Source organism: Sparus aurata, chromosome 13, assembly GCF_900880675.1.
Source record: "Sparus aurata chromosome 13, fSpaAur1.1, whole genome shotgun sequence".
In the NCBI taxonomy this organism is placed as follows: Eukaryota; Metazoa; Chordata; class Actinopteri; order Spariformes; family Sparidae; genus Sparus; species Sparus aurata.
This window is the reverse complement of record NC_044199.1, coordinates 25293282-25363895: the sequence shown is the minus strand read 5'-3', so window position 1 is coordinate 25363895 and position 70614 is coordinate 25293282. Positions and strand designations below refer to the sequence as shown.

Below are 70614 nucleotides of genomic sequence, written 5' to 3'. Positions count from 1 at the left end.
CTCTTTTCACCTAATATTGACTTGGTGATGTTTTGGTGTCTCTGCAGTTAAATGTTTTATTTTGATTACTTATAAAAGTGACTGCCTAGAAATATTTGTTAGATTTTGCAAATTATAACTTTCATAAGTGTTGTTTGATTTTTTTAATTAAAAGAAATGTGAACTGAGTCTGGTCTCTTTTGCTCTGAATATCAAACTGACTCGACATATTTTACTTGAAAGGAGCAGTCCAGGAAACCATGGTGTTCATGTCCATGTTTAACTTGTCAGAATCAGAATATTTATCTTTGAGTTCTGATCTGCTGGTTCAATTTTCAATCAACCCAACAAACAAACTGAAGGAATAAAGTCGATGATGCAAGAACACAGTGTGTGGAGAACCGATTTTCATAGTCATAATTCAGTTTACAGATCTGAAGATAAATCATAGTTTGCAAGGAAGCTCTGGAAGGTAGAATGTGATTTGGCTCTAATTATACAGAATAATCAGTCAGTATACTTTTAACATAAACGTGCTAAACTGATGGAACCAGGTCAGGTGAATATTAGATTAAAATGCAGCCATCTGTTTACATATGTGATTTAATTTTATATGAAGAATAAAAACAAAAAAAATAATACAAACTCCAATTCCAATGACGTTGGGATGTTGTGTAAAACGTAAATAAACACAATACAATGATTTGCAAATCCTTTTCAACTTGGATTCAACTGAATACACTACAAAGATAAGATATTTAATGTTCAAACCTAACCCTTACCATTTATGTGCACAGATTTCTCCAGATTCTCTGAATCTTTTAATAATAATGGAGATGATAAAATCTGTAAATTCCTTGCAAATTTACGTTGAGAAACATTCTTAAAAGACTGCACAGGTGAACAGGTTAATTGGAAACAGGTGAGTGCCATGATTGGGTATAAAAGGAGCATCTCCAAAAGGCTCAGTCGTTCACAAGCAAGGTTCACCACTTTGTGAACAACTAGTCAACAATGTTCCAAACAGGTTTTTTTGGAGCATTCCTAAACTTTCCCATTCTTTTGTTGCCGCTGTTCCAGCTTTTTTGGAATGTGTTGCAGGCATCAAATTCAAAATGAGTGAATATTTGCCAAAAAACAAAGTGTGTCAGTTTGAATATTGAATATCTTGTTTTTGTAGTGAAATTCAACTGAATATAAGTTGAAAAGTATTTGCAAATCATTTTATTCTGTTTTATTTATGTTTTACACAATGTCTCAACTTCAGTAGAATTGGGGTTTGTAAAGACTTACTTGGATTTAAAACTTTTAAATGAGCACTTATTTCAAGTTAATGAACAATACAGATTATTGAGTGGCCTGAAAAAAACTAACTTTGTGTTTATTTATTTTCACTTTAATTAGCCTTAATTTAGAGATTTGAAGAAATGATTGAGAAATAAAGGAACTGTAAAATGATAATTATCTAACACTGTTCTGCTTGTTGTCTTTGATGGGTTTGCAATATATTTTCATTTGTATTTTATTTGGTATTTATTTGTTACTACTTTTGACATGGACATATTGTTTGATTCATCAGTAAATCTTGGATTTTTATGATCCAAGATTGCTGCTGTCAACTGTTGTTTAATGTTTCAGCCACACGGCGGCAGCATCGTATCATCTTCTGAAACGGAACCTCCATCTGTGACCACCGTTTGGCACCACCTCGCAACAACCAAACACACTTTTATTCGTTTTAACCAAACATTAAAATGACATTTACACTTAATTACGTTTCAAAGCTGAAGAGTTTCATGATTCCCTCACACCATAGATTGTGCGTTCAGATAAAAAAGATTTTAAGTAGAAAGTTTATAAGGTTTGGAACTATATTGTTTCAACACACAGCAGTTTGTGCTTTTTAAGCTGCAGCTACTTTCCAAATGGGATTATTGGCTTATTTTTTCATGAAAATGGAGTTTATATGATTCAGTATTATTTTTGCCATCATCATCATCATCATCAACATGGCTTCTGATCTACTGAGAGGCTATCTCACACCCACTCAACAAGCCTTCATCATCCAGATTTGCTTTAGACCAGCATCTAGAAATGTATTTGTACTTTGAGCTAATTCAGATGGAAATTTGACTTCTGTTTAAATGTTCTTTAAAAATGTTGTTGCATTTAACGTCATCATGTCAGACCCACAGGTCGATTTAATGAACACAAACCTTTTTAGTCCAAGGGATCTTAAAACATTTCCCATAAGTTTTGACAAAGTGTGTGAGAGTTTAGTTTGCTTCATTTATTGTCATACAACAGAACTCATCAATGCAACTGCCAAATCGCACCTTTTAGAGTGCCTTTGAATGCACCATGTTTGAAGTTTAAGATAAACACAATCAAATTAGTAAAAAGTTTCAAATATATCAACAGAGAAACAAGATGGTGGTCACACACATGCACACACACATTAAACACGAATACTAAACAAACACACACACATTAAAGTGTGCTGACTGACTATCAGTTGTATCAAGATCAGATAGTTTTCATCAAACTGTTGATGACACAACACGAGGAGGAGTACTGAAAGTGTGCCAACTGTTTACTGCCACATGCCTCATCAATGGAGAGCATGGTGGCAAAACACACACACACACACACACACACACACACACAGCTGTCTGAAGGTTCAATCAGTCATTTTATGAAACCACAGGATTTGAATGTCAGTCTGGGTGGTAAAAAACCCAAATATATTACAGGTGTTTGCTGAAGACAGATTTAGAAACGGGATGAAGTCATTGATTTGCAAGTCGAAAATAAGTATTATTAGCACAATGTAATTTAAGTTATTTCAGTAAAAGTACTCATGGTGCAGTAAATGTTCCCTGTCAGTGTTTTACTATTATACCTGATATTTTTTCGTTTAAAGGTCCTATCTGTAAAATAAATTGATTTTGAGGTATCACTCCAAATTTAATCGATGCTTTGGGATGGTGGCCGGCCCGTCCTATGATCTAAGCATCAGTTTTTGACAGGTTGGGAATGAGACTCAAATATCAGATGTTCTTACAAATTGGTCCTTTAAAGCAACATTATGTAGAATTTTTTTTTTTTTATGATTTGGCGCCCCCCACAGTTGTGCAATGTCACAGTTGTAAATACAAATCCCAGGTCTGGAACAATTTGTCAGACATAATGTATGGGCTAACTACAAACGTAAGTCATCACAAGTCAAAACTTGTATGTTGAAGTAAACAATGTATGTGACGCTGTGATCCTACCCTCCCACTGAAGTTACATAGTGCCGAAACAAGTGATAGATTAAAAGACAATGTACCATCAGAAGTTTGAAGTTTTTATTTTAAGGTTAAAAAAAGTTACATTGGTAAGGTTGCTTTAATATAAAGATGTTGTTTATAGCTGCTTTAATGCATCTTACAGTTTTTATTGATTGCTTTGACCTGTTTAAACAAACTGGGATCCACTTGGTTTTCATCATCACTGTCTCAGCAGAGCACAAGACACCTCTTGCAAATGTGTTAACCATTTCTCATTGAATTGACACATTTTCCCCACCCTTTTGCAGAACAGTTAACACAGATGTCATTCAAGCAGTCCAAACTCCATTGTTTTAGCTATGGTAACCAAACAGAAACCATCTGTTCCTAACTATTAGAAACTACCTACATCAGTATGAAATCACTAAAGCACCTGTTTGACACTCCTAAACACAAATCTTCAATGAGCAATCAGTCTGCAGGCCTTAAAAAGTGCAGCGGCTGTGTTGTTCTTTGCCAACATGGATTGAAGAGGTCTAAGGCAGATGAGAGTGAGAAATAGGTGCAGAGGAATGTCAAGGTTGGATGGCATGCAAGAAGATTTTTCCCTTGGTTCATTGCAAGAGAGGATAATGAATGTGATGTGGATGAGGCCATGTGGCCCCATTGTCAAGACAGAAGAGACTGAGTATCAATAGTGGCTATTTCTTATACTCTACAGTAATAGATTGTTATACTTTACTGTAATATTGTATATCTTTAACTTCTTTTCTATGTTTTAAAACAGGTCAGTTGTTCAGGAAAAAGCTTGCTGTGAAGCTGCAGAAATGTTTTGTGAACTATGAGACTACCAGCTTTCTTTTTTTTTTATATTTTGTGCAATATTTACAGTATTTCAGTTTTCAGCCACAGTTCGAAAAATAGAATCAATGGAATCAAAAAATGCATCAAAGAATTTCTGATTCTGGATTCAATTCTTTGCAAGAAGGCAAATTTGACAACAAATGGCACTGGCATGAAAGCTACATAGAGTAATAGGCCACAATGACAAGCAATGGTGCACCGATTCGCACTGAGTGCTGTATTTTGTATTTTGTTGTCCACTGTGTAATGGTTGATTGGAAGAGCTCATACACTTGTTTGGAAGTTGTGTTGTTTGAAGGCAAAATTAGCTTTTGTTGCATATTTTAAATGTTTTTGGCACGGTTAGAGCCTTTTGCAAACAAAATGAGTCATTTTGACCATGAGTGCCACTGTTTCAGCCTGTGTGTTAACTTTTTTTGAAAATGTGGAGTTTGAGTTGACTGCTGCATCAAAGCAATCAATAAAAACTGTAAAGACCTGAAGTCAGTCACTCATTCAAGTTTCAACCAAAGTCAGATTGTAAAAGCATGAAATTAAATGCTTTTTGATTAAAATCAAATCTTAACACTGTAGTATTATCGGAGTAAATCATTTATTCACAACATGTTGTCCAGGTGTATCAGGTGCCAATTAATTTTTGTCATGGTTACCATCATAACTGCCATAACGTATGAATACATCTGTGTGTGTGTGTGTGTGTGTGTGTGTGTGTGTAGGTGTGTGTGTGTGTGTGTGTGTGTGTGTGGGTGTGTGTGTGCGTGTGTGTGTGTGTGTGTTTGTGTGCGCGCGCATTTGTGTGTGTTGCAGTGGTCCTGTATCAGCATGTCTTGGACCAGTTGGACCGCCCCTATAAGGTTTTTTCCACCTTCATCGAGTTTCCCTCAAACTCAAAACAACAGAGCAGTTTCTGTGCCTTTAAATGCCTCATGTGAAAAAAAAATCTTCTGCTGTGAGTCAACAGACGGACGGTTCATTAATAAATATGTCAGCACTAACAGAACACTCAGCTACAGGAGCTCTACCACAGTGCTGACCTGCTTTGGTGTATATTCTATTAATCCATTTATTTGGATTATTTTTCTTTTCAGCGCAAATCCATTGACATTTTTCTTAACATTCAGATGATTATCAAACCACCTTTCTTTTCTTTTTTATGAAGATGTGGTTATTGAAATGTTTTTGGTTAAAGCAATGACAGATGATTCACATTTTGGTCCTGACAGATTTCTGTTTCACTTACCCTGCAAAGAGTTTTTAACAATGTGACCTCATTTTTGACCAGTGCATGTGAGAAAAGGTTTAATGCGCCAATAGATAATATATTCCTATAATATAATATGATAGAGAGTCAAGCCTCCTCCAGTTTGCCCTGTGAGACATTATTTCAGAAAAAACTTTTTATGGAGTGAATGTGGAGAGACAAGTCACTTTTTTATCTCCTTTGAATTGTGTCATGAGTGTAAATTATATTATTTTAGTCATGAATGTCAGTCAAGTTTGTCATAAAACCAATGAAATATACGACTGTGAACATACATAATTATAAAGACTACACAGCCAACAGTTGTGTTTGTGACGATGTTTCGGCTGAGATTTTTAGTTCCTTTACTTTGCTGAGTTGGCGAGTATGTTAGTGTTGGTGACGTTGGTTGGGCGAGACAAGTTCACTGAGCAGTTTAACACAAAACTAGATGATATGTTGCTTTATTGATAAAAAAAACTGAGACTTTATCGACTTGGAAAACTATCTTTTAAATTGACAAACATCACAAGTGAGATTCGTGGTACAGCTCAAGCGGGATCAAAAAATGATTTGTCTCTGTCCCTATTACTAATGTTGCTGAAGTAAAAGATTTGAGTAACTCTTCCACCATTTCTTTGCAGGAGGTTTTATGAATTGAGGAGTAAGTATTATCAATTAATGGATAAAAAGTTTAACCTCTTTCCTGCCATAAACCCCAGTGTACCATTAATTTAGTTTTATCTATACCAGTAAAACCAGGGGAAAATTATTGACCAATGGTATTCATGATGGCCGACTGTAGGCATAATTTAGGGGCACTTCCCGCATGATGTGAGTAAAATCTCTTATGAATGAGACATGTCAGATGCTCAAGGGCACATCAGCAGTCAGGACTGACAGAGCTGCTGTGGTGTGTGTGTGGTCGAACCGCTAACCGCCGGGCTGACGGCTGGCCTCACATTTGCATAACGTTATATACACAGACAGACAGACAGAAAGACCGCGTGTGTGTGTGTGTTGAGGCCTGCAGCAAAGAAAACACCTGAGACAGAAACGACCATCATCACCAACATGAGATATTTCACATCCATTCAATCAACTTTTTTTCCAGACTTTTTTTTCTGTCTGAAAATACTATATACTACAAATCAATATCTCACCTCATTGTTCAAAATGTTTTCTGCGTTACAAATCCAAACTTAAAATTCAGATTGGAGTGCTAGGAGATACATTTTGAAGATGTGAATGTTGTCACAGGTGAGTGGGGTTGGCTTGTCATGCTGGTACCTTGACGGGTTTAAAGAAGACGACCCGTATGTTTCCTGTCGCGTCCGTTACAGTGAATACACATCCAATCCAGTTTAACCCCCAAAAATCACCATCTCTCTGCTGGGACGTCTTTGTTTGCCCTCTCAGGCACCATCAGGGCAGCTCACCATACATTTTTACCTATTAATAAGGTTTTGGTCAGAACTAGACAGTGTGGTTTATTCTGCAAAACCTTCAAGGTCCCTTGGAGCCCTTGGAGGGCTACATGTTTGCTCAGTTTACCATTAAATGATTAATATTATGTCTTTAATAGACTACATATTTTAGGAGACAGACGTGGATTAAGGTGCCCTGCGGACGACTCCAGGAATCGCAGGGACCATTTCTGCTATCCCTGCTGTTGACCATCTTCCTGGAATGCTAAAACATATTCAAACACAGGTAAAACCACATAAAGTTCCACATAAACCTCAAGGACATTGGAATATCCCTGACACCCTGGACCTGGAACTTCCTAAAACGCCCTCAAGGAAAAATGAAACTCCCCTTCAATGGCTCCTAGAACACTAAAGGAACCCCAAAAACCAAACAGGAACCACATATGCATTGCTGGTACCACTTAAGTGACCAAATCACGCCAATGATCCCCTAAAACCACCTAAGTACCCAAGAACCTCTTTAAATACCCCACCCTGGTCCCTTTCCAACCTTTCCAGGGCTTCACAGAACCCTATCAAGAGTATCAGTGGTATCTTTCTCATTCATGAACTTTGTTACTGACTCAAAGATATTGGAATACCCTGCAAGAAGACCTGTAACTTCCCAAAACTCCCCCAACAAACAATGAATCTCCCTAAAGGTGGTACCTCCTTAAAGACAGAAGGAACCTCAAAACCCTCTTTGGTAACACCAGCATTACTGGAACCTCTCCAGGGACCAAAGCCCCCAAAGCTCCCCCAAAAAACCCCTCAATAACTTGACAAAATTCCAAAAAGAAACCCTTAAAACTCTCCCTCAAGGAACTGTGATTCACTCTGATGTACTTTAAAATCCTTTAAGGACCCTAAATACAAATTAGTTCAATACATTCTGAGAAATATGTACCTCAGGCACCTATAGAACCCATCAAAATGGTCCAAAATTGCTTCAAACCTTTCTCTTAACTGTCTTTCCTCGATCATTCCTGTAATTTTTACCCTCTCCCTGCCTGTCTGTCTTTCTGCCTGTCTGTCTGTCGGGCTGTGTGTCAGTAGTGGAAAGTTTCTGTTGCCTCAGGCTCAGAGTTGACAGGAGTTTATGAACATCACAGGGGAGAGAGATTATGACGACAAGTTTGAACAGGACAGATAGAAGAGGGGGAGGAATCTACAATCAGTAGGAACCTGTTCAGAAAACCTCCTGTTTCTTCCTCTTTTCATGTCCATGGGCTGAAGGATTCCTGCTCAATGTTTCACTACACCTGCTCTGACAGTTCATCAACACACTTTTATTTGCCATATTGTGGAATTTTACTCATCCAGTCACATGTAGATCAGGTAGATTTGGCTTCAAAGTATCAACGAACTTTTTTTGTGACCCTTGAGACCTAGTTAAAGCCCTCTTGAACTAGTAAGCCACCAACCACAATGATGTACTCAAATTCTATTGGGCCAGGGGCCAAACAGATACAGGAACCCCTGCTCCCGCCACAGCCTCAGTTTTAGTTTTTGCCTTGGTTTAGGTTTAGTGCAACACCTGGCCAACCAGTGTTTGGTTTCTTTTTAGGGCAAACATAAATCATGTTCAAAACACTTTCAATTTAAATAAAGGATTTGTTTTAAAAACAGGCAGACAAAGCTTGTGAAAACTAATTAAAGCACTCCTGGAACTTTAAATCCCTTTTAAGGATCTCTTAATCCTCCAAAAGTAGGGGCATCAGTAGCTTAATCCATATGAATTTGGTTAGGATATAGGTCATTTCAAGTTCAACACAGACCATGTGTCGATTAGAGATGTGCCTGTTCAAGTCCTGAGCACTACTGAGATGCCCTTGGGAAAGGCACCAGACCTCTAACTGACTATGTGGCAGCTACATTGATAAAGTAATTCTTCCTTTTCAAGTAGCTCTGAGAACTCTCAGACTTGTGAAACCACCTGAAGGATCTCACTGTAAGAATTCCTTGAAACTTCAAAATATTGGGGCCCAGTGTACTCGCGAACCCCTCTATGGACCCTAAACCAGTTTAAGGATCTTCAGATGCCCTGGAAACATTTAGGTCCAGGAACCCACAAGGAAAATCCCATGCAACACTGGACCCACCTAAAGGTTTTTATCTAAACCATCCCCATGGGACAGTGAAACACCTTTAAAGAACTCTGAAGCCTCTTGAAAAAGTCGGAGAAAACTCTCAAGGAGCTCTGAGATCCCTTAAAAAGGGCTTAGCCCTAACCCTAGATCTAACCCCCTTAATGAAACTTAAATCCTGTCAGGGAACTCTGAATCCTCTTAAAATTGCGCTGGTAACTCATTTACTGACTTACTGCTGAAACCAACTCTGAAACCCTTACTAGGTGTCCCTCAAACTTCCCAAAACAAACTTCAGGTGAACTGAGCCTCTCAAGGAAATTAAAGTTCCTCCTTAAGAAGCCAAAGACTTAGGTATCCACTTGAGGATCCAATAAACTGTTGGAACCTTATCCAACTCCCCAAAACTAAACCCTGCCTCAAAACATCTTTAAACATCTTTAAATTCCCTTAAATTACCAGGTTTTCAGTATGTAATACTAACAATGGTGCAGTATAGAGTGGTGAAGTAATGAGTCCTAAAACCTGGAAATTGGTTTGCGTTTTTGTCAACTGTCAATGTAAAAGTCAATGGGTTTTTAAAATTGGTTTTCAGTTAACTGCCTGAAATAAGGTCTGTGGTCACACAGGCTAAAGATCTTTAGATGTTTTGTTTAACAACATAAACACATTATTAAATGTCCCACAGTTGAATTGTAAAGTACTTAGGTGTCTTAAAAATGGTGGTTAATAACAAGTGGCTAAATGACACTACAGAGGTTGTCAGGGACATTAAACGCCATCACACCGAACAAGGACAGTCATCTCACTCTGTAGTCCGTCTTTACAGGCTGCCTTTTGTTACAAACTATTCTCTAACTCTAACTTTACAAACTGTGCATTGATCCGATTATAGAAAACCTGTATAGTAATTGTGTAGTAAGACGCTTAGTGGTGGTGACATTTAAGTCAAGTGACTGTGATATAGTCTGTTTATAGCCTAACATCAGCTGTTTACTTCTAGAGATTTAATTTCCGCTTCACAAAATTGTAAAAGCGGTGTTCATCTGTGAAGATTATCTTGCTCCAAATATCCAATTAAAAAAATCCCATAGGCTTTCTGTTAGGGAAACCAGAGAAATGCTGACTTCTGGATTAGCCTACAAAAATATGTCATTGCTACACTTCATAATACTACACTTTAAAAATAATACTTAAAGCGAAACCTTCATAATTAAAATATTAATCAAGTTACTGTTGACATGTAGTAAAGTAGAAGTACAACTGAAGTACAGAAGTATTTACTTAATATCACATGCTGTACTTTATAAATTGACTAGTAGAAAAAGTATTCAAATAATGTTTTTGCGTAAAAGTAGAAATACATAATTGAAATACTCAGTTATAAGTAAAACTCCTGCATTCAAAATTTACCTTCAGCAAAATATCAAAAATATAAACTAAACGTGTCTGTTTTGTAAAATAGTGCTAAAAAAGTTAACCACAGCATAGTACTTGAGTAAATGTACGTAGCTTCTTTCCACTACTGCTTATGAAAACTGTTATAAAACTGAAAAAGAAAACAGTTGTCTGTGTGTGTGTCTGACTCCTGACATTTAGCACACCTACCCACCCCCATACACACACACAGACACACACACACAAACACACACACACACATACACACACACACACTCCTCAGTGTCTTTGTGTTTATTGTGACAATACAGATCATTAGTTTCAGCTGTCTGTGATGACACACACAATAATCTGTTTGTGTGTGTGTGTGTGCGCGCGCACGTGCGTGTGTGTGTGTGTGTGTGTATGCATGTGTGTGTGTGTGTGTGTGTCTCCTGAGGGTGGACCTGTCTGAGGACGTGTGGAGTGTAAACAAACGGCACACTTACGCTGCTATTGACCTCATCCATTAATCTCACACACACATGCACAGACGCACACACTCCTAACTGTGTGTGTAAACAGATGGGCTTGATCAGACGTCTTTCAGCAGTATTGATCAGTTGATGGCATCAGTCAGCCAGAGTGTGCCGTCTGTTTACCATCACATACACATCAATGGATGACATGATGACTAAACACGCAGCATGGAGACACACACACACACACACACACACACACACACACAGGCAGGACATTAACATCAATTTAAACCTGTTTGATCCATTAATAACAATTGGAGCTCCTTGTAGTCATTGCTCATGAGTCGAGGCTATAGCTGCTGTGATGTGTGTCTGTACCCGTCCTCATAAAAATAGACCTTAGAAATCTGAGTAGAAAAACATCTGTATGTTTACATTCATATTGAATGATTAACCTGCAAAATGCTAAAAATCAAAAACATTTTATACAGCATCTTTCATACAAACACACAGCCCAAGTGACTTAAAGCAAAACTGAGACAATAAAGACCAAAACAAACAATGACTGATAAAAAGAAAATACATACAGGACATACATTGCAACAATAAACAATAGAATATTTAAGATCAAACCATAACAGTCATTAAAATGAAATGGACACCAAGAATAAAATAATGTTAAACCAAAAGATTAAAACTGAAAAAAATACAAATACATTGAATTACTCCAAATTAAACAATGCAAATTTACATGGAAGCTATACAAATAGTAATTATGTTCGAGAATAAAATGGTTCTAAATATAATTTAAGTCAGCGCAATTGTATAATATATTATCAAAGTACTTTACTACACTTCTACTTCACTGCAGCTCAGAATAAAATATTGCTCTTTTTAGTCCACTATACAACACCAGAGGTGTTACTCATTCTCATTCTTACTCATTCTTGTACTCATATATACGGAAGAGGATTAGGGCCACACATGAATTTTTTTTGTAGTTCTGACTTTAAAGTCAGAATTCTGAGATTAAAGTCAGAATTCTGAGAAAAAAGTCAGAATTCTGAGATTAAAGTCAGAATTCTGACTTTTTTCTCAGAATTCTGAGATTAAAGTCAGAATTCTGAGATTAAAGTCAGAATTCTGAGAAAAAAGTCAGAATTCTGAGATTAAAGTCAGAATTCTGAGAAAAAAGTCAGAATTCTGAGAAAAAAGTCAGAATTCTGAGATTAAAGTCAGAATTCTGACTTTATTCTCAGAATTCTGAGATTAAAGTCAGAATTCTGACTTTTTTCTCAGAATTCTGAGATTAAAGTCAGAATTCTGAGAAAAAAGTCAGAATTCTGAGAAAAAAGTCAGAATTCTGAGATTAAAGTCAGAATTCTGACTTTTTTCTCAGAGTTCTGAGATTAAAGTCAGAATTCTGACTTTTTCTCAGAATTCTGAGATTAAAGTCAGAATTCTGAGAAAAAAGTCAGAATTCTGAGAATAAAGTCAGAAGTCTGCACATGTAAATTTTTTTTGAGTTCTGACTTTAATCTCAGAATTCTGAGAAAAAAGTCAGAATTCTGACTTTAATCTCAGAATTCTGACTTTAATCTCAGAATTCTGAGAAAAAAGTCAGAATTCTGACTTTAATCTCAGAATTCTGAGAAAAAAGTCAGAATTCTGAGAAAAAAGTCAGAATTCTGAGATTAAAGTCAGAATTCTGAGAAAAAAGTCAGAATTCTGACTTTAATCTCAGAATTCTGAGAAAAAAGTCAGAATTCTGACTTTAATCTCAGAATTCTGACTTTTTTCTCAGAATTCTGACTTTTTTCTCAGAATTCTGACTTTAATCTCAGAATTCTGACTTTTTTCTCAGAATTCTGACTTTTTTCTCAGAATTCTGACTTTAAAGTCAGAACTAAAAAAAAATTCACATGTGGCCCTAATCCTCTTCCGTACATATACAACAGAGAAAAAATATATTTAAAAAAGGTTTACATTCAAAAACTTCTTTCAGTGTGATCATCAAAATATTCAAGTACAGAAAGTAAAACCACTCATTAAGCAGGATCTCCCATATTAACTGCTGGTTAGTTTGTGAATGTCCACTGTAAATGATAAAGTTCTTGTTACTTAACAACTTCTGCATGATGAGTAAAAATTTTTTTGAGTACATTTTTAGTGATGATATTTAAAAAAAATAAATAAATAAATAACAAGGGCTCAAGGCCACGTTTCATTGCGAAGACTGTGATATGTTCGAAAGCTCCAGAATATGCAGATAAGTGAACCCTGAGTTGAGATTGTATTGTCATTGGCAGAAAACTTGAGAAAAAATTCTGTTAAAAAAATTTGTTAAAACAATTTTTAAGACTCAAGTTGATTGAATGTTCAGATTGTTTTTATTTGCATGTTGTTTTATGTGAACTGCCTGAACAATACAGAAGCCCATTTACAAAAAGATACATTCAAAGCTAATTATAATTGTGGCTGACATTTTAAGTCAAAATTATGACTTAGTATGTCACAGTGTTGTAAATCACACCCAAAAGTCATGCTTAATTAAAAAAGGATATCATTTATAACATTACTTTGATAAAAGTAAAAGTCACCCATAGGTCAGTACTTGAGTTAAAGTCGTTAAGTACCTGACACTGAATGTATCAAAACTACAATAAAAGTAAATCATACACATATTTACATGTATGCATGTACTGCATAAAAACTGTACTTAAGTGCAGTACTTGTAAATGTAATTAGTTGCATTTTTAGTGTTTTTATTCCTATCATTGCTGATAGTGAAGAATCAATTAATCAATTGATCAATTAGGCTGATAACACAAAATTAAACGATAAATCGTTTAGGTCATTTAGCAAAGAAACATTGTGCCAGTGGATCAGATATGATATTTTTCACTCCAACATATGTTAGCCTGATAAAAATAAGTTATGTTTTTGCACTGCAGCTGTTTGCATCTGTACATTTTGTGGAGAAGTGTTCTGACCTGAGATCAGGTGGAGATGGACTTCTTCTTTCCCACAGAATAGTTTTATCTGCCATCAGCTCACTGTCTGTGGGAAATCTGAGCTCTGGTTGTGTGTCAGTCTGTGGGATCTGCTGACTTAAACATTCAGAGCTGTAATCTGCGTCATCATCTCTGCTGTCAACTCATCCTGCACAGGTTACTGCTGAATCACTGAAACTAAATCAAACAGACAGATACAAGGTTTTCCTCTTTGTCGATATCATGACTCAGCAGATCCATTAACCACAGCATGACTGTTTGTTTGCTTGATGTCATTATCCCCTGCCAGCAGTTCAATCTCCGTGGGAAGAGTTTTCAAGTGAGGAGATAAGAAGAATTTCTCACTGCAGAGAATTAATGACTTTAGACTCACGTTCAAACTTGTAAAGTTCAGCTGTGGAGTTCAGACTAATGAGAACAAGAGGATACAGTCAGAGTACAGAGAGATCTTCCTGACATCACCACAACATCATCAACTAGACATTTTCAAGATTCTTTCGTCACTGAACTCTACTCTGTATTCTGTTAGCTTTGAAAGTAACTTAATCCTGTGATAAATGACCTAAAACATACAACCTGGTTGTTTCATGAAGTGCAACTGATTTACACCTGTTGGAGGAGCTAAACTTGATGTAAGCCTGTTAGAGAAGCTACCTTAACGCTATCTCGTTAGAAAAACTAACATTAATGTTACCCTGTTGGAGAAGCAAACCTTGATGTTAGCCTGTTGGAGAAGCTAACCTTGATGTTAGCATGTGTGAGAAGCTAAACTTAATGTTTGCATTTTGGAAGAACTAACCTTGATGTTAGCCTGTGGGAGACCTTGCTGGAAAACCCAGCACAGACCAGCACCAAAACACAACATATGCTGGTCTTGCTGTTGACCAGTCACCAACAAGATTCTGGTCTGTTGGTCTGTGTTGGTCTGTGCTGTTTTTTCCAGCTGGGGGAGTAAAGATTGATGTTAGCCTGTTGGAGAACCTCACCTTGATGTTAGCCTGTGTGAGAAGCTAACCTTAATGTTTGTATTTTGGAGAAGCTAACCTTGCTGGTAGCCTGTGGGAAAAGCTAAGCTTGATGTTTGCCTGTTGGAGAAGCTAACCTAGAAAGTTAGCCTGTTGGAGAAGCTGATGTTGGTGTTAGCCTGTTGAAGAAGCTATCACTGATGTCAGCCAAGCTAAACTTGGTTATGGCCTGTTGGGGAAGCTAAGTATGATTAGTGCCTGTTGAAGAAGCTAACCTTGCTGTTAGCCTGTGGGAGAGGCTAAGCTTGATGTTGGGTTATTGTTGCAATTCACATTGTTTTAAGCCTGTTGGAGAAGCTCAGCTTGATTTTAGCCTGTTGGAAAAGCCAACATTGATGTTGGCTGTCAAAAAAAGTTACAATATTTGCTGAAAACTCAACTACAATTCTAAAATCATGTAAACGTCTATCTGCTCAGGATAAAAAAGTAAAGGTGCAGGTACTTAATTTATATAGATGATTACATTTGAGAAAAAAGAGGAAACAGTTTTCAAAATGTGTTGAACTGTTTTTTTTTTTATTCCAAACATTAAATACATTAGACTTATATGTACACATGAAACATTCACCCCCCCCTTTTAAAAAAAAAGATAAATAGGAACATTCACACTCTGGCTGCTTTGAATTCAACCAAACATTCACATGAAGACATTGTAAAAACTTTGAAATACATCATCAGTTCTCGGTGTAAACATATAATGTTCTCTGGAGCTGTCACTATCTGGTTTGTGTCACTGAGGGAGAACCAGAGAGTCGAGGGGCAGAGGGTCAGAAAAGCCTCCAGAGAAGAGAGGCTCACACTGGGCCTGAAGCTGCTGCAGTTGCTGGGCCTCCTGGAGCTCTGGCTGAAGACAGGACGCTGTCTGCAAGTCGACGTAGAGTGGGGGAGAGCCGGCATAAGGGTAGAGGAGGGAGGAGAAATGGGGAGGAGTTGATTGGGAGGAGGGGTATGGAGCAGGAGGAGGTGTGATGGAGTGATGGAGGGGAGGTGAGGAGCTGCAGGTGTCCCACTGAGGAACAACTGCGCCGGGGGAGTAAGAGGAGATGTATCCCTGAGGAACAGGAGGAGGAGGAGGAGGAGGAGGGGAGGCATGGCCCGGTACCTGCATGTGTAGCGAGGGGGAGCTGGCATGAGGAGGAGGAGGGGGAAGGGGGAAGAAGGAGTCCTGGGGTTGACACATGAAGTTGCTGAAGCTAGTGTCTGAGAGAGCGGGGAACTCAGTGCTGCTGTTACTACCACTACTGCAGTGCATGTTGGGAATTTTAGGACTTGGTTCTGATGAGAAGGAGTCAGAGGAAGAGGAAGAGGAGGGGGAGGAAGGTTTCTTGTCAGCGGTCACGTCATCAGCCTTCCTCTTCCTCTTGCGGCGAAAGTTTCCGTTATCAAACATCTTCTCACAGTTTGGGTCGATAGTCCAGTAATTTCCTTTACCTGCAGAGAGGAGGAGGAGGAGGAGGAGGAGGAGGAGGAAGATAAAGGTTATTAAAGAAACAAAGCAGCAACTACTTTTCTTCTCTTTCCACCAGAACATGAAAGAAAAACTCAATTTAGGAGCTTTAAATGTCCAGAAACAATAAGTACAGATGTGATTTAAACACCTGTTTCTACAATACTGAACTCCCTTCAAAAATACTTAATTTGTTTACACATGATATTGCATAAGCAGGTCAGTTTAAACTATATTCAATTCTTCAGAAAGCCTTGAGCTCCTTTATTTGGTTTTAACATTTTATTTAATATCACAATCCAATATGGTAGGTAGAAACAGAACCAGCTTTTTTGATGCTGCTTGTTTTTTTGTTTTGTTGTTCCACCAGTCTGAAATAACTTGTTTGAAAAAGAATGTATATGGAGTTTGGCTTGACAATAATTTGTTTTAAAAACACAATAAAAGAAGTATTTGACCTTATTGTGAAGGGTCATTTGTTTTTAAACATATAAAACAGCAGCGCCTACTTCCTGTAATAAATGAGTCAACACTAAAGAGTTGGTTTCAACTCTTTGCTGGCTACTTTTGTTTATAAAAATGAACTGGAATCATTGGCTGTGTGGTAAAATGGATAAAGCAACTCAGGTGTGGTTTGTCTCACCTGGGTCGTTCTCGTCACGAGGAACTTTCCGGAAGCAGTCGTTGAGTGACAGGTTGTGGCGGATGGAGTTCTGCCAGCCAGCCTTGTTGGAGCTGTAGAAGGGGAAGTTGTTGGTGACGTACTGGTAGATCTGGCTGAGTGTCAGCCGCTGCTCGGGTGCAGTTTGTATCGCCATGGCGATGAGGGCAGAGTAGGAGTACGGCGGGCGGACCAGGCGCAGCATCTCATCTGGGTTGGACATGGAGAACCAGGGGTTGCTGTAGAGATGAGGGAAGAAGCCTCCGAATACTGGCGGGAGTCCTGCGAGGCCTCCTGTTGGGCCTCCTGTGATCCCAGAGAGGGGGCCCAGGTCTCGGTTGCAGAGGGAGGGATCGCTGTGGTTGGTCGGTGGGAGCCACTGTGGCACAGACAGGCTGTGCTCAGGAGGAGCTGGAGGGCTGTACAGGCTGAAGTCAGTTGAATGGAGGCCCAGGGATGGGAGCTCCTGCTGGGGCAGAGAGCGTCCGCACAGAGGTGGGGACAGACCCTGCTCCAGGACAAAGGAAGCCATGCTGGTTTTCTAGTCCTTCCTGTGTTTCTGCCTTCACTTTCCTGTCTTGTCTTTGAGGTGACGTCCTCTTCTGCTCAGTTCCAAGAAGTGGGTGTGTTTGTTTAAATAAGTGTGTGTGTTTCTAGAGGCTACACACAGCTCCTGCACCTGTCGTGCTCTGTTCACCTGCTGCCCACCTGAGAAATTTATACTCTGCTGCTCCACCCATGGGCAAGCTGATTGGCTACTGTGCTGTCTCACACACAAATTCGCATGCATGTGTATGCATGGTATGTGTGTGTGTGTGTGTAGTGGGTTGATTTGAATAAGACTAGGCTGAATTCCTCCCCTCAAGCAGATTAGAGCCTGAGGATTTCATGCTGAGGTATGTCTCCACACACACACACATGCACAGACACACACAGACACACACACAGCTTGATAAATGAGTGATTGAGAACCTTTTCAACTTTTCAGTTTGAGAGCGTTACATCGACTCAACAGTGATTCTAAACACTGAACATAAAACAAACCGTCTAAACTCTTGGTCACGCCACCCACAACCTTGGAGTGTTCATCAAACACACATTATGAATCATTTATCTTTTTATTTTGCAGACGATTTTGTCACAAGTGACTTATAAATAACATCATAAAGATCTTTCTATTCTTATCGACCTTTAAGACACAAAGGGATGTTGTTATCATTCAGTGGCTACATTGTTGCAGCTGGTGGCTACAGGCAAAGATATAATTACATTGTCCACCCAGAATTAACGTCCATAAATCCACCAAGAGTTCATTGAAGAAGGACAATTCAGAGCTTGCCATCACTATCATGAAGTCATAATTCCCTGAATCACATGACATCAAAAACCAACATCAGACTTGTCCATTGTAGAATAAAATCTGAGAAAGAAAGACGCTTTTATAAGCCAGAACTTGCCTCAGAATCTTCACGTTTTCAAGTTTTCTTGAGTATCAAAGCTACCCAGTGACAGCTGTCTGAACAACCATGAGTGCACTGCAAACAGAAACAGCTTAGACCTAATTCGGCATACTTTTAATGAAGGCAATTTGACTCGGTGTAAACAAATGGAGACAAATATGTGTTTCTAAAGAGAATTTGATGAACAGGTCTACAGTGGGAGCATGTTAGCATCTATCAGATTAGCAACATTTTGACTTAATCCATTTTCCAAAAGTAGGCTAAACTTTTACACTGAGCTGACAAAATGAAGCAGAATTAATACACTCAGAGACTCACTTCAGAATACAAGAACATCACTCTGGGGAGCTGGTATGATTATAGGGACATTTCTTGACAAGCTTACATTCCATGCCTTACCAAACTCAATTTAAAAAACACGACCAAAAACACCAAAAGCAGTTCTATTATAACTAGTGTGTTATTTTTCTCTCCACAAAGCCCTAAGCTCCTGTTTTGTGGTTTTCTCTTTTTAATGAACATCACAATCCAGATATAACCCCAAGAAACAGACAGAAGGAGCTGGTCTTTATTTGCCTTGAGGAAAGCATATAAAGTGTTATTGCAGGGGGTCAGTGTGAATGGTTTAATATACTTAAAAATAATATTAACCCAGTGATTTTCCTCTCTGATCTCAGATCGGGTGTTCAAGTTGATTTAACATGTGCTGACTCAGAGTGTGTTTAACAGATTCCCTCAGAGCAGAAAGTGAAACTTAATCTGTTTTAGAAGAGATTCTGCAGACAACAAACAGACCAACAGACCATCAGCTGCTGTTTGAGGTGTCGCCCAAAACTATTGTCCTTCAACCCCCCCCCCCCCCCCCCCCCCCCCCGCCAACACACAGACACACACACAGTCAGCATGTCTACCTTATTCTCATTAACAACTCAATCCTCATCAAACAGTGATGTCAGATGTTAATGCTTTGGTTTAAGGCTGCATGTTGATAGAATAAATGATTTAAAGGACATCTTTGTTCTGAGTGAGTCTGAATTATCTTCTATAAACATGCAGCTTTAAAAAGTTATCACTCCGTAATGGTTTACTTGTTCTTAGCTGTTGTAAACATGTTACACTTGCTCTGAGGGTTGGATTAAAACACCACACTTCTTTTGCAATAAAGTAGCATTACAGAAGCTTTTGTCAGACGTATAACCAGTGTTGTGTAAAGTACCCAAAAATTAAAAGTCAAGAAAAGTCAAGGTATTGTGTTAAAATTTTACTTTGGTAAATGTAAAAGTAACGTCATACATACAAAAAGTATTTGAGTTGATGTCCAGAAGTGTCTGATATTAAATGCTACATAAGTATCAAAAGTAATTTTCTGGCAAAAGACATATTTAACTAACAAATGTACAAGTAAAAGTAAGTTATACATATATTTGTATGTATTTACTTTAGACTAATGGTTGATTAATTATCAGCCTGGTTCATTATCAGATCCGATATTCCGTTTTTTTCTGATTATCAGTATCACTGTTTGTTTTTTCTATAGTTAAAAAAAAAAGATCTTATAGCAGATAAAATAATAGTTAAAAGGACAATATTTAACTCCAAAATGTAGCAAAGTGAAGTATAAAGTAGCAACAAATGGAAATACTCCAGTGAAGTAAAAGCACTTCCAAACTGTTTTTGAGTAAATGTACATAGTTACCTTCATGTCCACGCACACACTTTATGATGGTAACATTTATATTTTAATGTATTACACAGATATACTTTTTACGTTTGTCATTTTTCAAATTTTTTTATAGAATTTTCTTTTCTTTATTTCTTGCTTTGTTTCGCTTTTAATTTTGTGTTTGTTTTCATTTTATATCAAGAATTATTGCAATCATTTTCTAACTTTTATAATTGACTACTATTTTGCCTTGAGAAGAGCAGAGACCACTTTGAAATAGCTGAAGAGGATTTAACCTCTTAGTGAACACCCCCATTTTAAGGTTCTTTTTCCAAAATGACATACCAAAATTAAAAGCATGACAGCTCCCACATAGTTTGAGACTCAGGGATGTGCTTGGTACCATTGGAAAGGTAACACCCTCAAGTTTGTTCTAGTGTAAGTGTGATTCTATGACATACTGACACAGAGTTACAGAGGTTGGAACACAGGTCTTGGTTTCCGTCCAAACACAAGGGTGTTCCTATGTTGGAACAGTGTTCCTTAAGGGGTTAAACAAAGAATAAAGAATCAAAGGTGGCGCTACAAAAATGGTCAACTTTAAATTCTGAGGGGTCTGTCTTAACTGGTGTTACTAGTTACTTTACAAATTTAGCACAAAGTATATGAGGAATTTATAAAATAGGTTTTGTTATAAATTAAATTAAATTAACGGATAATGTGAAGATTTGTTGCTTTTCATTCGGCTCATGGTCCCTGTGAAGACATTTTTAACTGTTTTCAAAATTTTTACAGGAGAAAATAATTGGCAGTATTGTATTGTACAAGATAGTCCAAAATAAGCTCCACCTGCCTTTACATTAGTGCATGAATCATAATAATCTACTGATAACATATATGCGTCTAACAGTAACAATTTACTGCAACCTGGAGCCTCCAGCTTTAAACTAAATGAGATGAACACACTTTAACCGAAGTCTCACCTTTAATCTAAAACTCTCAGAAGCTCAACATCAGCATGTCTGACTGAAGCAGACAGATTTCTTATCAGTTCACTTTCTGCCAACGACGACAGTCTCAACCTCAAGTAATTCACACCTGTGTGTGTGTGTGTGTGTGTGTGTGTGTGTGTATGTGTGTGTGATGACAGTTGGCGATGGCAGCAGTAATCTTCGCCCTGCGGTGCCTTCGTGGACTATGCAGACAAAACAACACACAGTCTGAAATATAACTGACAGATGACTGGGATTATGGGGGAAGGTGCCGCTGCACTTAATGTGTACTTACACTGTAACAACACCTTCAACTGTCAAATAGAGTCTTCTTGGTTCAGGAGGATTGAAGGCTTTCATTTTCACATCAATAACCTATAAATCAGTGTCTATGTTTGTTTTTTTTTACATTGTTTACCGCCTCAGAAACAACATTAAAATACAGCGGCTCACTATTGCTCAGTTTTCTTTGCTGTAGCTATCTCTGGCTGTAGCCACTAGCTGCAATTAGTAAGTAGCTCAGTTAGCCGTAGAGCCAAGTGGACCTGTCAGCTGCCGTGAGGCTACGATACCAGCAGAGTTCAATTTGACAACAGGGTATACAGTATGGAGGTGATTTAAAACTGTGTTGGAGCCAGAATATTTTCACATTGTACTCTCAAGAAGTAGTAACATCGAATGTGGTTATATCTTAAAAATTGCTCTATTAATTGGGTAGGTATGATAGATATGAGTGCATATATGACGATGAAGAAAAACAATATGACAGAAGTCATACTTCTGTTTGAGAAGAACACAACACTGGTGATGCTCTGATGATGTTTTAATGAGGAAACAAAGTTGAATCTGAAACATTTACAGCTGATTAAAAATGTCCAGACTGAATATAGAGAAGCAAAGTATGAACAATGGAGGCTGGTAATACAATCATGAAACCTGGCTTTATGAAGCTCAGCTGAACACAGGACTGGGAGAGTTTTAGCCATAAACGTGCACAGTTTGAATGTGGAATACTTTAACTAAAACATATATTCATCCAATATTGTGTGCTGGAAGTAGCATCATACAAAAATCAAGATTAAAACCTTTTCCACTCAGCTTAAATGGTTTATTTTTCCAAAATCCTTAAACTCAAGAACAGAGAGCCGACACAAACCTGGAAGCTGTGGTCTGTGAATGCAAACTAAAATAAGCAAATGAAGCAACATGTGCAAAAAGGCCAGAAAATAAACTCCAGGTTTCAAATTTTTTTTTTATAACTGCTCAATTCTGCCTGTTGGGTTTAGTTTGACTCATCCGGTGTGATATGGTTTATCCGATCAGGACCAGTTCTGTCCCGTCATGTAGTATCCAGCCGGGTCAGAGAGTAGACACTGGTTTTGCTGAGCGGAGCCACGGTTTTTGGCATCGATGAGGAGGAGAGGAGACTGGGAGTAATGGCAGATGATGCCACTGACTGACGGGAAAGTCTGCGCGTGCACACACACACACACACACACACACACACACACACAGTTAATAGTTTTTCCTATGAAGCTCGTTGGAGTGCAAATTTCCCCAAATCCCCAAAATTCTCCCTTTAGCATCTCCAGGTATCCAGGACCAACTTCCACACAGTTGATGTGTTAGTTGTTAGCTAACGGAATCCTACAGTAACTTCTTGCGTTGTAAGAATTTTGGTGTAAAACATTCAAAACTTAACTAAAATCACCAACTGATGAGAAGAAATAACAGTTTTGATGTTATGACGTCTATGTTTTGTCTTGCAGAGATATCAACAGAAGGTAGCATTGCTAACCAGCCAACCCATGTTAAACACCAACACTGTGCTAGGGGCTCACAGTCCTGACTGCTAGCTGCACTGCTTACTGTGCTAAATGGCTAACGGAAGCTACAGTCAGCAGCAGTTAGCCGTTACTCTGGTGATATGCTGCCCCCTATTGGTTTTGAGTATAAATTGATGGATGGCTAATTCTTACATATTGTTCTTTAAAGTAACATCAACTTACAACCTACTTAGAACCATTTCTAACAATAATCACACTGCAGCATGTGCAAACACACACACACACACACACACACATTGTTACTAAGATAAACTGTGAATGGACGATCACTGGAAAGAGCTATAGTACTTTACTTCTTCTAAATACCTCTGCTCAGTAGTGTCATATTTACCTCCTGGACTTTGAGTCCGGTTCCGAGCAAAAAGTGCTGGCTCTGCTGTTTGATCTGGATGTTGTAGACTTTGTCCTGGTAAAAGACCATCAGGGTGAAGGGCTGATTGGCCTGCTGACGGGTGCTGTCCCTCACCAGGTACGCCCCGTCCTTAACACAGAAACAGAGACAGACATAAGAGACGTCACAGAAACGCTGATGTTAATCAGTCACTGAAACCATTTCACTAGTGGTGGATATTTACTCAAGAACTTCACTCTCCACTTTACGCTAATTTATACTCCTGCCAAATTAAATTTTGGAGGGAACTATTGTACTTTTTACTGCTCTTTATCTATTCAGTAGTATGAGTTACTTGTTACCTATCATCTAGAAAATATCAGGCTATAGATTGAGGGTTTAAGTCCCCCTCGACCAAAATAAAAACATTTTGTCGAATTTCTATTTAAAGGAACATTATGCCCTATTTAGGGACAACAGTTACTGTAATGCTGTGGGGATGTAAACAGGAAGTATACTGTCACTATGAAGGATGTACATTGCTCTGTGTATACATCAAATTCACATAAAATAAAAATACAAAATCATAAAAAAATTGTTCAGTTTTACATTTTTTTGTATCACTAGAATTCAATAAATCTTACCCAGCTACAATATTCAAATACTGCTTACACATTAATGTAATATATTCTATTTATACACTAAAAAAACACCCACAGATCATTTATCAGACTGTTCTCGAGCACTACATCAACGTCACTTGCCACTCAGTTGTTTGTTTTTTTGTAAATATCTTGTGATTTTCTGTGAATATCTTGTTTTTTCTATTTATTTTATATTGAACTTTATATATACTTTTCTGGTTATTTCTGGAGCTGTTGTTATGAATGAATTTCCTTGTTGTGGGAGAAATAAAGCCAATAGTAATCTAAATCTTAATCTTAAAATACACTTATCGAAAGGCACCATTCTGCAAAATGAGTACTATTTCTATAGATTCTTGAAGTGCATTTTGCTAATGATAATTATGTTCATTAATTCCAGGATATGAGTAACTTCTAAACCAGTGTCAAATAAAACATCAAACATTATCTTGTTCAGACAGCTATCAAATAAAATATATTCAGATTTCTGCATGCAAAGTCATAAAAATTTACTGTGCTGTACATTTATTTTGCTGCTTTGTTTTGTTACCTTGTGCACTCGTTTCAGACATCCTTCTGCCTGACCTCTGGTCACCTTACCCACGTACCAAGAAGGGTCCAGTTCCTACACACACACACGCACACACACACACACACACACACACAGTATTATACTTGCATCTGACTGATCAGTTCAACAGGAAAGTGAACAGAAAGACAATAGCCCCACCTGCTGTTAATATTGAAAAACAAGAAACAGATTCAATACCAAACTGATACTACTACAACGATTACTATCACTACAACTACTATTACTACTAGTACTACTACTTATAACAATAATAAAAATTATAATAATAATAATAATAATACTAATAATGTATTTCTTTCAGAAGTCATCAAAACAGTTTACAAAGTGTTTTACATGAATTGTATTTCGATCATTATGAGGACATTTTTGTGATATGAGGACTGGACCAATCAAAAGATTGTGCTAAGATTTTCTGGTCAGTGTCAGTGAAGGTCCTCACAAGTATAGAAACACAAACATGTATGTAGGTATGTGTGTGTGTGTGTGTGTGTGTGTGTGTGTGAGTGTGTGAGTGTGTGTGTTACCTCTGTGCGTGATGTTGTAGATGGAGGAGGACGAAATGACTGTCTGTCTGGTCCTGCAAAGTTACACACACACTGTCAGTACAGGATTAATTAATAGTAACATACCTGCTGCTGCATGAAGCAGCTCTGTAGATGAGCGCCCTCTAGTGTTTGCACAGAACCACAACAATTTGACCCCTCAGTCCCCACACACCCACCTCATCTAACAATTAACCATAAAAGATTAATAAAGGGGGAATTGAACAGCTTGACTGAATCGTGGACACAAACCTTGATTGTAGTTTGAGTTGCACATACCTGTAAATAAATAATGTGAAAAGTCCCACTCAGGTAGGATTAACATCAAAGGAGGAGTTTGGGAATAAAACCCTATTTTTCCAAAAACCTTGGAACTATTCCCTTAATGTTTTTGTTGATGTCTTCTTACCAGATTGTAGTCTGTGAGGCAGCGATCCTGCAGAGGGAACGTTGGGAGGCAGACTGCTCAAAAAACAAACAAAAGGAACAAAGATTATTCATTTTAAGAAATATTTTATTTAATCTACCTTGTGGAGGTTTTGAGCAGTAGTGGTGGTGAACAATGTTTTCATTAATTTTAGCAGAGAGTCGCTGTTGTTTTTTCTACTTTTTACAGGATTTATTCAAAGTAAGACAAATATCACCAGACACAATACAGTGTGTGTTAACATTGAAGACTCTACAGGATAACTTTAATTTTGATGGGACCAACAATTGAACCTCCAGCTCTTACACAATGATATTATTTTTTTCATACCTGTCTCCAAGTCTTGAGGGGGGCCCAGGAAGTCCAGGGCGGGGGGGCAGACTTTTATTCTGGAGGGGGAAGGTGTTGTGTTTCTGAGCTGGAGGAGGGAAGAAGAATTTAAGACTCACTTCAATAATTTGGGATAACAATATTTTGTAAGCCATTTATATGAAATGAGGCAGGATTAAATTAAGAACAGGAAGGGAACCCTCACCTTCATCAGGTGTTTGCTTATAAAAGAGAAAAGAAGAAAAGGATTCATGAGTTCATTCAGGATAATTTCCTATTTAAACAAAATTCTGTCAGAACACCAACTTACCTCTCTCCTCGCATCAAACCTAAAAAAAAAAAACACATATAAAATTGGATTATTATCAAATAACTTGAATAAATGTATGAATATGAAATCAATCATTCTGGAGATAACACATTTATTGGATGTAAATTCAATTATGTTTGAAAAACTTCATAATTTACATCAAGGTGATTTGAGGAATGACTTGTGTGTGCTGACCTGTTGGGAGGAGGTCTGGCTGCTGAGTTGCTCCTGTTGATGGAGGTGGAGGACGGAGGAAGAGCAGGAGGTTTGGACCAGGTCGGAGGATCAGGAACGTCTGGCTGAGGCCTGAACACACAAACAAAAACACACATATTGACAATTGAAAGACTACCTTAAAACAACATCTTAGCTCTAGAACAAAAGTCAAATAAGTACAGATAAAGTTTATTACGCCATGGTCTGGGTTAATACTTGATTCTGATGAGGATGTTTTGTGTACTTACCTCCATGGATGTGTGCCCGGCTGTAAGAAAGACACAGATTTAAATTTATGACAATAAAGTCCAGAGGTGAAAAGAATGAAAAACACAAGTCAGAATGAAGTTTTCAGTGTATGTGGTGGTAAGACAGTGGAGTTCCTCAGGGTCATGTTCGTGGTCCCTTTGTTTTTAATTTTCCATGTTGCTAAAGTTTATTTAAAAGCAAAGAGCTCACCCTGTCCACTGTTGTGTTGCGATGAGGTCCTGTGAAGCAGAGAAAACTAAATGTTATAATGTCATCATGATGGAAACATCAGTTATCATATTTACAAATGGAATCTATCACATTTAAATTATTAAAACACAGGTCTTTTGTTTGTAATTATCTGTTTTTATGGAAGCCAGCTGCTGCCAGGGAAAATATTAATCATCAAAAAGTGATGAACTTGAAATAACAAACATTACAATAACATAAAAAAATAAATGAATTGAATTGGTCCCTGAATGCACCAAAATGTAATTAACAAATGTTTTTTTCATGGTTTATCTGTAGGTTATTTTATATAAAAAAAAACTTGAAAAGAATTATTGTAATGCAATCTAACCAATACATAAAGCTGATAGAGTATTTTCTTTATAAATTGTCAGCAGAAAAGGAAAGTAAACATAATTTAATAGAATAAAACAAGAGGGCCTTTTAGGTTTGGGATTACCTCTGACGGGGGACGGGTTGGATCCCGAATCTCTGCCCGGTTTGCTATCACGGAAGATCTGTGGCGGCTCTGGAAGAACTGAATACAACAACAAATACACAGATTACAACTATTTTTATAAATCAGTCAAGTATTTGGAATCTATAAGCTTAATTTCTTACCTACAAAATCTCAAAACTAAACTTGGTGACACAGTATAAATTGTGGTACAAATATTATACATTAAGCTCCACTCAGACTGGATTTCTGCAGCTGCGTGTTACTCACGTTTTCCTGTGGGTCTTCCGCCTGTGTGTGGGGAGTGATCTCTTCTGGAGGACTCTCCGGGCTACGAGTGGCAGTTAGAGGTTTAGTTAACTCAAATAAGGAAACACAGTGTGAACAGTTGACCAATGATTCAAATGTTTGAAACTCACCATCCGTGGAGACGGTGCCGACAGGCTGGAGACTGGAGGCCGGGGACAGACAGCAGGTGGCAGGCGTCTGGATGACACATGGTTATCCCTGTTATCTACACACACACACACACACACACACAGAGTTATTGTGAGCTAACTACAGTGTCCTGGAAGTGCCTTTCTCTATCTCATTATGAGACTTTAGTTTCTGTGAGGACCTTTAGAAAATCCGCATGATTGGTGGTTACCATGACAGCAGTGTTTATGAACCGCTTATTCCTCCATTAGCCAGGAAATGGCACTGTGCCATCTGTACAGAACTTAAGCAATACTTACAGCAATGGCAGTTTAACTAGTGTCAGCTAACCACAATGCTAACAGCAAACTTGAGCTAAAAACTATCCATGAGCTTATCGCTAACAACTATCCATGAGCTATTCATGTCCTGGATAGTTTGACAGTTGTTAGTATAGTTGTAAGCTCATGGACAACTATCCATGAGCTAACAATTATCCTTTAGCTAAACATGATGAATAAGCTAATAACTATTCCATGGCTGTGTCTGAAATCACCCACTCATTCCCTACTCCCTAGTCACTACATAGTGAATCCAACATAGTGCACTATATAGTGAGCTCAACGGCAGAAAGAAACACGGACTTTCGGACACTACTCCGGCGCCGTTAATGACGTCACTACTGCCGTGCAGTTGAAGCGTGAATTGAAACTTCCATGCATTCGTCTGCAGCGCAATGCATGATGGTAAATATTGCTTGGTTAGTGACCATCAGTTGTACACTACTTTTCGCGATGCATTGTGGGATACTTTGAGTGCACTATATAGGGTATAATATTCCCCACAATACATTCGGACAGCACTACAAAATGGCGTAGTCACTCTATAGTGCACTATATAGGGAGTAGTGAGTGATTTCAGACACAGCCCATGTCTATTAGCTATCAACAATCCATAAGCTAACAGCTATGCTTGAAACCGTCTTTTAGCTATTGACTACCCATAATTCAACTGTCCATAAATTGACAGTTATCCATGAATTTACGGTGATGCTAACATCTATCAATGAACTAACAATTAGGCTCGGCACTAAGCTAACAACTATCCATTAATGAACAACCATCCATTAGCTGACAAATGTCTATAAGCTATAACCTACAATCAAGCTAACCACTTTCTACTACCTAATAGCTTGACATTATCTATAAGCTAGCAACTATCCATGAATTAACAACTATCAATAGGCTAACAATTGGGCAGTAACAACTATCCATTAAAGCTGTAGCCTGTAACTATTTTTTTTATTATACTAAAATTGGCATTATTGTCTGTTGCTCCACCCAGTGGCCCTAATTTGATTTGTAAGAATCCACTGTTACCGACTCAACCAATCAGAGCCATGGGGAGTGTCTGAGAAGTGTCAATCACTCTCTTGCATACACCGCTGGCAGCCCCTCTCCCTCACTCAGCGCATACTGAGCAGTGCCCCTCCCCCACCTGGTCAGATATGTTCATGCCCAAAGTGTAAACAATGCCCCACCATTGCCCATGTCAAAGAGAAGAAATAAGAAGACTGACGAAAAATAGCAGTGTAAAAACAAAGAATTTGACCAAGCCAGAGAGAAAACAAGGATAAATATCGGAGCATCATGTCAGAGTTGGAGGGAGCTGCGGGATTTATAAGGACTCAAGAGTGACGCAGAGTTAGCTGCTTTTCTTCTGGACAAGTAAGGACCCAAGCTTGACGTATGTTTCATTCTATGTTTTAACCACAAGGCTATGGTAGCGGCAGTTACAGTAATACTCACAATAGCGCATATGGCTGTACGATGTTGCAGTCGAGCTACATAGCTTGTTGCTAAATCTACCTTGTTAGCTTGTATGCTAACTCCATTGTTTAGCTCTGTCTTTATGGCTACTGTTTAGCAAAAGTGTCTTTCAAGTGACCGGGCAGTTGTAACGCTAGTTTGTGGTCAGTACACTCAGAAGTGGCTGAATTGGTTTAGAGGAATAACGTTACTTATGCTTCAGAAAGGCAGCATGGCGTTGCACCAGGTAATGATTACGTGGTAACTACCGCGATGTGAGGAATAGTGTTTGTTACTCGGAATATATACAGTGATCGGCATGAGGCACTCGTCATTGTAATTTAGTTGTATTGGTCAGAAAGAGAACAATCGGGGCTTATGCTGTTGTTGCGATTTTGAATGGGCCATCTTGGTTATCTGGCTTCCTCTGTTACCTTGGTTACAAGCCTGCTCATACACAGCAGGCTCCTCTGTGGGGAGGGGCTTTGAAGGCAGGGCTGCAGCGCAGCAGAGAGGAGGGACCTGGGAGCTGTGCTCATTCAGATTTTCTGACAAAGTCCACTTTTTTCTATAAACTCCAGATTGCAGCTTTAATGAACGACTATCCATAAGCTAACAACTGTCTATAAGCTTTCACCTACCAACAAGCTAAACACTATTTACTACCCAATAGTTTAACATTATTTATAAACCAGCAAGTATCCATGATCTCACAACTATTTATAAGCTGACAAACAATCAATGAGCTTGCAACTATGCTTACAACTATCCATGAGCTAATAAGTATCCATGAACTACTAGCTATCCATGAGCTAACAACAATGCTAACAACTATCCATGAGCTAACAACAATGCTAACAACTATCCATCAGCAAAAAATAACAACTACATCAGCCCCCCCCCCTCGTGGTTACCTATGTATTCGCTGTCTCCGATGGGCAGAGTGGGGCACAGATTGCGCACCATATCCTCTGGAGGTTCAGAGGGAGGAGGTTCGTAGTCGTTGGCCCCGTCTGGGTCATCATTTGGGGACTCGTAGTCTCCCCCGCTGCCCTCCTCATCACCGCTGTATGGACTCTCATAGTCATCATCAAACTCCTCATCATCCTGATGAAGTGAAGGAGAAACTAAGAAAACACTTGGCAGCAACCTCATAACTGCACAGCACCACACTTTAAACCACCTCGATAAACAACTGCAGCCAGATAATATCAAGTCCCAGAAAAATGTGCCTTTTCTTGTCTCATGTCTGAAGTGGTATTCATTGGTAAACTTTTTGTTGTGTGTTCTTTAAATACCAATAAAGGAATAAAAATTAAATTATTTTAAACTCAAGTTTTTCCAGTTAAAATAGACAGAAAAGAAAGAGGAAGAGAAAAATAACGAGAGAAAACAGATGAACGTACAAACTCGTCTTCACCCCAGCCCTGAACATCCGTAGGCGTCTCTGCACAGAATAAATCAACACGTTAGCAGCTCTCATGTGAAATACTAATATCTATATATTTTTACATTTCATACAACCAAGATAACCGTTTTTTGATCCTCAGAGAGAGGATTTAGAGATTAGTAGAGTAAATTAGAGTAAATGACATTTTCCCATCCAAACATTAGAAACATGTGTCTGTATTAATACAGAAATATGATGTTTTTAAAATATGGTGTAATATAACAGTATAACAGATCACCAAAATATAGTACAGGATGGGATATAAGATATGTGGTGACATATAGTAATAGTTTAACATAATAGTTTACCACAGCAATAAAGTACAAAATATAAAGTGTAATACTGAATGAATATCTTACATTTTTAATTTGCATTTAATACATTTAGTTCATTTTCTAAACCAGATAAAAGCCATTGTTAAAATGAATAAACCAACAGATGTTTGATCCCTGAAACGGAAAATAAATCCAAACAGAGATATACATAAATATTGTAAAGCACCACTCAGCTTTCAGATTGAGATGGTTTGTACTTAATTTATGAAATTAATAAAGAGTTCCTACCTGGTTCGTGATATTTGGGAGTTGTTCTGCAATGGAAAGATAGAGAAACAGACAGAAAGAAATGTATTATTATTTTCCAACATGACCTTCACATCTCGTTGATTTCAAACGGTCGACTCCTCTTTAGTTAATAATATCATCGGTATTATAAAAGTACATTATCTGTACTGCATGCCCATTTAAGCTGAGTGCTTGTGCAGCCTCATGTGGATGTTCTGTGTGTGATTGTGTTTCTGCATGTCAATGTACAATCCTATCTTGTATTATGACAATAAAGGTGAAGCTTGTTTTAAATCAGTAAAGACACAATGACTGACTGACCTTTTACTGAACAGGCCTCGTCTTTCCTCCTTCTTGCTGATTTCAGTGCTGATCTTGGAGATCAACCTGAGGAGACGCAGACAGACACATCAAGATTATTCACACTTCTATTAATAAGTCGTGATGTCATGTGCTAATGCCATAAAGCCAGTGTTGAGGAAGCTACTTTGCAAGCATAGCTTGTAAAACCACATGTAGTTCAGCCTGGCAGTAGTTTGAACAAACTACATTTTTACCCTGGAGAAATGTAGTTTGCAAAACTACTGCTAAAAAAGTAGCTTTAGCAACTACTTATACTCATTATACTCATTTAACTCAGTGTTAATTCATTCAACAGGTGTATGAAACAAAATATAATAGCCTTCAAAAAAATCACATGCCAGCAGACAACTAAACTCAAGTTTTATTTTTTAAAGAACAAAAGCTGAAATTTTTGGTCAACATCACAGGAACTTCAGAGCCGCTAACACTAAAGCACGAGAACTAGATGCCAGGGCAGAATCGCTTGTTGACACGACACATGAGCAGTCTCTCAAAGTCCATGACGTGCTGGTGGTATATGAGCACTGCCTTCCTTGGCACAAAGACCCACCCACTCTGTGAAGCATTTGAGTGCTGCCAGGGCAAGCCAATCAGAGGCAGCATTGGCTTAGCATGTCAAGACATGTTTCATGCCTTTTTTCAAAGAAAAATAAAGTAAAATTTATATTATATAGGTCTTTTTTATATACAAAAAAAGATATTTCATATTATTGGCCAAAATTGTAGTTTGTAAATTGAGTAGTTTAACTACAAAAAATGACCCAAAAAGTAGTTGAAATACTTGATGCAGCACAAAATATTATTGTAGTTTAACTACCAGCAAGTTACAGCAAATTGTAGTTAAGGTATGTAGTTCAACTACATGTAGTTTATGTCTCCCTAACTCTGAGTTAACCATTTTGAATCTGTCTGCCTCCACATATCCTCCATCTCGTTTCCTTTTCTTAGTTGTTAGCCACATATTAGCTAGATTAAGAGGCTAACACAGATGTTAGCGTGTTGGAGAAGCTATCACAAATGTTAGCCTATTAAGGAAGCCAATGCAAATGTAAGTTTTTTATAGAAGCTAACACAGATGTTAACCTTTATATGCTTCCCTCCACCAAAACGATTAATGTCTCTGACTCATGAACAGTGAAACAGAACACCTGTCTTTTCTTGTGTATTATAGCATATAAATCATCTTTAGCTCTCCGTTGGCCTCTTGGTCCATTAAAACCTCTAATCAAACAGTAGCTGTTATTGACACATTCTGTTTGATATGAATCAGCAGTTTGTCAGTACTCACGGGGCGTGAAGTTTGGGGAATTTTTGAAGGTCGTTATCGCTCAGATTCTGCAAAATAAACAGAGAAAGTGTCAAACTGCAGGCCGAGTTTAGATTAACAAATCCCCTCTTGGCCTTTCCTTATCTCCTCCTTCCTCTCCTCCACCTCCGGCTTGACCTCTTTCCCCTGAATGTCAAATCTGTTGTTATGAACTCACCACAAATCTGGAGCCGCTGATGGAGTTCTTCAAAACGACTTTGTCACAACCAGACAGACTCATCTGCACAGAAACACAGTGTTAGTGAAAATGGAGGCCGCGGGAGTTGAATCATCAACCTCAGCAGGGTAAATGGCCTTTTTCAAAGATATTCCTTATTTATCTTGTACTGGCCCTCTGTCTGAAATACTCCACTTTAGCTCCTGTCTCTTTAAGCCCCCTTCCCTTAAAGCTAATTCTCTTCTGGACAAACTGAGCTTTTATGGCATTCCAGGCATCTGCCAAACTTAAGCATTGATGCTAACTGTTCATAGCGCAAACTAGACAGACCCAGTAAAATAGCAGCCATGGCCGCTGATGGTTTTGTATCCATAGCACTAAAGCAATAGAGAATCAGACAGATGGTAGGTTTTAAGATTTCAGCATGCTATTTCATGATTAAATTCAAATCTGAAAGTTTTTTGGTGCTAGATAGCAACAAAATTGGCAGTTTGCTCTAATGTTTTCGGAATTGAGAAGCTTCACTAACTAGCGTGACAGCAAGCAAACACCTGTTGGAGCCACTAACCAGTCAGCCAGCTATTCTTTCGGAGCCTGTGGTGAGCTGGCAGGAGCTCTGTCTATTGACAGTCCTGCTAGTAGCCTAGTCCTGCTGGTAGACTAGAGGCTTTTATTTCACTGTTGAACCGATGGTTTATTAAATAATGTTTAAATAAAGGCATAATGTCAGTTACACTCAACTTTTCCCCAGCCTGGTTCTATGTGAAAAACAATTCCAGCGGCTTTTGGTGATTTAGCTGTGACTCAGGCAATGATTACAAGCCAATCAGAGGCAGAGTAGGGCAAGGCATTCCTTCACCTGCCTGGGATCAACGGTCACTGTTAAGGAGTTTCTGTTATAGCCAGCGGGTAATCGGATACTCCTATGCAGATTATAATTTACACTTTAGACTGGGGAATGGAGCTGGAGTTGAGAGATAACTTATCGCTATCTGTACATGAATGCATACATTTTTTAAAAAGCTATTAAAAAGCCAAATCATCATCAGACGATTGCTGATGGGTTCTGAGACTGTACATTCCAACCAAAGCATTCAGCCTCTTTCGCTCTCTATATGGACTGTTTACTTGCATGCAAACAAAGCTCACTCAAACTTGACTGGCCAACACCATTCTGACCTCAGACAGAAACCACAATGCTTCTTTTATGCCTTGCTTACAGATTCTGATGCATTCACATACTATGGATGTAAAGACATCTACATACTACTTTAATGCTAAAAAAAACATAAAACATGCTAATTCTCAGGCAAGTAATGCAGTTATAAGGCAGTATGAGATGTTTTTGCTAATCTGAAAGATGCTTGCAAGCTAACACCAAGGCCTGTTTACAGCCGGCTTGCCAACAGCAAGAACTGAAGCCATCCGGACCCATAGAAGATCAACACATGTGCTGTTGTAATGTCAGCTGTATTCTCTTTACAAACACATTTTTTTTTAAATAAAGTATGCCGAATTTGCTATTAGCAGTTCCTGTTTGCAGTGTACTTGTGGATGTTCAGACAACTATCAGTGGATTACTTTGATACTGAAGAAAACGTAGAAACATGAAGATTGTAAGGCAAGGTCTGAATGGTCTATTTTCTATGATTTCTAAGTGAATTTCTAGATGTTTATTTTGGATGGACATCAGAGATAATGATATCCTCAGGAAGTCTAAGTCACACTGGATGTTATCAATATTTGTCTCATGTCAGAGTGTTCATATTTGACTCAGTTATGACTCTTTGAAGGAGTCACATTTTTGACTCTTATGCCGCCTTTAACTCTTCAGTGCCCCTTGAGGAAGCTTCAGTGTGCTGAACGTCCATGTTTGATTAAAATGTTGTCCTGAAAGATAAGTAAACTCGTGTTGATGCAAAGACTCCACAGATAACAGTCATTATGCAGAAGTGAACCGATTTCTTCCCCAATTTTGGACGAAGCCTCGAATGTTCTTAAACTGCAGCAAGTTTCATGTCTCAGTTAAATGAAAGAAGGAAGAGCAAGGACAGGAAGGAAGGAATGGAGGAAGGAAGGAGGACAGAGTATGGATGGAGGTCTCACCCTCTTCAGGTAGTCTGCCAGCTGCTGTGGGCTCCACCCCATCACCTCAGACCTGGACGGCACTCGGTCAGAACTCATCCTGCGTCCTACTCACTTCTCAAAGTCACGTTGTCGTCCAGCTGATGCCAAACCCGAAAACTTCTGCTCTAAAAAGAGGAGGCCAACATCACCTGGATATGAGTTTGTTGTCACCGTCTTTTAGATATTTTTATTCTCTCAGTCTTGTTGTCTGTCCTGCTGCCTGTCTTCAGTTGGACGTCTGATTATGTGACAGCCTCGTTCCTCACCACTCCTTCCTGCGAAAATGTAAAACCAAACTTCTCATTAAGAGAGAATTTTTTAAAAAAAGCCAACTGTCTTCAGAAAGTTTTACTTCCTCAAATCAACCCACCACTTTCTATCTCTCCCAAAGTCTTGCCAAGCAAAGAAGCCAGAGAGAAGAAAGCAAAGTGCAGACAAACATGACACTGAGGAACCAAAATGGCTTCCTTCTTTCTTTCTCTCTCCCTTCCACTAGTTCTAAGTGGCTATCTCTTAACCTCCCTTTCCTCCATCCTCTCTCTCTCTCTCTCTCTCTCTCTCTCTCAGAGGAAGTGACTGTGCAGAGGGGGGGATGAAGGCAGCATCCTCCTCCTCCCCTCGTCTGACCACAGAGCGGAACAGATGCAGCAGTTGCACCCACTCGTTGCAGCTCGGCGGCTGACGAGAAACTCTTTTAAAAAAAAAGAGAAGAAGAAACTCTGACTCTAGATCAGTTTCCGAGTTCAGTCTCATTGCTGCAACGTCTCTACACTAAACTCAGGTCAGCTAAATTCACATTCACAGGTTTCGGGTCAAAGTGTAACTTTGATGAAGTTCGACAAATGGTACACAACACATTTTGAAGTGCTGCTCTTAAAGGGACAGTTCACCCAAAATCAAAACACATATTTTTCCTCTTACCCGGAGTGTTTTTTAAACAGAGTTTTGTCAGATATCAGCCAGACAGATGTCAGCCTTCTCTCCAGTATAATGGAACTAGATGGCACTCTAGTGGTGCTCAAAGCACCAAAAAATCCATCTGAGAAACTCAACAGCAATGTCTCTTTCCAGAAATCCCGACCCAGTTACTGAAAATAATCCACAGACTTTTCTGTAAACAGTTTTATGTCAGACGGACATTCTCTATGCTGAACGTCTCCCCAACACCATGCAGAAAGAAGATCATCTAAATATGGACTCGAGGCTAATGAACTAGTTAACTAAGCTCCAAATTCCTGCCACTTAACTTGACCTCTTGTTGGCTGTGGTGTTCTCCCTTTTGGAGAATTTTCAATACAGATATAGAATAAATATATAATATGACTTGCTGCACTGTTAATTGGACTAACAAACCTAAGTCAAGGAACAGATGCCAGTGTGTTCAATTAACGAGTGACCCTGTTGGCATTAGCCGGCAGGCAGCAGCTAGAGCTAGAGCTGGCACAGAGATTGTTTTTTTTTTTTTTTTAAACTTTTGGGATTAAAAAAGTGGACTTGTCTTTACTTCTCTGTCTGCTGCAGAAGGCCCCGGAGCTGTTGAAATCAACTGTAATGTATTGTAACTGAATTAGTTGACTGCTGATTGGAGGAGAAATGTAAAATACTTTATGAGAGTACAGAGAAGAGATGGGAGGAAAGAACTTTTTGAACAGGAAGGAACATGTTGAATAAAAAAGATTATATCTCTGGTTGTACTGTATCTATTCTGAGCTTTTGTTTATTTAAACCATCCATACTCAGTCCAACACATTAAGGCCTTGTCCACACGTACCACATCGTTTTTTTTTTTCCTCCGTCTTTCTTGACATCGTTTCAAAAATATTTGCGTCCACACGGATCCACTGAAAACGATTCAGAACGCTGTAGTTCATATTCCAGGCCTATAGGGGCCATTTGAAATTCACCAAAGCCAAAACGATGCAATACATGTGCGTTTTCGCAAAAGAGCGTTTTCATGTGGCCGGCCTCTGAGGCCCCGTCTGAGACCCAGTTTCAAAAAAGTGCGTTTTCAGGCTCTGCGTTTTCAGGATCCGTGTGTACGGCCAGCCAAAACGATGCAACACATGTGCGTTTTCGTGTGGACGGCCTCTTATAGGAGTGTAATGTTAGATCAGTGGACTGGTTTTAAGAACCTGCCACTTACACACATTCAATATATCAGATTATGAGGCTGTCCACATGAAAACGCTCTTTTGAGAAAACGCACATGTATTGCATCGTTTTGGCCGACCGTCCACACGGATCCTGAAAACGCACTTTTTCGAAAACGGGTCTCAGGGTGGAAAAATCTGAAAACGCAGCCCTCCCGTTGTCATGTGGACAGAGAATCCGCATACTTTCCAAAACGATGACGCCATTGCCCCACCCCTCGACCTCTTGCCCCGACCTCTGAACCCTGCGACGTCTCATAACAACAACAACAACAACAACAATGGCGGACTACATGCTTGTGTTCATGCTGCAGAAGATATTGAGCCTTTCTTGCAACTTACTCTCCTTGCAGTTGAGTTTGAGTCGCAGCAGCAGTTCGACCTCATTATCGGTCGACACAAACGACTCTGGTTTCCTTGCACTCGACATTGTCGTCTTCTTCTTGTTGTGTTCGGTTTCTCCGTCTACTGTCTGTTTGTTTACAAACTGCAAGCTTAATGTGAATGCTCCGTCTCTTCTTCTCCGCGTTTGGTGAATTTAAAGAGCCGCCTATAGGCCTGGAGTATGAATTACAGCGTTTTCGGTTGTTTTCGGTGGATCCATGTGGACGCAAATATTGCTGCCAAGGAAGACGGAGGAAAAAAAGATCATTTTGGTACGTGTGGACAAGGCCTGAATGCAGCTTCATCTGGAGCCACAACAGGCTTGATACAACTGTTTTACATATGCAGAACTCCCCAGGACCTGTATACACACTTTAATGGGTAAAATTGTTGGAGCCCTTCAATACATTCTGTAGGGGATCTCTAACCTTCATAACTTCATATTTTTTTACTGTTCAGGTTTTCTGTTTAACCTCCTCATTGCTGCCACATAACTATTTTAGCCCGTCTTTTTTTAAGAGTGTCAGAGGAAAAACCCTTCACTGCTTCCTCCTCTGGTGTGATGTCACATGACTTGCTGCTTATGAAACTGCACCTGATAACAGCTCAGGCATGACGGGAACCAACACAATCATCATAAACACTCAGAGACCTTCAGGGACGGGGGTCTGGAGGAGGCAGAACCAGCTCACAGGTGGATTTAAAGGCCACACTGCGTCCTGGTGAATCAGAGGCTTCCAGACTGATGGGAGAGGTGCATTCTGGGAAAGCAGATCCAGAAATAAATCACCACTTGCAGAAGTAGCGGTCACAGCTGTTGGTAACAGCAACACAGCAGAGTTAATATGCAAATAAGGTTGAGGTTAGCTTCATATGGCGTCTAAAATAACCTCATGTTCACATTCATGCCTCATTAATCCTAAAACTCTTTAATTAGTTAATGAGAAGGAGAATGTACTAAACTTGTATCATGTTTAGAAAGTTCTTTAAACAGCATTGTAAATTAAATCCTGCTTCTCTTTCTACTAGAATGGAAATCCTCAAACATTCCAGCTTTTTCGAGTCTGCATGACTCAATGCTATGGAGCCTCTAAATTCCCATAAGGTGACATTTTTAATCTTGTGCGTATATGGCCTTAAAATTATACTGCAACATTTTTAGGCTGTATAGCGACAGACAGCTGGGTGAGACCAAGTGAGAAGCCAAGGATGGTCCACTGTTCAAGCTGCCGTTTTAACATGTGCAAATACATAGGTACGAACACTTTCAAGCAGTGTTCGAAGTGACAAAACCAGGTATTTTATAACAAAACATGATCTTTTTCCAACCCTAACCATGTATTTTGTGCCTGAACCTAACCAGATCATAAGCCCAGTATTGTGACAACATAAAATTGAAAATTGAAAAAAGAAAGAAAAAAAAATAAAGGAAGTTAAGTTGCAATATATCTGTGGTTTACAGACACCTACATTGCCAACAATTATTCTGTTAATTGTGGTGATCAAGGATACAATTACATAATTTGTCAATAATACTTTGTACACACAAGACTACAAAATATAATTCCCTGGGTCCAGTTTGCTGAATCTCTTCACAATCGGCACAACCAGTCAATGAAATACAGACTTAATGCAGTAAATACTCCAAGATCTGTCCCCCCATTGACTGATGCAACAAATTACACTGTTAATTCTGATGCATCAATGTTTGAGCAGCATTTTACTGTCCTAGCTGCTCCAGGTGGAGAAGGTTTGAAGTACTTTTTATATAGCTAGCAAGTTTAGTCGTTAGGGCTCCTCCAAAGGGTCACCAGATAAGTCTGAGGGGTCCTCGGATTATTAACGGGACAGGACGGATACACAAACTTGTTATAAGTCTCTGGACTTTTTCTTGGATGAAATATTAGATAATTTCAACAGTTGTTCAAATTAAACCTTGTGAAAAGTTTGGAGAGAAAGGTCTCCTTAACATTTCAGACATGTTTTAACACGAAAGCACTATTAAATGATTGCTGTAAGGGATCACACACCTGGTTTAATCAAACCAAGAGCTGCAACTATTAGCCCATTAATCAATTGAAAGAAAACTAGTTGCCAATTATTTTTTTTTTTATGTATAAAGCAAACAGGTCAAACATTTTCTGGTTCCGGCTTCTTAAATGTGAGAATGTACTGCTTTTTCCAGAGTCTTTGGGTTTTGGACTGTTGGTTGGACAAAAGAAAATTCTGAAAAAGTCACTGTGCCCTGGGAAATACTAATGAGCAAAACAATTTTCTGACATCTCATAAACAATGAATCGATTAATCATGAAAATAATCGGCAGATATATCGATAGTGTATATAATTGCAACCTTATGATTTTTTTTTAAAATGTTGTAAAGAAGCCAGTAATTAAAGCCGTCGGTGCCACTGTGGTCCTGTGAGCTTTGATATTGTACTGTATGAATGAGGAAATGAAAGGTTGTGTCAGACAGAAACTTGGGTTCTTTTAAAGAAAATATGCCAGCAGGCAGTACAAAGTCACCACGGTAACTGACATTAAGTTAGAGTCAGTCAGTGGTTCTGAAAATTTAGTTTCTCTCAATCCAGATTTAGCAAAGTCAGAGATTTCACTGAGCCTCAGACCCAAAGCTTAAGTTTAGGACAAATAACCCTTCCCACCCTTGCTCCAGAACTGTGGCACATTATGTGACATTATTCTTAAACACAGAATTTTGATCTCAATGAGACATATTGAACAAATAAAACTGAACTGATGAATTTGTTTGTTTTTCTTTCCATGGTCAGATAATGCTATCTGTGTTTCTGTAAGAATACTTCATGTTCATTCAGTACGTCTGTATGATGTGCTGCAGGCGTCTCAGTCCAGTCAAGCGTTTAGAGGAAAGACTACAAACTTCCTCTTCTTCTTCCTGTTCATCAAACTCAGTTTCAAGTCACAGAATCAACAACAACACAACTTCTTTCACAACCAGAATGACAGCTGAAAGAAAAGAAAAACTAGTCTGGTTGTTTCTCAGTTATATTATACATGCATGCAAACCGCAGCAACAATAAGTCAACTGAAATACAATGAATAAATTATTTTAAGTCATTTTCATGCAAAAACCTACAGCTCACAGCTTCATAAATGTAAGATTGTGTTTTGTGGTTTGGGTGGACAGTATAAGACATTTTAAGAGGCCGTCTTGTTCTCTGGGATATTGTGAAAAGAATTATGTTTTTTTTATATTTATGGGTTTTTTAGCTGTGACATGACTTTGCTTACGTTTCTATTTTAACACTAACCATGTCTCCTGCTTGTGAATCTAGGTCATTAGTCCGTCACTTTTCTCCTCCAACATGTTTTGGTGATGCGTTCATTGCCACAAACAGTGGTGTAGCAGCTGATAAATTGGAGAACGACCAATTAGAAAGAAAAATCAGTGTGTTTATTATCTGAATTTCTCAGACAAACTGCATCCTGATACAACAGACAAGTTCTGACACATCAACAATGAAACTAACTACTGCAGTTGTTTGAGCTTTTCTTTCTTCTTGACCTCAAATATAAAAGATTTAACAAGTTAAAATTAAATGAGGATACTCATGATTCAGTTCTTATCAGAAACTCTTAAGTACTTTTAATTTCTCCCAATCCATGACCAATGTAGACGCTTAAATCCTTGATACTCTAAATGTAGTTTTCAACTGAGTATTTCTGATTTGGATACGAATCTTTAACTTAAATGTATTTTTGTTTAAAAATGATGAGCTAAAACTGTTTCTTTTCGTGTTTTTAATTAATAACTTGCATGACCTTTAATGTGTCACAGTCATTTTCTCACCAACATCAAGGAAACTTTTGCAGCTTTTTTTGGTCTCATTTTTGCCCTTCTGTCCATCGTCCCCTTCAATTTTAAGCTTTTCATTCGGCAGCTTCTCTTGGGACTGACAAGTGAACCTTTACATTAAAATCCAAACCAAAAGTCCTGTCTGACTATGTAGCCTTTGACCTGCTGTGTTTATTGAAAAAAAAGAAATACAAAACTTTTTCTGACAGGAAGCTGCTGAATTAAAGATTAAACTGACAGAGTGATGGATGAAATTACCAAAATAAAAGCCTGGTCATATAAAAGAAGGAATTTTCTCCAGTTTTAAAGGCTGAACCCAGTCTGCGGAATAATGTCTTCCAGCTGCAGCAGGACTCCTCCTTCCAGTGTTTACTGTCTCATTCTGATCCGAAGCTCCAGCTGACGGAGGGTGTCAGAGCTTAAACCAGTTTCCTGTCCTGGTGCGTGGTGGTCCTCATGGTGATGTTGAGCTGCAGAGCGTCAGTGACTCTTCTTGGACGAGCCGAAGCCTGAAAAACCCATCACAGCTGCCATCTCATCGTCCTCCTCAAAGTCAACGTCATCCTCCGCCCGACGCTTCCTCTCCTTCTGCTTCTCCTTCTTGTAGGCCTTCGCCTTCTCCTCCTGAGGAAAAAACAAAAAGCAGGAAACATTTCAATAGCTAATCTTGAAGACACAACACTCAAGAGCATCATCACTTCTTGTCCAGGAGGCAGCGTGTCCCCTCCCTCCTCACCTCCTCCCGCAGCTCCTTCATGCGCTCCTCAAAATCGTACTCCTTCTGCTTCTCCTCCATCTTCTTCTTGTTCACCTCAAAACGTTTCTTCACCTGATCCAGAGATGAGCGCTCAACTCGCATCGACATCCCCAGGTTCCTCTGATCTGCTCACACACACACACACACACACACACACACACACACACACACACACACACACACAAACCCCGTGTTATACAGTGTTACACACACACACGTATAACTTAACTTGTTTATCATCACAGTCACTTCACCGATGTGAACTCACGTTTCTTCCCATTGATGTGATCCAGGAAGTTGATGGAGTCTTTCACTACACAGTCACAGACATTGCAGTAATAACTGGAAGAGAAAACAACAGCCAATCAGAACAAGGCTAAAAGTTAAGATATCAAGCAGTGACATTAAATCCGGTACTGGTGACAGCATCAGATTCATTAAGGATAAAACTCTTTGTACCCGCCCATCTCAGCCTGAGGAGTAGTCTTTGTGATGACGATGGTCTTCCCCAGTTTGGACTCCAGGTCCACCTTGTAGTCTCTGTGACGCAGGAGGTCCCGCTTGACTGGTGGGGCGGTTTTCCCTGAGAGAGCAAGAAGAAATCTGCCAGTCAATCGCGAAAACTACTAATTATGATTAATTAAACAATGTAAATTTTCCATTTCCACAACTGTTGTTTGGATTTCTTCAACGTGAAGATTTAGGCTTAACCACCAGTTGTACACTTTGGGGTTACACGACATTTGTTTTTGTTTTGTTACTGTACTTTGGCAGAGTAATGGGAAAAACAGCTGAGAAAGACAATAGTAATCATAGCAAATTAAAGGAAAAACAATTACATTAAGTATTTCCTTATGTACAAGAGAAAAAAATGAAGGAAGAGGAGCACAGGAAGACAAGAAATATGACGCCTCTATATTAATCATTTCCTGCAAGTTTGCTGAACATGAGGAACTAAATATATATTCAGCAGATGACTAAAACAACTTTCTATACATTTTATCTTCTCACCATCTCTCCTCTCTCTATCCCTCTCCTCAGCCAGTCGTTTCTGAGCAAGATTTTCATACTCGTCTTTGTCCCACTTTCGACGGAAGTCATTCTTACTGGACTAGAAGCAAAAAGAAAAACAGAGTCAGGCGAACGTTTCAATTATACATTAACATGTTTTGTCATGGAAAATATATAACAATTGGCAGTGTAAATAATATGTGCAGCCATATATAACAGGACTTTATTTTGTCAGGTTAAAATGTAAACTATACACTTTATGTACATTCTGTATGATATTGCTCTGCTTTATTACTTGATAGCAGGCATTTGTAAACACAGATGAAATGGGTATATTTAAACTGAAATGAGAGTGTTCTGTTGATGTGATTGTGATGATGACGATTTTATTATGGAGGTATATGGCCGGAAACCTCATTGTGTAGGTGCTCGCGGAACACAGGCAACATTTAACAGTGTTTCATTGTATTTCAACGATGTTGGTGGACGGAAGTGTTTATAAAGCAGCATAATAACGTGAAGAAAACGTCGGAATTTCTTGCTTTGTTTTGATTGGACTAAGTTGGCTAGCTAGTCAGTTAGCTGCTAGCTAACGAGCCAGCGTTAGAGACGGGTTTTTAAACTAGTTAAACAGATTCAGTCTCAATCGTTAGCATCCTTGTTAAATAAACACATCATGTCTGAAATCAGTGTCACGAAACAATCGAGTATTTGTACATTTTTGTCACAAAAATCAAGCTCAGATGAAGAACTTACCCCACTGCCTGACGCCATCTTGTTTATTCAGTCACAAAATACGGCTGGCGTAAAATCAGAGTTGGATTTTAATAAGTGGACACCGCCACCTGCTGGAGCGGAGAGACGGGTCGGGGTGTTAAAAACTGGATTTCACGGATAAAAAAAACAAAAAGCCATCTAACAACAATAATACAGAAACAGCAATATTATATATATAGGCTTCTATATACAACAATGCTGCAGAATGACTGAAATCATACTATTTAATATATACCATAGTATTGTATGAAATAAGAAAGAAACAAAGAAAGAAGGACAAGTGAAGAAAGTGGAAAAGTAGAAAATATTGAAAATCTAAAAAATACCTTAAATAACATGTGCCCCGCCCCCCCAACTTGTTTTTTCAAAACATAAAGCAAATCTAATCATTTAGGCTAATGAAAATAATTACTGAAACAAACACTATACATTTGTTTAAACAATGAATGCGAAATCAAAATAATGCATACTGTAAATACTGTGTATTTTTCAAGTACTTGTACTTTGACTTTTTCCATTTTATGCTATTTTAGCCTATATCTTTATTTCTTTCATGTAGAATATCCTATTAACTGAACAATTACAACATCAACATCGGTTCTAAGAAGACAGCACTTTCAGCTACTTTTGATATGGGCTACTTCTGCTAAAGTACTTTACATTGTGATACTCTACGTTTACCAAAGCATGTAATAGCCCACTTCTCTCTCACCGATAACAGTAGACTTGAGTCAGGTTACTGACCGTCCCTCCTCCATCATCATCATCTGCCCACCATCTCACCAGACCGGATGCGGGTGCCCAGGTGAAGCGTGCGGCGGCAGCAGGTCCCACCCCCCCTCAGGTGCGGCTCATTAAAAAGCTGTGAAAGCTGAACAATGGGGTCTGTCCGTCTGAAGCGAAGGCGCCAAACTCAAACTGCAAAAAAAATGTCAACCAGTGGAGTGGAAACGGCAGCTCAGAGCCCGCTGCTCTCCTCCAGGTAACAAGAGCCAGGAAGACACTAGATATTCATTCAATCAACACAGAGAGATTTTATTTTCACAACCGACATCACATGTCCCGACAATTACCCGGAATACAGTCACATAGCTTGTCTTAAAATTAAAGCGTCTTTTTCGCCGGGGATATTTACTCTCTGGAAAAAAAATTTCCGTCCAGGCAAATCTAGAGGAGCGATAAAAACAGATTATCTTTTGTGCAGGTTTCACCATGTGTTCACACACTCGAAGTCATTCAAATTTACAAGCGCCAGTTTCCCTCGGCTGATGCCTGCAGGCAAAACTCAGGGCTGTAAAATAGCCTACATAAAACACCTGCACATTTACAGGGTAAAGATTGTATTTGTATTCAAAGTAGGGAAATATCTTCATAATGTAATCTTAAGATATTTATATAGGCTAAATAGTTACATAGATGCAGGGCACAGTGTTCAAACATTTGAAATGTATGTGGTTAAAATACCAAATCAAGAATTTTTAAATGCCTCTAAAGTGCACAGATAGTTTAACATAAAATACTAAGATGTTCCAAATCTCAAGTAAATTCGAGACCAATTTTAAACGGACGCCTCACATTAAATGGTAGAGGTAAACTTAACACTTCCTGTGGCTGCCTTTCACAGTAAAAGCGGTCCTGCCAAGAACAGGAAGTGCCTGAGAATTGTTAACATAAAGCAGCGACGTTTGTATGTAAATCTGTCATTCCACAAGGTGCATACAGTCATTCAAAGTGTGACATTTGTAGAAATGAAATATTTGATTCATTAATTTAAAGTGGCCAATGTCTTGATAAACGTTAATGATCTAAACGACCCATATTTGCACACAAAAAGCAAAGTGTTTACACGTATATCCATTTACGTGTGTGTGTGTGTGTGTGTGTGTGTGTGTGTGTATATAAACCATCTGAATGGGGACATATAGCTTATTACATGTACTTTCCTATGATTTTTAATAGACATTTTAAGGATGTAAACTGAGACTGAAAGTATGGTCCTGTAACCTCTTGCGATAAACTCACATTTAAGACCCACTAAAAAAAACTTTTTATAAATGTAATCAGATCATCAGACATTTCACCATGAAATCAGAGCTCATCTGTCTGTTTTTGAAAAGAATGCATCATCTTAAATCTGTCAGATGTTTGTTGGTATGACCAAACAGTTGTTGATTCAACTTAATATGTACATGATTTTATTGAGTTTGTTTCTCAAACTCTGTTGGTACTCAAAACTCGTGATGACTTTCAACTAATTATCAACCTCATTTCAGTTGGCTCTTGTTTATAAGTCTGCAGAGAAACTTTAAGTTGAACCAGATTAAAATGTATTAGTGTAACATTAGTATTTTTCCAGATGTGAGCAGCTCCTCTATTTACATAGTCTGCATGCTGTGTCGTTTGACTCTAAACACACTACAGGTGTCCTTAGCACTCTGGCTCACTGTGCACTGTGGACATTACACTTGTTTGTCACTATGAACAGATGTCATGTTGGTTGTTGTCCTCAGCTTGTGTTTCAGCCCGTGGTCGTGTGTTTGTGTGAAGGGCTGGTCGGCGGCTGTGTGGAACGGCCTCCCCGACCCACTGCTGGCTGTCGCCTCTGGATGCTCCGCCCCGGAGCCATGGCTCCTCCCTGGCTGCAGCTCCGTCTACGACAGCCTGGTCAGGTGAGAAACACACCTTGGGATGCAAACAAATCAGGATCAGACAGTTGTGAGACACTTTTACTAAAGAAGTTCATGAAACATGTCCTCATCCATGTTCTTAACGTACTTTTTATATCAGATACTTGAGAATTTTACTCAAACATGGCTTTCAGGTTCTTTTTACAATATTGAATTTTTGAATAACCGAAGCAGCATTACAGAAAACCCTAACCCTTACAGAAAAACAGGTGCTCATTGTGGCTCTTATTACTGTGAGACGTGACTTGTATACAAGCTCCGTACAAGATTAAAATCACTGACCAGAGATTGTTTTTACCTATGAACATTCATTGATTTCTGATAACTTCTTCACAGTAACGTCTCTCCGACCCCGTCTCCTCCTCCTGCCAGTGGCCTGCGAGGAAGAGAGAGAGCTGCCAGCAACAAACCTCGCAGGTTCCACAACTGATTTCATTTTCAGATCTGAACCATATTCAAATGATAACTTGATTGATCCTGTTCCCGTCTGTCTTGGTCTTCCTTCAGGTCGTCCATCCTTGAGCGCTGCATCCTCAAAGTGTCGACCAGCAGCGTGGCTGTGGGGACCGACGACTTGGACAATAAGAGGTCAGTACACTCTGAAAACTGCTGCACAACTGAACCTTTGTCTTTCCCCACTATTTTTTAAAAGGGTCATTTCACCCAAGTTGCAAAAAATAAAAATGTTTCTGTATTTGTTCAGATTAAGAGATTTCTGTCTGAGATTTCCACAGTTTAAATAAAAATCCTCTTTTTCTATGCCTAACCAAGGGAATTGGGAGGGAATGCATCCATTTTGTGAGCTTATCTTTTTATTTGCATGTTACGATCAAGTGGAATAGTGTAAACTGTCATGCACATGCAGGTGACTGTGCGTCCTCGTGCACAAGATAAAAACAAGTCAGGGGAGAAAAACAAGTGTTTTAAAAGCTCCACAGGGTGCCTTTTTATAGTTAATCAAGGCCCCTGTCTGGTTTCTGTCCTCCTGTGACTCTTCATGTCCTCCCAGACCTCCCCTCGGTCGCTGCTACCCCCGCCTCCCTGACCCGGCAAACACAGAGACCAACGCTGCCGTTCTGAAGCGGCGGCAGAAACAGATCCAATACGGCAAAAACACCAGCGGATACCAGAACTACCTGCAGCAAATCCCCAGGTGAGAAAACACAGCTGAGTGTGAATAAACAAAGTCTCAGTAAAAACCAGACTTCTTCTCAGCGTCGCAACTGAGTGATATGTGTACATGAAGATATGAAATACACATTAATATCATCACAGTGACTTGCATAGAAAAGACTAGGTTTTCTTTAGTATTTAATCCCGTGATGGTTGTATGATGGGTACACTGCTAATGGACATTTTGGCAAACTTTTAAGGGAGACAGTTTGGCAAAATATAAACAAACGCAGGTCCTGAAAAATTCCTCAGTAAAAGACCCAGCCGAGACACAGTAAATGAGGTGTATCTGCTTTTTAAACTCTGATCTCTCTTTCTTAGACACCTGCGGGATCCTAAGCTCCACCCGTCCACTCCCAACAAGTACAGGAAGTACAGTCGGCGCTCCTGGGACATGCAGGTGCGTCTATGGAGGAGAGCGTTGCACCTGTGGGACCCTCCGACGGACACCCAGCCAGACACCGCCGACACACAGGACCCAGTGGAGCAACTGTAGGTGGAAGTAATGCAACAAAGCTATAGATTCTTCTGCTGGCTCTTCATCTGTTTCTTCATTGCAACAATCTGGATAAATTGAGTTAATGACACCAGGGAATTTGTCGTTTTGCCTACACAATGGTCAAAATGTTTAATTTTTCAAATTTGTTTTGTTCTTGCTTCATACTTATCTACACAATACGAACCACTGTAGAACGCACTGGATGTAGAATTAATCAATGTCTGAAGATTTGTCATCAGTTCTTTAGTGAAGTGTCTCTGCAGCTTTGTGGAAAAGTCTTAAAATTGTACTTTAAACCTTTAGCCAGATTTCATGAGGACATTTTTGCAGGCAGAGCCAACTGGCAAAGATGACCTCTGACCTTTGTGGGGATGGAGGCGACAAGCAGAGAGAGAAGGAGACTCCAGCAGCCTCCAAAGCCTCCTCTATGTCTCCTCTGTCAGATGTGACGTCACTGGAGCTGCCTGGACCCTGGAACAGTCCACCTTCGCCTGTAACACCGCAGAACTTAATTAATGCACTTAATGACCAGTTTGGCTTTTTTATGGGTTAATTTGCGATGTTCTATCTATAGATCTGATCAGTTTTTGTTTTCTTCTCATGAGGAGCTGGAGGGAAGCCACCTGCCTCTTCGTCCTCCACCTGGCCTGAGCCACTCCTTCAGGAGTCAGCTGACCACAAACGACAACATGACTGACTGGCTCCGTCTCCTGCTGGAGGCTGACGACGCCCGAGGTGAGGCTAAGGGTCAAGTGTTAGCCTTACAACACAGGAGTTTAGAAATGCAGTAGCTTCAGGACAACCAGGTCAACAAACTGCCATGTTCTTTGTGGGCGCGCTCTTTGACCTCCCCATGTCTTGATTGTTTGCACAGGTTTCATCACACTGCTGTTTTTCTTTTAGATTTCGTGTCTGATGACCAGCAGGTTCCTGTTTTTTCTGACCAGCTCTTGTGGAATCCGTACTGATCATCAGAGTCTACACCTGTCCAACTTGCACAAGGTTCAGTCGTTTCTCATTGTCTAACTCCTCGCTCATCATCACGGAAACTTGACCTTTATCGTCTGGACCTTGATTAGTTGATCCTGAAAGTGTCGGCGTAACATTTCTATGTGTGGTTTCCAGTGTCCAGTCCATTTGTCTTTTTAAGATAACGACAGTAGGGATGTGATTTAGTCTTTGATCAGGGTTACATCCACCCCTCCAGGATCTCTTCTGGGAGGAGTGCTGAGAGGAAGCACCCTCCTCTCCTATAGCCATGGAAATGTCCGAGTTTTCCCGGGTGCTCTTGAACGCATCACAGATCTGACAGCTGAACACTTTGACGTGAGCATGGTACCATAGATTGCACTTTTATATATTTATGTTAAACGTCATCCAATGGAGCACTTCTTCTCACCTGCATCATGTTTTATTTTGAACCTGCACTGGAGGAAAAGCTGCTATTCTTTTGTACTTGAAGTCACTTATTTTGTCTGTTCATTTCATTTTGTTTGTCACTTTATTGCCTCTCTGGAGGCTGTTGTCGTCTTTGCTCCACCATCACCTTCATGCTCTGCTGTCTGTCTGGATCAGGCTCCAGCTCCTCCTCTCTCTACCTCCATGTTTTTTCTCAAAAACAAAATCCTGATTAATGGAGGAGAAAAGGCTGTCGCTTTGTGTTGTGATTTCTTTTTACTTTTTGTGTTTCTCAATTTGTCATTTTGTGCTGCTTGAAATTCAAGAGCAACGCTGAAAGATGTGATTAATAAAGATGTAAATAAAGTGTTATAAATTCAGACTGAGCTACTTATGGATATTATTTCATTTTAGAATATTTGAAGTTTTATGTGGCATTTATCACAGTGAATTGTTGCCAAGCATCAAGATTTTAAATTTCTCAACAAATTTTTACTCAAGTTACAAATGTGACCACCTTCAATTTCTAAATGAATATTTCATGAGTAATATAGTTTCAGCAGACTCAAATTTACAAGATATTTAACTTGTGTTCTGCATAAATATTCCCAAACCAATATTAGAAATTTAAAATAATTCAAGATGGCATCGTGGAGGAGGTATTCAGATCCTCTACTTAACTAAAAGTATTTGTTTAAAAGGAAAAAAAACTGTTACAAGTCAAAGACCTGGATTACTTGTTACTTAAAAGGTGACATAAGTGTAATCAGGGAATCGAAACATATACAAAGTAAAAGTACTCCTGTGACTATTGTACTTTTATATATGACATATCATGAGATATGACTTATGTAATGATGTAAAATTATTTAATTGGCGTAGTTGTTGAGGTGGAGCTCATTTTCAACCAATGATTGTTTTCACTCTGGATTGATCTGCTGATTTCTTGATAAATCAATTTGTTTCGTTTGCTAAAAGTCTGAGAAGAATGAGAAATCTGGCCACGAAGACACAAAGTGACACCATCACTGTTAGTTTAGTTCACCACCAACAGTCCAAACCGCAACATGATTCCACATGCATCCAAATTATGAAAATAATCAGAAGGAAAAACAGATGAATTGATTAATTGTCAAGTAATGAATCTGTTTGAAGGAATAAAAACTCAAAATGCTCTGATGTCAGCTACTTAAATGTGAACATTATCTGGTTTCCTCACTCTATGACAGTAAACTGAAAATATTTGGGTTGGGCACCAAACAAAACATTTGAGGACGTCATCTTGAGCCATTTTTGAACCTTTTTCTGACAGTTTATAGGCCAAACAACTAATTAATCACGAAAATGATGTCACAGTCTTGAAATAGTGAAATGTATAAAAATAATGAAATTAAAAGTTTCAGCTGTCCTTGTATAGACTGTTGGGTCATCTAATTTATAACAAAAGGTAATTTTATAAGATATGTTCTATGTACAAATTCTCAATTTGTACTTGAGGAAATGTATTTAGTTGCATTGTAATGATGTAAGGAGCAGGTTAAAGTATAAGTGAGGTTATTTTAGCTGATCATGGGGAGGATGAGAGTGTCTCCTCCGTCCACACGGTGTGCTGCTCCTGCTGCTGCTGCTGCTGCTACTGCCAGACCGCATCAGTCTGAACTGTATTGTAACTGTAAACCATCAAATCAATCGTTTGTGTGTATTTGTCTTTCAACTGCAGTAGTCACACACTACCTTATCTCCTGAACATCTGGATAATAAAACAAAAACAGGAGGAATGACTGACAGGCACATGAGACCACAGATCTGCTGCTGTAAACAAGCTCCTGTGATCAGGGTCTGAACTACAACTCCCATGATCCTTCTCCATCTCACGGCTTATTCTCACATTTGCTGAATTTGATCTATTTCTGTAATATTTATACTTTAAGAATCTGATGTGTGTTGGAGTGAAGATGTAATGAAAATGAAAAAGTGAATAACTGGCAGGTGCTGATGATGAGGTGTAGCACCGCCCCTCCTCCTCCTGCCTGGCACCGTAAATGTTATTTATGAATGCCTGCCGCTCACGGGCGTGTGCACGCAGATTCTCTATTATTATGTTTTTAATAATATCGAGACACTGGACATTGATTGTAGCCGATGTTTAAGTGTGCCCCGGAACCTGCAGTGCCCGCTGTGTGCGGTTAAATCCAGACTTTAATTCATTGTGGTCGGTTTGGTGCTGACAGCGGCGGCGGCAGGCGGAGCGGTGCGTTCTGCTCTTTAATAATACTGGGTCAATACACCGAGCACCGCCGCTGTCTGCCCGCCCGCTGCATCCACCGGAGCAGCTTCACCTCATCACCTGGAGGTGCTGTCCGACAAGGTAAGCGTACCAATCGGCTGAGATTGAGCAAAATGACCGTTTGTTTGGTGGTTCCCTGTATGTGGTAGCTAGCTAGTCCGGGTTGATCCATCCCGCAGCATCCCGCCGTGTTTTCCTCCTCTCACGCTGCTCATAGAGCTCACAGGCCGGCCAGACGTTATTACCATCACCGCTATTATTATTGTTCGCCAGCACTGATTCTGGCTATGAATTAGCCTGTGATGCATTCATGTTTATTCAGAAGTAACCTCTCTCAGCAAAAGGCTGGAGGAGGGACAACAAACGAGATCATCCCCTCTGATATACAGCGGGTTTGTTTGTGAAATCACCGCGGCTAACGCTGCTATCCAGCTAGCTAACGCTGGGCAGGTCAGTTAGCTACCGTTAGCTAGCTGCTGCCCCTGGATGCAGTCAGGCGGCCAGTGTAGCTGCCTGTTAGCCCCGCAGACCCGCGGAGCAGACCAGCCTGAGCCCCCGGAGTCAGTGAGGCTGTGCGGGGGGTACAATCTTAAACCAGCCGATTTGTTTCAGTGAGCAAAATGGCTGAATTTATTGTGCCGACCTTGAAAGTAATAACGAGATGACATATTATTTATAGCAAGCTAACTGCTCAGGTGATGTTTGGCTGCACGGCAGCGCTAGCTCGCTCCGAGATGTAACTGGCAGCATTGGCAGGACGATATGAATTATTTTATTTTTCTGTGCTGAGTTAATGTCAAAATATCATTATGACATTCCCACACTTACTCCACACTATAATTGGAATATCACTATATATGTGTGTGTTAGCATCCCTCATTGAAAACAATGGGATCTGTTAGCCACAAGCTAGCAGCAGCCAGTGATGCCCAGCGGCCTCAGTCAGTCCGGCATCAGAGAGGCGGCTCTGCTCAGGCTGCACAATGGCCTCCGCTGCCAGGGACAGCCTGTCATCACCAAACACTGAGTGCCATTATTTAACCACAACAAACCACGTGTTTAACTAGAGCCTGATTAACACTGCGACTCCAGCCACATCAAAATAAGGAGGGTGTATAATCAGGGTCTGGACTGTTTGTGGCCCCTGACCTCATTTGTACCAGGAGCCAAAATTCTCGTGACTCCATCAGTTACAGAAGCCGATGCATTGCCAGACTTTATTAAGCAAGACACTCAGTTGTTTATGCTTTTTGAAATATCCTTTTAATCTATAATACAGATGTAGAAAAATAAAGAAGAGAGAGTTTACATTTTGAGTCTATTCATAGATTAGGTTATCAACAGAGAAACAAACCAGCTATTTTGATACTTGATTATTTCACTAATATTTCAGGATATAGTACCAAACATTTCAGCATCTCGGATGTGTTGATTTTGTTTTTCTTATCTCCATGATAATACAATGAATGTCTTTGGGTTTAGGACTGTTGGCTACACAAAACTCACAATGTGAAGATGTCACCTTTTTGCTTCGAGAAATTGCAGTGGACATTTTTACAGACCAAGTGATTTAACTAAACAACACATCTGTACATGTCTTTTTTTTTTTGTTTTTACATTTCAGAGACCAAAAGTGTTAATTGATTCATAACAATCATTAAATTAACTAACTAATAATAAAAATAGTTGTCAGTTGCAGCTTTGACCAAGAACATCATCACCATCACCACCACAATTCATCATCAATTAATCTTCTGATTATTATCTATCTATCATTTATTGTCGATTATATGAGTCATCATAATAGTGCATTTTCTTTCAACCATTTAATCAACTGATTTCAGCAGTGCTAAAATAAATGGCATATTTTATAACAAATACTTCAACATCACTACTTCAATTTTAATTATCTCCATATGACCCTGTCTGTTTATAAAGTGGACACATCTGGGCAACCGTCTCAGGATCCCAAAAATCCCGAAATAAAATGGATTGAACAAATTCTGTTTAAGTTCTAAATATGTCTGAACGCGACACCTTCATTGTGTAATCAAGTCTGTAAACACCCAGGCAGAGGCACTGATATATAGTGTATCTCCCACAGATATTATCAGTAGAAAATGCTGAATCCAAGGATTAGTCAATCATTGCCCAACCAGTGCCCTTTTTTAATTTTTTTTTAGCAGGTCTCCTCTTATGCTGCGTTCAGACCAGACGCAAATACAATCGCTTGAGACGCTTGTATGGCGCCACTTGATCATTTTGGACTATTCACGTCATTCGCGCTTGACACTGAGGGGGAAAAAAAGACGATGCACCTGTCTGCTCATTTTTGAACCGGTATTTCTCAACCCGCTCTCTTTCCACGTCGATCATGGCTGATATCACCACCGTTGCTGCACTGTTCCTGCTGTACAAGTCCCAGAAACGCCGGAAAACCACCCGCCGTCGTGTCTGGGTTCATGAAGTCCTACGGAGACGCACGGAGCTTGGGGAATTTCACTGTCTCCTCCAGGAGCTCCGTCTGGATGACGACCGGTTCCAGCGGTACCTCAGGCTGACCGGAGCCCAGTTCAAGGACCTGTTAGCTCGGGTCGGTGCCCACTAGGGTTGCACGATTCTGGAAAAAATGTGAATCATGATTTTTTGGTTAGAATTGAGATCACGATTCTCTGGCACGATTTTTTTCACAAAATGTTTATTGCACTGATGAACTTGAACAAAAAAACTAAACAAAACATTGTAGTATGCAAAGCAATGTTTTTTTTTGTTTTGTTGAAGTTCTATCATTGGATGAGAAATGATTTTTACAAAAGTAAAACAAAAATAAAAAAAAGTCTCCAAGATGAGAGGGTATCCTTTAATCCCTCATGTTGTACAGAGTTTATTGGGGCCGTATCCTTGGCTAGGTGATATGTGATAGCTGCTGTGGTCGGCTTTCTAAAACAGAGGCATAATATTCCTCCTTTTCCAAAAGCCATGTGACGTGACGTGAAGCTCGAAGTCGGGCTGTGAACAGTTGACAACGAATTTGTCTTCAAAATAAGAGCTTTACATTGCACCCCATTGGAGTTTAGAACTGGGTTCTTAGCGGGGGGCTTTTAATTTGAAAGTAGCGACCGTTCCTAGCTTGCGCTACAACAACAAGCTAGAGATCCAGGAGACGCTAGCATCTCCCGGATCTCAGCGGCTGTCCAGTTGCCCATCTAGCAGGCGAGGCGGCAAATCGGCGGAGCAAAACAGACCCTCAATTTGCCGCCCTCTGTCTAAAACCGCGGACCTAGCCGCCAAAAGGACGGGCAGATTGGCGGCTTGCTGCCCTGTCTAAAAACGGCTCTTCAAAAAATTCGGGAGGAAAATAGGAGCATTTGTTTGTGATTCAGCTCGAGATATAAAATGCTTCAGAATCGCTATGTGTGGAAATGAGATCACGTGTATGTGTGAATCGAGATCGCAATTTTTTTAACGATTTTTCGTGCAGCCCTAGTGCCCACACACAGCTACAATTAGCTTCTCCTCCATGTTGGTCTGAGTGTGAACAACCGTACGTGAGTGACGTCATCGGCTTGAACTCGTCGCTGATTGGATGTCGTGGCGCGATGCCACCTGAAAAGTTAGATATTTTCAACTTTATTCGCATCGCTTCAGACACTTCAGACGCCCCAGATGCTCCAGACGCTTCAGACGCTTCATTCGCGCTAGACACTTTATTCGCGCCGCCGCCTGAATCGCGTGTCATCGCGCCATTGAGTTGCCGCTCAATTCGCGTCTATCGCGTTCGGTCTGAACGCCCCTGTAGGGCTGTGTTGATTTGGCCATAACATGATGCTTTGAAATAGGAATGTTCCGATCCGATCTGCAGGATCGGGATCTGGGCCGATATGGCACTTTTTCACTGACCGTTTCGCGAGGGGGTGACAAAAGAGCTGCATTTAATACTGCACCGTCACAGACTCACCTGCTAACACAAGGAAGATGGTAAGCCAATGTTGCAATAGCATATGCAGAATAAGAAAGAGCCATATGAAAGTATATACATTGTTTCAACAAAATAAAAAAAAAGCTATCAAGGAACAGCTTGGATGCAGGTACTTTTTTTTCTTAATGCAGCTGTATTATCCTGGAAAATATTAGTTGGTATCGGATTAGGACTCTGTATCGGCAGATACTGAATATTGAAGGAAAAATAGTAAATATACCAATGGATCGGGGTAAAAGAAACATGATCAGGACATCCCTACTTTGAAATCTTTGTTACATGGTAATACGCAATATTTGTTTTGAAATCTCCTCAAAAGAACATAAATGCTAGGATTGCTAGGATATTTTTGACCAAATACCTTGATATCAATATAATGACAATATTGTATATTCACTAAATATTAGCAAAGTTAGTTTTTTGAGAAATTAGTATATAGTTTATCCATATAACTCATGATAAGTGTGTGAAGAGGGATATGAATGTGCATAACATAACATGTAGAAAAGTCTGGTGAATTCCGAAAACATCATCATTTTATTACTATTAAGAATTTAATATATAACGATAACAATATGACAACTAAATATTGCCCAGCACAAGTTTCCAGCACATCTTCGGATCCATGAAACCAATAATTATAGCTGCACCGTCCTACAGTATCAGAAAGATGTTCCTAATACATTTGCTGTTTGCTTGATGTGTTGTAGTAGTGTACTACTCTGCAAAACAGCCGCTGTTGCAGATTAAGCAGACTGTTATCATGCTGTCGTGAAATAAACACTTATTTCTCAGTACTCCTCGTCTTTAAATGCACTTTTGACAGTCAACCTTTATCTGCACCAGCTTGTTTTGAACATGCCTTGTCACTTTTTAAATTCATGCTTCTAACTCTGATGACATTCCTGCTAACTCTAGCAGTGTTTGTGTGGGTGCATATGCAAGGTGACACGATTGTCAGATTGTATTCAAAAGGTTATTTTGGTCCGGATCTGGAACTTCAATCAGTCATGCCCTGGCTGATGCCTGATTTACTTGATGTTGTTTGTCAATGTCTAAGGAAACAAATAAACAATTCTGTTAAATTTAGGAAAATAGTCAGAACTGTCTCTTTATGATTTACCAAAGCACAGAATAAAGAAAATCCTCATATCTGCACATTTGAGAAGCTGGAAACGGCCAACATTTGCTGATCAGTGACTGACTCAATAAGTCACACATCAAAATACTTCCTAATTATACAATGTATTAATTGTATAAAACAAAACCTTTCTAACAACTTTCTGATAAGAAAAAACGACCCTAAAATTCTTTGTTGTTGTGTGTTTTGTCTGGAAGAAATCCTCTGCTAAATTACTTAAAAAGTACAACCTGGTTTGGTCTATTAATTGGAGATTATGTTAGCTTTCCTTACAAAAAGGCTAACATCAATATAAGCTTCTGCAATTATCTGGTTTCACAACCAACACTGATGTTAGCATGACCGAAAAGCAAACATCAATAGCCAGTCTGAGAAGCAAACATTGGTGTTAGCCTGTTGGAAAAGCAAGTTATTAACCTTTTAATGATAGTATTGTTTTTAATCACTCTCTTTTTTTTTTTTTCAAACCTTGCAAATGTTGAAGTGCTTATTCAAAAATACTAATGTTGACTACAGTTGCACCCTTGCTAACTGTTGCTTGCTTGCTTCTTAATGAATAGATATGACTCGTTATGCTCACATGTTCATCTGTGTTCTCTCCAGGTGTGTTGCCAGGGGCAACAGCTGACTGACAATGTCCTTGTGAGAGTGGGCAGGGCTACCTGGCCCTAAGGTGGTAAGGAGGAGGAGGAGTCTAAGCCCTCAGCCCCTCCTGCTTCTCCTCCTGCGACGGACCAAACGGACGGACGCACAAACAGGCGTGGCTCTCCCCTCCCTCTTCCTCCTCCTCTTCCTCATCCCCTCTCCTACCCATTTTCTCCCCCTCCTCCTCTCCCTGTCTCCTCCCCGCCGCCTTCCCCCATCTCCCCCCTCTTCCCCTGCCACCATGCTGTGGTCACGCTGCTGGTGGAGAGCCTGAGAAAGCAGACTCTGGAAGGTGACCCTGCTCAGCCAGGGGACTACTACCTGGTGAGGCTCACCTCTACCTGTACCCTCACCTGCTTTGAGATGGCCTGAAATGTATAGAAACTTACTACAGGCCAGTTTTTACTCCTCAGATCAGATAACTCATTGTTTGATATGAACAAAAGTGAGAACATGTGCTGACACATTGAAATAACAGCTGAAGCTACTAAATCTGACACTTATTTTTTTACCTACTTTCATGAGCTGCTAACCAGCCTCCTCACTTAACTGTGGGCTACTTGGCTTCTAACCAAGCCTCTTCACTGTGGGTTAGTTGGCTTTTAATCAGCCTCCTCACTTTGGGTTACTTAGCTTTCAACCAGTTTCCACACTGGAGGTTTGTGCGCTTTTGAACAGCCTCCTCCCACTAGATGATGCTCTCACCAAGGCTAACTTCCTCTCTACAAGATTCTCTTCCACAGTGAATCTTAGGGAGTTTCCTCCATCAGTCTTTTTAAAAATACTACTACATTACTTGTCAGTCAACATTTTTATTATTTATTTATTATTACAAAAGTATTCATTTTGTTTCCATTCAGCTCCAGCAAGTTTCAGTCATAATGCCAAAATATTACACACAACACATATTGTACTAGTAAAATAAGAACTGTTCTTTGACAGTTTAAAGTAGATGTGTCTTTCCTTTTGTCTATCAGTCCCTGCTGGACCCGAAAACCCTCGCGGAGTGCTGGCCCCCAGATGGCTTGATGCCTGGTGAGTGTTTTAGATTTCATTCTAAGTAAACGTATTACAAATTTATATCACTCAATAGGATTCCCCGTGATTTTGCTCCAAATAAATAGACCTAACACTTTATAATATAGTAGTGCAGTAATGTAATACTTCACATACACAAGAGGCAGATAAAGAAACAGAAAGGTCCAAGTCTGTCTTTGAATTCATGTCCTTTGTATGGGCTAAAACCACCTCCAAACACGACAAAAATGTACAGTGGTTTAATACAAATAAATCCAAAAAATATAAAGGATCCTACAGAGACTTTGTGTGGTGCTGGTCTGCATTGTTTTTTTTATTGTCGAGGTTGTTTGCCTCTGACAGGATAACCGAATCCAAAGAATCAAAGAAAGATTTCCGGATAAAAACTGGCACACAATAAAACATTATAGAAACGTGAAGAATTGAAGAGACCAATGAGTTATTGTTTCTTGAACTGGATTGAACATTGGATTTTTGTGGTGTTTTAGTCACAAGAAATCACAAAAATAGGTAAACAGACATTTCTATCTATTGTAATAGAATGCTTGAGAAGATTTAGAAAGAGCTCACTCTTGTGTAAATGTGTCTTTTGGCCAGGAAAGGAACTACACTTATTATTGTAGAATAATAAAATAAAAATAATGTTGAACATTGGAAATGGGGAAACCATTGCAATGAAAAATATATAGCAACATGTCATCAACATAGAGTGACACCTAATGCTTTGTGCTATACCCTAAAACACAACCTCATCACATGACTTTTTGTATTGTATGTGTGCGTGTCCTCTCAGAGAGCAGCTACTGGCAGCTCTGCCCTCCCTCCAAGTCTGGCCTGCAGGGGGGGTTACTGAGCTCTAGTTTCCCCCCCGGCCCTGTGCCCCTGGTGCCCCCAGATGCTCACCTACAGGAGGGGGGCGACCCCCTGGACGGGACCCCCTCTCAGCCACAACAGCATCGGCCCCTGGCGCCCAGCACCTCAGCATCCGAGCTGTCTCTCCCTGGAGCGCCAGTGGCTCCTCCTGGCCCCGGGCCCCCTCCTCCTCCTCCCCCGCCCCCTAAACGCCACTGCCGTTCACTGTCGGTGCCCGAGGACCTGTCACGCTGCCGCTACACCTGGCGGCCCAGCGCCTCACGGGTCTGGACTCCAGTCAGCCGTCAGCAGTGCCATGGGGGAGCTGGGGGAGGAGTCGCAGGTGGGGGGGCTGGGGCAGGAGGAGGAGGTATAGGGGTAGGTGCGGCGGGGGGAGGAGCCTGTCCTCTCCGCGCTCCCAGTTCCTCCCTGAACTCATCGCTGCACTCCTCATCGAGCCCCACCTTCTTCAGCCTGGCACTGTCTCCAGACTCCCCGCTACCCTGGAGCTTCCCCTGGGACCCCAGCGAGGCAGCAGCAGGAGGAGGAGCCTGCTGCTGCTTCTTCCCCTCCCCTTCCTCCTGCTCCTCCTCGCCCTCCCCCCTCCACCCGCCTCCTCCGCCTCAGAGGCGTTTCTCCCTCTCCCCTGTACTCATCAGAGACTCGGCGGCCTCCACGTTCCTGCCTCCGCCTCCTGTGCCGAGCCAAGCAATGGCGCCTCCTCCAGGCTGCTCTGCCATGGCCGGAGCAGCCCGAGGGGGCCCGGTGCCCGCTTCACCCTCCTCAGCCTGCAGCACACCATCGTCTCTGAGACGCAGCCTGCCACCGCAGCTGCCCCGCTGCCACTCCCAGCCCTGTGACCTGCTGCTGCTCAAACCAGGTCTGAAGAGACGCCGTGACCCTGACAGACCCTGCGCCCGACCTGTGCTGGACTTCACCAAGATGACTCAGGTACAACAGAATTTGTTTTAAAAAGAAAATTATTTGATTTTTTTTGGGTCGACAAAACCAGCCATTTTATGGTCACAATAGAGTCCCTGAGATTGATGATCAATTTGATTTAATAAGATAAACTATCAATAGATAAATCAATGTTGAAAACTGTTTGTCAGATATTGCCCGATAGTATCTTTTTTTTTTTTGTTTTTTATATATTAAAAAATTGTGATTAGTTTTTAAGAAGAACATATTTGTCTTCACTATCAGCAGCACACTATATCTGTAACAAGCTGACACCATACATTTTTTGGTAAATTTCTTAACCTTTTCCTGTGTTTCCCGCAGACCCGCAGCATTGACCCGCAGTGTCTGGAGCGTGGTGGCAGGCTGGTCTGTGGCGGGGACGTCTGCATGGGCATGGAGGCCTTCATGGGCGACTTCCGCGGCTCCTGCTCGCCGGCTGAGTGCCTGGGCAGGACCAGCATTGGCCCGCTGAGCGAGAGTGACGAGGAGTGCCGCGAGGACGATGACGATGACGGGGAGGAGGAAGCTGAGGAGCGTGAGGCAGCGCAGCAGGCAGTGTTTGAGAGGGATTGTACAGAACTTGACTTGAACTTAATAGAAGAAAACTGACACATTTGTAAATGGAAGGCTGTTCTCTGTTTCAGTTTTTTAATTTTGTTTTATTTTGAATTGATCTGAACCCCGCCCTTCTTCCTGGACCACCACCGTCTCAACACTCCATGCCTCCTTGCCACCAATCAGCAAGGCTCTCAGGAACAACACCTTCTCTCATTGAATGAGCTGGGGTAAACAAAGCTGATTGATGACGACAGTGATGATCTGACTACCACCGGTAAAGACTCAGCACTGTGGCATCACTTGGAATCCTCCTGGCTGCTTTTTAACATTTCTTTCGTTGGAAAGCTGTTTGTTTTTAAAGGGAGGATCTCTTAGAGAGTAACTCTGGTCGCCTGTGATGAGAGGAAACCTCCACACTCTGGATCCCAGCCAACAGTTTGTCCTGCATCTGACTTTCAGTTACCTCTAAAAAGCAGGATCTTTGCTTCAGGTATCTGAAGCCCAGATGCAGAGTTTTTCCTCTTCTGTGACTGGATTGAGACTGTGCAGGTGCTTCTTGGCGTCCAGGTGTCTTCCAACACACAGCTGCTGAGTCTCTTCAACACACTACAGTCTGATGAGGCCGTCACCACAATGCAGCTCCGTCCTGAAACCCCATCACCACACCTGTCACACAGTCCAGTACCACAACCCGAATATCAGGGAACACCAGACGGAGCACCTTTAATGTCCAGTCGACATTTAAAGGGTTACTTCCCCTGAAGTACAAGAACTTCTATTCCCCCTAAAAAGTAAATGTACTTAACTCATATCAAAGGGCTTTCTATGAGACAGTATTTCGAAAATAACAGACTTGAATATTAGTTCTTTAATTAAAAAAGGATCCTCAGCTATTTTTCAGTGTAGTTTTTATTGACAAAATTAAAATGCAATATTGGCCATAACTGATTAGTATGTTGTCAAGACTCCAGAATAGTTGCAACAAAACTGCTTTTAGTTGATGAAATAAAATTAATTGCTAACTATTGTGATAGTCTATCAATGGCTTCGGTAATCTTTCAAGCAAAAATGTCAAATTGGTTCCAGCTTCTTAAAAGTGAGCATTTCTTTGTCATGTATGACAGTAGATGAGGAGTCTTCAGATTTTGGACAAAAGAAACCATACTGAAGAAATCACTTTGACTAAATGATTAATAGATTAATTGTGGAAAATAACTGGCAAATAATTAAATTTAACATTAGTCGCAGCCCTACTGCTGAATATAATCAGATCTAACTGCAGACTTAAGAAAATGGCTGTTTTGACATTAATTTGTTAGAATGACATGCATGAAGTCTTTTACAACTAGAGTGGCACTAAGGAGCGCATACCTCTGCTAAGGCTAAATGGTCCAATTTGGATTTTTTTTCCATTAAGAATCATGTATTTCCTGAGGGCATTTTACTACATATTTGGTCATTTACATCACAAAATATAGAAGGGGAAAAAAATGGGATTTCCACTTGTTGTCCTCTCTTTTGGTTGGTTGGTTTTGGTTGTTTTGCTTTATTTATTGACACAATGAAATATCTAGAATATGACCAGCTTCAACCTTTAAAAACACTTGAGTACAACAGCTTCTGTTTCATAGTAATCGTTAAGACTGATTTGTTTGCCTGTTTTCCTAATGAAATAATGTGATCAACGCCTCATGGCTCGCATAGAGATGTATATTCGGATCTGGCCAAAACATTTTAGTTTTTCATGTTAATTTCAAGGCATTGCTATGAAATTTATCATGATAGTAGCCCAATCTTATTTATAACAATACGTAATTCAGAGTCTGGTGTTACATTTGAAAACCACACTAAAACACACTGATCACGCACACATGCACACATCACAGTCATGTGACCTCAGCGTGGTGATGCATTCAGGTTCGCTGTTGTTTTGAGGTGCCATCCCATCAGGCTTCACTGAGGGCAGGTAGCCACTGATGCTGTTGTTCACCTGAGTGTTCACACATTCCTGTCACACGCTTGTCAAAACACGGCACACACTCCGCCTCATTCACCGTGTGTGTGTGTGTGTGTGTGAGAGTGAGAATCCTTGAACACCCCCAATGGTCTTGTGATTTATGTCCAGATTGGCTCCAGATTAGGGTTGCAATGGTATGAATTTTTCACAGCACCATAATCATCTAAAAAAATATCACTAAACAGAATACTTGTTATTGTTAATATCAATTACAATGACCTTTTCACAGGATAAAAACCATGTTTGCTTTTGATAGAACAACCGTTATTATAATTCCACAAATATTTATGTCCTTACAGACATGAAACTTATCATAAATGTATTTTTAAATGACACTTGATACAGTAGAATTCAATACCGTAGATAAGCTAAATCTGCACAGTATGATAATCTTCCATATATAACGCTGCAACCCTACTCTAGACATGATTTATCCTCTATGAAGCTATGCAGAAACACTAAATAGTTTTAGAAGATTATCGTGTGAAAAATACCTACGCAAATATATCACCAATTGTTGTTGGGCTGAAGCTGGCCAGTTGGAGAATTTTAACATATCGCCCAAGGCTATTGGGACATCAGATCAGGAAACTTTTCAGGTGACTAATCAGACGCCGTGACCTTAAACTGAAAGTTTTTTTAAAAATTAGTTTGAGATGGCCAGTAAAGGATGAAAATGTGGGCTGAATCTGTGCACTGTATGCATTTGTATCCAAATCTGATTGGTCATTGGGGTTGAGTATTGTTTTAAATAAGATGTGACAGTTTCCATTATTGTATCAGCTTAACAACAACAAAAGGATACCTTTACATTAAAGGTGCAATATGTAACAAATAAGGGGCATCGTAACACCAGAGGAACTGTCAACTGCTATTCATTGTACTTTTTGCTGTTGCTATTAGCTCAGTTACCAGTAAATTAAGAATATATTTTGACAAGACCAGAATTAGTGATCATTAGAACAGCTGAAAGACTAAGAGAGACTGTTTTGAATGAAGTGATGCATACAATGAGTTAAAAAGGCAGTCAAGCTTTGCTTGGTTCAGTAAAAGTCCTAAATTTGATATTGGAAGGTGCATGGTTGCATTTTTCCGCTAATAAGGATAATTGGTATAAGGATAATTGGTGTAAGAATATTGCCTTTATTCACTAATTGTGAGTTCATTCTGTTTATTTGTAAGACTAAAAATCTAAGCGAGCTTGTGAAATGTCACAAACTCATCCCTCACAAACCTCTCTGCTAAAACTATGGGGTTGTATAATTGCTACAAAGTGGTATTACAAGACAGGCCATGGCCATCTGATAAGCATGCTAACTTAAGCTGGCATCTGTGCAACACAAACCTAAGATGTCTTTAACATGACATCAACACTGTTGTTTCATTCCATTCTGTTGACAATGTGGGTTCATTTGTCAGATATTTTAAACAAAAATTCTGACCATATCTTATACATTGCACCTTTTTTAAAAAAAATAAAAATATAGAAAAAAAAGTTAATGGAAAAGAGCAATCGAAGTTATCACATTTTATAACCACATGGTCTGAAACAAGCTAATAAGATTATAAATCTAAACCGATACTCAAGATTAACCTTCAGCATTTGAGAGGTTTTAAATGCTCAGTGCTACAGACAACAGTATGTAAATGCATTTATTGACTATGTTTCATAGGGAGCTTCTAAAGAGTAATGCATTTACGAAAGTGGATAAATCAAATGTCAATCTGGATGCAATCTTGATGGTGAAGATTCACAGAACCACCAGGTGTGTTGTTGGGGAAAGTCGACTGAGAACGTTCACAGGTTGTTTTTTTCCCACCAATTTCCCTTGAAAAGAATAAAAAAACGCACATTTAAGGTCTCCGAACCATTTACAGTGTTTCAAAGTTTCACTGAGCGTCCATGTTGTTGTTGACAGCTGCATAAAGGACCACTTGGCTTGTTTTAAATGTTAACTTTTGTACTCAAATTCTTATGTCACATTCCTGTATCAGGTTTCAGATTGATTTCCTTGTATCCACGCAGCCATTTTGTTTCCATACATCAATTCTGCGAGATAATCCATCACAGCCAGTGTTGAAGTTTATTAGACTTTTGGTCAAAGCTATTGTCTTATTGTTGGCCACACAGTTGAAAACAAACTGTTGAGTGATTCTTCCGAGGGCAATACAACATCCAAGAGTTGACGGTCAATTGCTGAAAAACATCTCGGAATGATGTTAAAAACTAAAAACTTAAAGACAATCAACATGTAAACAAGAACAATTAAACGACCATGTAGCAAAGAAGTAAGGTTTATTTGGTCATTTCAATTCAGCAGACTGTCAGATCTCAGATGACGAAATGTCCCTAAATACAACAAAAAGGGAAAAGGGTTACTATTCAATAACAATCGTTTAACTTAATGCTTACTGTGATGGATTACCGTCATTTGGTTTGGGCAATGTTACTGTTAGGTTTTTTAGATATTTGTTTATAAAAAAGAGCATTGAATCCACTTTATAAAAGACAAGTTTGTTGTTTTGTTAGCAGGCTGTTGCAGTCTAGATTTCAGAGGGTTTAAAACTCATCTGGATGTTTGATGTGTGAGCGGAAAATGCAGCGTTTCAGTTTGTGTGAATATTTCTTCTCTGTCTGTCACCTCATTGGGTAAAAGCAACTCTGAGAAACATCTTGCAAGTTACTAATTTGGCGCTCATATAGGAACAGTTCAGCATTTTCTTCAGAGGTGATATTAAGATGGACATCAGTCTTATGTTTGTGTTAATTAAAGGTAGTGTTGGGACACTGTTAGCTTAGCTTTGCATAAAGACTGGGGACAACAAGAGTCTAGTAAATTTTGATCTTCACCTCTTACTGTTTCAACCATAATTGGGAAAAACGATTAATGTTAGCCTCTTGAATTATTATTTAGACTTTGATTTTGTGCCACTGCTTCCAGTTTATCCCAGTGGCTACTTGTGGTGTTGCGCCAGAAAAAAATACCTGTGGCCCAAAAATCCTTTTCTCCATTGGTCACCATTAGAAAGGAGACATCAGTAAAACTGTTGACAAGATGTCTCAAACTGAAAACATGTTCAATAATGACTGTTTCTGTTACCATTTTTTGATCGATGGAGGTTTTATGTTTTTAACACATCTTTGCAGTCACTATCTAGTTATATTATAAATCTATTGTCAGCCTCCAAATTTTAAGTTTAAATCGGACATATTGTGAATTTCTGACGGTGACAACGCAAGAGAAGGTGACAATTTGTGTACTTCAGAGGTGTTAGTAGGTGTATTTATAGACTTTAGACAGAGCCAAGAGACATGACAGAGCTATGTCCTTGTCCTTTCCCACCTTTATGTTAAACATAGCTAAGCCAAGCTTAACACATCCTGACTTCAGTTCTGTATTTAATACAAAACTGATATTCATTTTCAAATCTCAAACATCTCACAAGAAAGAATGTTGAACCACTCCCTAAGATGAAATCAAAGTTTGCTATGAGCCAAATTGTTAGCATGTGCTATCAATTAGAATTTTGAAAGTAGCTAACCAAAGTTAACAGGAAAAAACACAAGTTCACTCAAATTCATAAATTCACAAAATAATTCAAAAAGAAACATTACATTTAAAATAACGGTAATATTACTAGACACAATGTCCCCATAACACACAATGTGCCCGTAATACATGTATACATGCAGTGTCCTCAAAGACAGTGTCCCGGTAACACATGTACACACACACACACACCTCCGCCCATCCCCTCTGGTTTGTCAGTTTGTTTCTGTTGGTCGCTCCATAACACCCAACATAAGCCTTAACTGAACATATTCTATTATTCTGTAAATCAAAACGTTAAAAAGAAAAAAGGAAAAGACAAAACTAACGGAGAAGAAAAGGAAATGTGTACTGTAGCTGTTAAATTTTTAGTCCCTCTGTTAATTATTTTCTGCTGTTTTTTCTTAATATTTCTAATCTGATGTCTGAGCGTGACGAGGTGTCGGCGATGAACACATCGTGTTTGAAAAAAATAAAAGAAGCTTCAGGACAGAGGAGGGAGCTGTAAATGGAGGAGCAGTCGTGTACAAAGTTAGCAGAGAGACTCGGACATCTCTTGTCTTTTAGAAATGTTTTTTATTGTATGTGATTAAAAAAAAGAACAATGACAACATGGCAATTTGAAAAGCAGTTTGTGAATAAATTAAGTTTATTGAGAATTATTTTACAAAGAAAGGGAAAACTGGTGTCCTGTGTTTATTGTCATCACTTTCATCAAGTCTGTCAGAAACTTAATTCATTTCAGTGTTTTTTAAAAGTCTTGGTCTACATTAATGGTCATGATTGAATGGACGTTTCGCTGTCCATTCCAAAACTCAGACCACATAATTGGATGGTGCTATTACTCTTACTGGAGATTGATTAACAAATCTTTTTTGTCTTTAACATGAACTGAATCAGTAATTAAACTGCAGTACAGTATAAGATTGTAACAGGTTAATTACGTCAGTAAACAGGATATTTATTAGTTGTGATGTTACAAAATTATTATGAGGATGAAGTCATTTTATGGAGAATAAAGGAGTGAAATCAAAATACAGTTTCAATTTTATCAGAAAAGGTAATATTTGAACAAAGTAGCAATTTTATGAAAAAAGAACACTATATTTAAAAAAGTCATACATTTAAAATTATAATAATATGACAATATATTTGCAATTTTCTAGACAAAGGTAAATATTACTAGAATGAACTGGAGGAATCAGACAAATGAGTATATATGTGTATTGTTTTATTTTTACCTGTACATTTGATAGTTATACTTAATAAATTATTCATGCAAAATGTAACTTTTTATACTTAAATATGTTTAACATCAGCTACCTTTAGTACTTCACCTACTGTTTGTGTGGGTGAGTTTGACTTGTAGTAAAGTACCATTTTAACATGATATCTTTTACTCAAGTATGACTATTTGGCACTTTTACAGCACTAAATATATTCATAATTTACTCCAAGATGTACATTTGATACTAAAGTACATTTAATATCAGATACTTTGAGACTTTTACTCAAATACTATTCCTATGGGTGACCAAAGTAACATTTTAACGTAGCTTTTACTATTACTCAAGTATGACTTTGGGGTACTCATTACAACACAAGTAACAATGTGAGCACAAAATCATTATTTTGACAAAAATCGCAATTTAATTTCCCCATAATCTCAATTCTCATAATTATGAGATCAGTAATGAATTTTTGTTAAACAGTGAATAGGGGTTAGTGCACATTGAAAAACATTGCACATTGAGTCCTGAACAGATGTTACACCCTAAAAAGAATACAAGATTAACATTTTAAAATAAAATGTATAGTTAATAAGCATGCAGCACAATAACAAATGCTAGAAATATATGATGAAGGGCATCATTATGCTACATTGTCAGGTTGAAATTGAAATATTGCGCAAAAATGATAATCTTTTCAGGTTTTTGACATTAAAAAGTCCTGGAGATGTGACTGAAATAACTCAAACTTAATTCTGAGACATTAAAACAGTTTATTATAAAGAATTAATTGATAAAAATCCAAGTGCAACTCAAGAGAGTCAGTTTCATGTTCCCTCCGTTTATCAGATATAATTAAACCAAAAGAAGATATGTGAATGGATGAGATGGTTCAGTTTTTCTCAGCAGGGCAGCTCTCTGAGGAGGAGGTGCTGTTCCCCTCTGTCCCCCCACTGGAGGATGTGATGGCCAGGGTTGAGGTTAAGGTGATGGGGACGACCCTCTCTTTCCCGTCAGTCACCGCTTTGTCCCGGGGTGCCTGGATCTGCAGCTTACCGCCCACCAGTGAGCAGGTGACGGTCTCTGGGTCGACGTCGCTTGGAAGGTCGAACTCCTGCCTGAACTCCTGACACCTGTAGGAGTACGAGCCCTTCTCGTCCTCCTTCTTCTTCTCTGTCTTGCCGCTCACCCTCAGCTTCCTGCCCACCTGTTTGACTGCCAGCTCCTCTGGGGAGAACTCCTGAGTGTCCAGGCTGAGGGTGAAGCTGCTGCTGTCCTTCCCCAGCTCCTGAAAGCTGATGGGCTTGAACATCCCCGTCAAGGTTGAGGTCTGGTCAATCTCCTCGAAGATCTTCTGGTGGAGCCTCTCCATGTACTCCATGCTTTGCCTCATCTCCTGCATGTGGCGGATCATCTCCTGCTCGATTTGGTAGAACAGGGGCCGGGTCTCAGGCCACAGGCTTCTGATGGGCCAGTGCATGTCCAGGAAAGGCCTCATGGTGACAGGGAGAGGCTGGAAGACGCTGGGGCACAACATCCTAAGAGTAGTAGAGGTGGAGGTCTGGTTTCAGATTAGTTGCTTCAGTCTGGAGTCCGTCTGTCTTATATCCTGTCTCTATGCTGCTTATATACCCACACACACCCCACCAGAACCTTCCAGCAGCATTCCTGTGTGTGTGTGTGTTTGTGTGTGCGTGTCCTCATAGTCTAAATGCAGCCCGGCTGGTATTCCTGCAGCCTGCTGCCACATGCCGACACATCTCAGCTTTGTTCTATTTCTGCTGCAGGACTGTCATCATCTTTATTAAGCAGGTGAACACACACGAGTCACTTTGCAGTAATTATACAACATTTATAGTTTTTATTGTGTCTTTCCTCCATCCTTGTCATATATCCAATGTTAAGAGATTATAAAATTAACTCTGTTTTATTTCTTTTAACTTCTTCTCTACACAGGAAGTGGGAATGTGTTGTGTTTGTCTGTTTGTGATCACATTGACCTGCATTGGATCAAATATCTGATCATTTTAATGACCTAACGTACGTACCAGCTGAAGGACAGACAGACAGAATGAAATGACAAACATCCACTGTTTATTAGATCAGCTCTGGGATCATCCTCTCATCTTACAGTCAAAATGAGTCACAGCGACTGGTCACAATGTACTGGTCTTTATTGTGTTCATGATTTTATTTGTAAGTTGTATGAGTGGATGTTCAATACAGTATTTCCTCACTCAGTGGAGACTTATTTGGTGTTACACACA

General features: G+C 39.5%; 7 protein-coding genes across 8 annotated transcripts in view; 3 read left to right on the top strand and 4 right to left on the bottom strand.

Moving 5' to 3' along the window:
- nhp2 (NHP2 ribonucleoprotein homolog (yeast)) overlaps positions 1-167 on the top strand; it is a 2966-nt gene extending 2799 nt beyond the window's left edge. The window contains exon 4 of the mRNA XM_030438436.1: positions 1-167. This exon is cut by the window's left edge and continues 739 nt beyond it. The gene's annotated coding sequence lies outside the window, so the exon portion shown is untranslated.
- Positions 168-15323: 15156 nt separating this feature from the next.
- LOC115594416 (forkhead box protein I2-like) lies at positions 15324-17564 on the bottom strand. The gene is made up of 2 exons (XM_030438491.1): positions 16900-17564; positions 15324-16240 (listed from the first exon to the last, which is right to left on the bottom strand). The coding sequence occupies exons 1-2, from the start codon at positions 17447-17449 to the stop codon at positions 15540-15542; spliced, it is 1251 nt and encodes a 416-aa protein (XP_030294351.1). The 5' UTR covers positions 17450-17564; the 3' UTR covers positions 15324-15539.
- A 4273-nt stretch (positions 17565-21837) lies between these two features.
- On the bottom strand, positions 21838-35962 carry lcp2a (lymphocyte cytosolic protein 2a). The gene is made up of 22 exons (XM_030436906.1): positions 35788-35962; positions 35397-35692; positions 33291-33353; positions 33095-33141; positions 31765-31830; positions 31444-31469; positions 30837-30877; positions 30345-30537; positions 27625-27719; positions 27476-27536; positions 27209-27286; positions 26731-26759; positions 26520-26539; positions 26251-26361; positions 26056-26074; positions 25951-25966; positions 25746-25833; positions 25398-25450; positions 24971-25023; positions 24405-24479; positions 23211-23360; positions 21838-22501 (listed from the first exon to the last, which is right to left on the bottom strand). Exons 2-22 carry the CDS (start codon positions 35472-35474, stop codon positions 22352-22354), a joined length of 1512 nt encoding a protein of 503 aa, XP_030292766.1. The 5' UTR covers positions 35475-35692; positions 35788-35962; the 3' UTR covers positions 21838-22351.
- Positions 35963-40961: 4999 nt separating this feature from the next.
- zmat2 (zinc finger, matrin-type 2) lies at positions 40962-44401 on the bottom strand. Its single transcript, XM_030438857.1, has 6 exons — positions 44310-44401; positions 43554-43653; positions 43002-43125; positions 42811-42884; positions 42522-42667; positions 40962-42409 (listed from the first exon to the last, which is right to left on the bottom strand). Exons 1-6 carry the CDS (start codon positions 44325-44327, stop codon positions 42266-42268), a joined length of 606 nt encoding a protein of 201 aa, XP_030294717.1. The 5' UTR covers positions 44328-44401; the 3' UTR covers positions 40962-42265.
- Positions 44402-45153: 752 nt separating this feature from the next.
- On the top strand, positions 45154-50469 carry slbp2 (stem-loop binding protein 2). 2 transcript variants are annotated; one of them, XM_030438856.1, is made up of 9 exons: positions 45154-45312; positions 46841-46999; positions 47354-47434; positions 47525-47605; positions 48027-48170; positions 48512-48682; positions 49020-49182; positions 49298-49424; positions 49593-50469. In XM_030438856.1, the coding sequence occupies exons 1-9, from the start codon at positions 45209-45211 to the stop codon at positions 49655-49657; spliced, it is 1095 nt and encodes a 364-aa protein (XP_030294716.1). In that variant the 5' UTR covers positions 45154-45208; the 3' UTR covers positions 49658-50469. The 2 variants fall into 2 exon arrangements, with proteins under 2 accessions (XP_030294716.1, XP_030294715.1); XM_030438855.1 differs by having other exon boundaries at positions 45155-45312; positions 49295-49424.
- A 1617-nt stretch (positions 50470-52086) lies between these two features.
- fam53c (family with sequence similarity 53 member C) lies at positions 52087-66770 on the top strand. Its single transcript, XM_030437866.1, has 5 exons — positions 52087-52455; positions 58098-58463; positions 59117-59174; positions 59971-60980; positions 61314-66770. The coding sequence occupies exons 3-5, from the start codon at positions 59168-59170 to the stop codon at positions 61599-61601; spliced, it is 1305 nt and encodes a 434-aa protein (XP_030293726.1). The 5' UTR covers positions 52087-52455; positions 58098-58463; positions 59117-59167; the 3' UTR covers positions 61602-66770.
- A 1558-nt stretch (positions 66771-68328) lies between these two features.
- LOC115594085 (heat shock protein beta-11) lies at positions 68329-69960 on the bottom strand. The gene has a single exon (XM_030437867.1). The coding sequence runs from the start codon at positions 69882-69884 to the stop codon at positions 69240-69242; it is 645 nt and encodes a 214-aa protein (XP_030293727.1). The 5' UTR covers positions 69885-69960; the 3' UTR covers positions 68329-69239.
- Positions 69961-70614: the final 654 nt, after the last annotated feature.

What these genes read in the sequence shown, in the direction of transcription:
- LOC115594085 (XM_030437867.1), bottom strand. Translation starts at nt 69,884, where the DNA reads ATGTTGTGCCCCAGCGTCTTCCAGCCTCTCCCTGTCACCATGAGGCCT.
- zmat2 (XM_030438857.1), bottom strand. An exon ending in CCTCAGGCTGAGATGGGCGG is followed by an intron (nt 42,885 to 43,001) that starts GTACAAAGAGTT and finishes TTTCTCTTCCAG; the next exon opens with TTATTACTGCAATGTCTGTG. An exon ending in TGAAGGAGCTGCGGGAGGAG is followed by an intron (nt 42,410 to 42,521) that starts GTGAGGAGGGAG and finishes TTTTTTCCTCAG; the next exon opens with GAGGAGAAGGCGAAGGCCTA.
- fam53c (XM_030437866.1), top strand. An exon ending in ACTTCACCAAGATGACTCAG is followed by an intron (nt 60,981 to 61,313) that starts GTACAACAGAAT and finishes TGTTTCCCGCAG; the next exon opens with ACCCGCAGCATTGACCCGCA.
- slbp2 (XM_030438855.1), top strand. Translation starts at nt 45,209, where the DNA reads ATGGGGTCTGTCCGTCTGAAGCGAAGGCGCCAAACTCAAACTGCAAAA. An exon ending in GTCTACGACAGCCTGGTCAG is followed by an intron (nt 47,000 to 47,353) that starts GTGAGAAACACA and finishes ACTTCTTCACAG; the next exon opens with TAACGTCTCTCCGACCCCGT. An exon ending in GGAACAGTCCACCTTCGCCT is followed by an intron (nt 49,183 to 49,294) that starts GTAACACCGCAG and finishes TCTTCTCATGAG; the next exon opens with GAGCTGGAGGGAAGCCACCT.
- LOC115594416 (XM_030438491.1), bottom strand. Translation starts at nt 17,449, where the DNA reads ATGGCTTCCTTTGTCCTGGAGCAGGGTCTGTCCCCACCTCTGTGCGGA. An exon ending in TCGTGACGAGAACGACCCAG is followed by an intron (nt 16,241 to 16,899) that starts GTGAGACAAACC and finishes TCCTCTCTGCAG; the next exon opens with GTAAAGGAAATTACTGGACT.
- lcp2a (XM_030436906.1), bottom strand. Translation starts at nt 35,474, where the DNA reads ATGAGTTCTGACCGAGTGCCGTCCAGGTCTGAGGTGATGGGGTGGAGC. An exon ending in GCTGGGGTGAAGACGAGTTT is followed by an intron (nt 30,538 to 30,836) that starts GTACGTTCATCT and finishes TCACTTCATCAG; the next exon opens with GATGATGAGGAGTTTGATGA. An exon ending in CCGGACTCAAAGTCCAGGAG is followed by an intron (nt 22,502 to 23,210) that starts GTAAATATGACA and finishes GTGCACGCGCAG; the next exon opens with ACTTTCCCGTCAGTCAGTGG.